The following is a 72,089-nucleotide window of genomic DNA, read 5'->3' as shown; positions in this document are numbered from 1 at the left end:
AATGGATTTCTATAATGTAATTTTAATCGTATCATCTGCTGCATAGCTGGGATTGCAGCGTGCTCAGCAGCATTTGAACCAAGCATCCTTGTTTCCTTCAGCGTGGCGACAGTCTAGCTGGAAACTGGGTTAGGCGGTCACGGTGGTGCTTACACTGGCCCTCTCCTCGCTTCACAGCACATGCAGCCCCCAAACAATAACTGTTAGCTCTTAGCATTGCACACCGCTGATCTTAAATAAACCAAGTTGCGCTGCACCATTAACTTGTACAGGTTACGAACAGGCAGCAGCTGCTTTTGTGTACCGGGGTAATACTTGCCTAATTGTCCCTCGCTGATCGTAAGCACGATTTGATCCATGAGAAGAGAGCGGAATTCAACATCTTCGTCGGCACAGCGCTCCTTCAGTGCCCGAAGGATCTGAACTTGTGGGTACTCCTGGCTGATGCGCCGGTCGGTCACGAACCAGATCCGAGAGCACATTTTGGTTGCGAGGATTCAAAAAAGTTGAAGAGAAAAAGAAAAAAAATCCAGCTGAAAACACACCGTTGTAGCTACGGCAGGTGTCGGGGGCAGCAGTGGGGGAATAGCACAGAGATGCTCACACAATGGAGACCTCGGCGGGTAACGGTGCGAGCAGGCTGTGATGTGGCTAAAAACAGGACCACGGATAAACCGCTGTCTGGGCCGAACCGGCTATGATGAATACTCTTCTTTATCACCTTTGTTTCCCTTCATTTGCAGCCATTTAGTCCTCCCAGGACGGAGTTAACTTAGATGAGCTCAGACCGCGCCAATTCCACACAAGCCAGCCGAAAATACTGGTATTTTTAACCGCAGAAACTTATCTCATAAAGCGAAACAAAGCTCAAGCCGAACCGCTGTTATCTCTTCCACTTGCCACCTCGAAACTATCAATAAAAGCTTCCTGTGAACGCAGCAGCGGTACGGCGTTGCAAACCGCAAAGTCGTCTGTTTGTTACAATAAACTAAACAAACCTAAAACGCTCCGTTTGGCTGCTGTTCAGGAGGGATTGGTGCTGAAAAGTGCACGCTGTTTTTTTTTCTGTAGCTCACCCGCGCGCGCTTCGTTTACAACTCTACTTCTCCGCGTGCCCGTGCACAGTTGGGGCCGTGCTGTATGAGGAGTTAAGCCTGCCCAGTGAAATCAACAGTCTGGCCGTAGACAGGCATGCAGGGCTCCTCTGCGCTTGGTAGAGTCTAGTGGAGGATCCACCCTCAGTGAAAATGAAAAAAAAAAAAATACTACAAACACATGCACTGTTTTCCTTTTATTCAAAATCTACTATTTTATTCAATTTACTCAAGCCTGAGTCATAATTTCTATTTGCAGGCAGACAAACTATTCAATTTAATATGGAAAGTTAATATGGAATTAATTGATTAATTAATATGCTGACAATTAATAGCCTGTTTGATCACACTGTTTTGGGGGGATTCGCAACATTTAAAGACTCTAGTCTATCTACTGATATATAAGAAATCCACCAAAACATGCTTTATACAACATATATGGAAAAGTGTACTTTGTGAAGGTGAATTGATTTATTGAGCTAACACTAGCCACTGTTGGTATAAGAGCCTTATTAGCAGCTTAGTAGCTTTGTAAGCTATTTAACAGGACAACTAGCATGGACACACAAATATAAATCATCTTTCTAGGCCTATACAAAGCAAGAAATCTGTCTGTATGTATGTCAAGTTTCAAGTTTATTTGATTTATATAGCACTTTAAAAAGCAAACACACTTTGCACCAAAGTACTTCACAAAGTAAACCCAAATAAATCAGATAAATAAAAAATGTTAAACACAGTTTAAAGCCAGAGAATAAAAGTGTCAACACTCTCAGCCTGTCTAAAAGCCTCTGGCAGGCTGTTCCAGAGCTGAGGGGCCACTATAGAAAAGGCCCTGTTCCCAGCCTTTTTTTTCCTTGAGCGTGGCACTGCCAACATGCTAATGGGAGGGTCTGAGGGGTCTGTTGGTGTTTTTGAGATATATGGGTGTTGTGTTGAATTTGATGCAATTTGGACATGTGATTCGTTTAATAAACAAGTCACACTGTCACTGTACGGCTCTTGAAAACAATTCCATGATACTCTGAATTTTGCAAGTGTCCTCGCCTAACCTCTAAACATTTCTCAACAAACCATTCCCATTCTACTTGTTTGTACATCTACATAAAATCTGTTTTTCTGTAAATGTAGAACTTGCCAGACTAATTGTTGGCATTTTCCTGCTGTCATCTATACAAAAGTCATGTCTATACTCTCTTATTAAATGCCTCTCTGTTTCAGTACCTTTAGATTTGTTGCCTGATTTAACTCCCAGCTTGTTGCCTGTTGACTTTTGTAGTAGAGTAAATGTATTTAACTGGACCAGCCATTTTACAGTGTCTACAACCTCCTACCCCCAAAAAACATTTTTAATATAGTTGCTCAGTATGTGTTAATAAATCTTCTATTTTTAGCAGTTACATCTGTTTAAATCATTGTTTTCCTTTCTGGTCTGGGAGAAACATACTTTCATTTCGGTGTTTGTGAGTACTGAGAAATAACAATAAAGGAATCTTGAAGCACAAAGAAACCTTGTCATATCATTGAAATGTTAGTTTGCGAGTCTAATAAAACAGTGTTGTTCTAAACGTTCATAAACTGTACACTAATGATGATTTATCTGCCCTCTGGCAGAAGATACAGGTCAATAAAAATCGTTGTAAATGTCTGGGAGCCTTCTTCAACTATGTGCGCACTCCAGCGAGGGGCATTCATGTCTCTGCATATAGAGGCTCACACGACTCGGCATACACCGGCCCCAAAATAAAGGGTTTGGACAGCCATTAACCAATCAAAACTCGTAAACTGTTTCATTGTCCAAACAGCACGCGGAAGGTGTGGGCGGGTCGCGGGCCTGCCAACCAATGACGGGGGTCTAAACGGCATGGAGGGCCGAGCCCGCTGAGTGCGCGCGGAGTGCCGCGTGAATCTGTGCGTGGAGTCTGCAGTGCGCACGAGACTGCGCACTTTCCGAACCGGTTCAGACCAGACGGTGGGAGGATGGTTTGGCGAACACCGACGGCGCTGTCTCCATGCCGAAGTGGCAGGAAATGAAAGAAGGTCGTTACAAAGCAAAGACACTACCCACAATTTCTTCTGTTCTACATCATTTTTATAAACCGAGAGTAGTTTATTTTACAATAAACTCCAGTAATGTTCAAATGGTGGCTACCGTGTGTCAGCCGAGTGGAGGGAAAACACTTCCATGTGGTGATGGAGCGAAAAGATGAGAGGCACATTTCTCTTGGTTCTCCTTCGCTCTCTCTCTTTGCATGTGCGCATCTTAACCTTATACGAAGGATAGATCCTATACAACTTGAGTATTCAATTGGAAAAGCGCTATATTTGCATTGACATGTCGCACATCAAGTTGAATGACCGGTTGCTGTGTTTTTGTCTTCTACGAGCTACGGAAAGCCAACTGGATCAAACCGGGCTAAGCCAGTCGTATGGCACTGGCCAATCATCAAGTAGGGGAAGGCGCCGGAGCAGACACATTCCTGTTTATAAACGTCGGTCAACCACAGACAGACATTTTCTGCTGCAAGATCTACCTTACTTCTTATTGGTCATGTTTACATCCTACAGATAAACCCTCAAGGATGAACTGAAATGATAGTTTGTGTAATGAATTGTAAAAAGTAAGTAAATTAACACAATAAAGAGAGATTTAATTTGCTCAATATAAGTTGACCAATGTTTGGATAAAAACAGCACAAAATGCACTAACGTATAATAAAAACTCTTAATAACTTTCACAGTTTGCATCATGAGATGAACAAATACTGCAGTGTTATTGGCTGTAATGTCAAGCCAACACCCCAGGATAGTGTTGCATTAGCTGTTTATTTAATGACTTGAAGTGTGGCAGTGTTTTTGCATAGTTATTCACAGTTTGAAGAGTTTAAATAAATGTGATTAGGTCATATAAGGCACAGTGACATGGAAAAAAAAAAGATACATAAGAGTATTGTCTTAGCTTAAAGCGCACTCTGGTGGTGGATTTACAAATTACAACTTTTGGGCTATTAGAATAAGATTGCACAAGTTTTCATCTCATTTGTTTTCTTCTTTTGATTTTAAATACTATTTTCCACTAAGTTTTACAAGGAAATTTAGAATGATTTGACAAAAAAAAACTAATGACATGTTTTGAAAAATAATATATAATGAATTGTTTCTCATTTTAAAATATGTAACATGTACAAGCTTTTATTGTTGTTGTGAGTTATTCAGCCAAAGATGGTCATTTATGAAGAAGTGGTAATATATAAAGAAACAGTCTACAGTCATGCACATTCCAGTTTATGACTGAATGCTTTGAAAACTAATCATCCATTGCAAACACCCCCACCATCCAGACGAGTGCAGCACTGAGTTATTCCTAAACCTAACACAGATATAAGTGGAAATGGATCCATGTGACAAAGCTCATGGATAATTTGTTCCAAGTCTGATTATTTCAGTCGATACCACAATGGTATCCAGCACTGATACCTAGTCCAATTCAAGACATTTAAAAATATTGGAATGTTTTTAATTGATATAATAATTTGTATCTAATATGGTTTTAACACAAAAAAAGTAATCTGTTCGTTTTCCCTTTTTGAAAACTATATATATGAATGTGCAAATATTTCTTAATTTCTTCTCTGAAAAGTCCAGTTTAAATGTACAGTATGTGCACTGGAGACTTCAAGGTTCCTCATCACTCTTATTTGGACCCCTATTGGCTTCAAAGCCAGGTGTGATGTCACAAAATCTGTTCTTACTTACATATCTTAAACTTACGTGACCTTCCTCTTTCAACAGAAGTATTTGTAAAGAGCCTCCTGCATGTTCACCAGTCTGCATAGTGAAGGCCAAACATTCAAGTTAAATAGCAAAAGTTACATTTCAAAAATATATCAAGCATATGGCTAGTGAAATATGCTCTTCTTTTCTTTGTATAGCACCTTTCAGTAACTTCTAATTCAAAGTGCTTTTCACGAGACATAAAAAGGCGTTTCAAACAGTCATGCCTCTCCATTTTCACTTTAAGTGTTTCACTCTTCATTTTGTATCTAGATGCATGCAAATTACAAGCAAATTATAAACTTTATGGTGGGATTACAGAGTTAACTGTTTAATAACTCTACAGCAAACATCTATGGAGACAAGCAGTTTTAAAGCATACATTTAAACCTGGCCTATGCCACTGTCATGTCTCTTTCATACTTGCATGCTCGTATTTACTGAGCTACTTCCAACTAATTCACAAAGTTAACAATTTATAGCATAACTCAGATATAAGGTCTGCTCTTAAAGGAGCTAACATACTGTAACAGATAACGCTGTTGTTCATTGTGACAGTGCAGCAGGTCCTCTCTCCATTCAAAATGTGCCTTTGATGGCTGTACTTTCAATTTTCAGAAATGAACTGTACACATGTAAGTAATTGTGTCTTGTGGTTGATATCCTCTCAGTCATGATATTTGAGGGAACTACATATGCATAGCTGCGGGAGAAAAGTGTGCATTGACATCTAATATTTACATGCAAAACATACAAATAATTAGCATAACATTACATTGGGTAGATATTTGCATCCTAGGGAATAGTTGTCTGTGTGTTGTGAATTCATGATTAGCAAAACACAACTGCTCATGTTTTTGCATTAGGTGCCCCAAAGAGTTTGTAGAAGAAGGAAAACTGTAGGCCCTTCAATCTAAATACTTAAAAGCAACAGATTCATCAGACATCACCATAGTCTAATGAAAGATTATGCATTGAAATATATCTTGAAATTGTTTGCTATTGAGTTAAAATGCCAAAGAAATCAGTGCATTCTGCCTTTAAATCTTCAGCTCCAGCAAGGTGCCCTGACTGATACCTTGTCCAGGTGGGTGCGCTGTGTCTTCAAATCAGTGCTCCCCCAATAGTCCATCAACAAATTACAGGTATGCAGGAATACCTCAACTATAACACAATGTGTAAGCATTATCAATGAACACGTTTCCTTGCCTACAGTTATTCTGTGTTTTAGTGTCTGACAAACAGACAGATAGTATTTTCTATAGCTTTTCCTTTTAGTGAAACAGTCATTATCATTGTTAAAAATAATTTCTTGTAATAATAATATGCATATGAATAATAGGCTCCATCATACCCCCACATATGATCACTCTATCATAAAACTCTTTAATCGTAATGCTGATAATAACTATTATTATTTTTTATTTTTAGGTTATAACAACAGCATACTGACACATTTAGCCATTCATAATTATAATAGGTCTTATTATATCCAAGTAGAATCTCATTAATATTGAAATTGGGGACTAGTTAAATGGACGTGATTTCATTTTTCCTATTGTGGTGCATGAATTTATCTTCAACGTGCTCCGGCTGGCGCTGGAAGTAGTTCCGGTGATTTAGCAGCCGAGCGGAGCACAGAGACCCGGGCTGTTCGTGCTGCTGAGCGCAAACGAGAATAGCGGGGTCGTGTCCGCCCGTCATGACAGTCGAGTGACCACAGCAGCGGTCAGTGTGACGGCCACAGAGCACCGTACGTGCACCCGGAGTGACAGCGTCCACACACCGCTGGAGCTTTTGTCTTCGAGGGAAAAATTTTCAAGTGCACAAGAGGCGTCTGGAGCTTCTGAAACCAGTGTACAAAAAAAAAAAAAAACTGAACCGGTTCATATTCACCTACGACGGTGAGTAGTCCGTGCAGAAGAATTGTTTAATTTCAGTCATGTGAGGATTCGTGACAAATAATTACTGGAAAAGAAGTGCTGTGGTTTTACTAAATGACAAGTTCGCTGGCTGTCACAATATGCATGCATACAGACACTGTAGCGTTTGTCTTTATCCCAAATCTCCGTCAGATCAAGTCAACTTCTATAAGTTTGCAATACTAGTCTTACAGCATTCAAACAGCGGGGCTGGCAGGCTGCGAAGAAAGCTCTGTTTAATAAAACAATTATCCAAGTGGTGAATTGAAGTGGAACAGCAGACAGTTCTTGGCACAGCTGGAAAGACTTTTGGAGTGATAACAGTGGAAGCTTATAGATCCTGGCCGAGCAACACACCAGCTCCAGGAAGACTGAGAGTCCAACCACAGTGATGCGTTCATGTTGGGAGCAGCGTTAATTAGTGTCAATAAGGTAAACTATGTATTGTTTTGTAACGGTGATTAATTTAAAAAAAAAGTTTAGAGGACGTGAAACTTTCATTGAGGGAGATTAGTCAGATCACTTGAAATAATGTTCTTTGGAGGAATCAGAACTTTGTTTTACAAGATTAATTCATTATATTTGGGTTTATGAATAAAGGTGTCATTAACAGCATAGCATAGTTGTTAATAATTTCCTATGTATGTGTGCATAGGCTATATGTCTAGATTTTCTACAGTATGTGTGCATGGATACAATTATGCATGTATGCGTCATGCCATGCAGGTTATCAGTCTTCACTCTATTTAAAGGATTTTCAGAGGCTCCATGTGTCTAGTTAAGATTTAGAAAGGACATTTACAATATTAGGATGTAAAATATAAAGTCAAACTTGCACTTTACAAACTGATGTTAATATTTTGTTGAAAATTAACATTAACTAACTAAATCAATATTAACAAGTGTTCTGTAGATGGACTGTTGATGGCACAATCTTTACCTTTCAGTAAATTGGGTGAATTCATTGTTTTAATATTTTGACTGTTGAGCTGACGCAGACAGAAGATACTGTGGCTTGTCGGTTCTTGAGTGCATCTCTTTTCAACAGTGCATGCAGGTCACTTTTATCTGCTGTTGATGGTGCATTTATGCTCAGACGCTATAGATTTCTCTCTCCATAGGCCGCCTTGATGGATCAGCATTGCCTCTTTCTATGAAGCGACCATAACCTTACTGTGAATGGTGACTATCTTATACTGTAAAGGAGTCATTATCTTTTATCATGCTGCAGTGTAGAGAGCAATACTATACAGTTTTATTTCTCTGAAAAACACATAGACAAGGGGAGGTGTGTGTGTGTGTGTGTGTGTGTGTGTGTGTGTGTGTGTGTGTGTGTGTGTGTGTGTGTGTGTGTGTGTCTGTGTGTCTGTGTGTGTGTTTGTGTGACAGAATGGGAAAGCATTTGAGAGAGTACCCTGCTCCTGATTTGGATGCGCCTCTAATTCCTATCAAGATGAGAGCTGTCTGAACAGATTTCTCTCATCATTATTTGCTCTGAGATTTACTTGCGCTTGTAAATGGTGTTGATTGAGGGTAATTTGGCTTTTTAATTGCTGAACAGCTGCCACACTCACTGCTGATTGCCATTGTAGACTTTCTCAGTAGATCACTCATAGACCCCTAAATGCCTCATTAAAACGTTATGCAGAATCGCATGAAACGTGAAGAGAAGGAACCCTCATAATGTTTTACTGATTTGTGTTTTATCATCGGAAAGGTCGTTGTAATTATCGTCAATGTCAGCAAATGCAATGCTAAGAAACGAGTGTAGTAATGACTTTTTGAAAGTTGAATTAAGGGCTATTTGTGGATACACTACATGACTCTCTTTGATAAAGATGAACCCCATATGCTACTATATGAATCAGTAATGGCTGTCAGGATTTTATGTTGTCTCCCTGCATATTCATTATAACTCATAATACGGTAGACTATATTCTTTTTGTGTGCCTTCAAAAGTAATGTTGGGCAGCCAGGCGGTCTTCTCAGTACCTGCCAAGAATGATTTGCCGCCCAATTAAAACATGATGGAGTGAAGACACTGAAGTGTTCACAAATTACAACAAAAATGTGTTTTATTCAGAAGCCACACATATAGTTGTATTTGGATATACATTTATGACAGAATGTCAAATGGTGAGATTGTTAGTCAGCAGTGGTAAATCTTCTGGGTCGCTTACTCCTTCTGCCTTGGCAGATGTTTTCAGGTGTTGTGGTGTGTGGGTTTAGTGAGCTAAATATTTCATTTTAGGTATGTGTTTAAGTACATGTGGAATCAAGACACAATCCTGGTATTTCTGTGTCTGAGCTATAGGGAGTTAATTTGATTGAAAGACCCAGCATGATTAACGTGTGTCACCCAGACATCTTTTTATCACAGCTCAAAACTAAAAAACAATCTCTTTGACATGCTGTGCAGGAAGTGCTTGGCTGATCCCATAGGCTGTACAGTATATACATGATCTATAGTTGACTATAGGATACCTTTTCATGCTGCTGCCTTTATACATAATCTGTGTTTAACCTTGGAAAGATCCGTTACTTAAAGACAGTGGTGGAAAGTAAACAAGTGCACTTGCACAATTACTGTACAGGTTCTTGTACTTTACTTAAGTATTTCCATTTGATACTACTTTTTACTTCAACTCCACAACATTTATTTTACAGCTTTAGTTACTTTTCAGATGAAGATTTGACACAATGAATACAACACATTGCTCAAAATTAAACCAGTGGTTTCCAGCCTTTTTGGCTTTTGATGTCTTACAAAAATCAGTGTGTAGTCTGGGTCACATTTCAGATGTCTATGAGTTGTTAACATCTCCACCATATAGTGACCCCCCCACCCCCCTCTAAACCCCTCTCACATGGTTTAATTTCAATAAATGTTGAAATTACTAGCTCCATCTCCAGCAGCTACAACAATAACATGCTGCTTACTGCTTATAACTTAAGCATGTCATATATAACAATGTATCAGTCATTGGGACAAAATGAGTACTTTTACTTTAATACTTAAACTACATTTGGCTGCTAATAGGATTTTTCATGCAGGACTTTTAAAGGACTTGTAAAGGAGTATTTTAACATTGCTGTATTGGTACTTTTACTTTAATAAGGGATCTGAATAATTCTTCCACCACTGCTTAAGAAAAATGTACTAAGTAAATGCTTTTAGCAAAACCCCACACCAACACCCACACACTAATTTGTACAGATTGATGCCTGGGAGATGCCGTTTTTTACTCTTGTCACTGAACACGTTAGAACAGCTCTGGGGAAAGTGCCTTGCTCGAAGATCGCTTGTCAGCAGCTATTAAAGGAGATGAGGAATACGTGCCATTTGCTTCATCTCTATCAACCTCCTGTAATTATTAGGCCATTTCAACATTACCTGGTCATCGGGTCATTTTAATCACCCAAAGGTCATATCAATTATCACTTGTATAAAGCACTGGTGTGTAGGATTTAGTGGCATCAAGAGGTGAGGGTGCAGAATGCAACCAAACTTAAAAATGTATGAAATATGCGAACAGCACTCTCTTGACAGTGTTTGGTTTGTCTGTACTGGACTGTAGAAACATGGTAGGCTCTGTGGAAACAGTTTATGTGAATATAAAGGACTCATTCAAAGGTAACAAAAACACAGAGATTCTTATTTTCAATTGAGTATACTCTAATTAAACCATATATGAATATTATATTCCATTAATGCCAATACGTCCTCTTAAATCCTACACACTGGTTCTTTAAATCATCGTTTAGGCAAAGTCATTATTGAAATGATCTGATATAAGAAGTAATTTCCATACCACTGCAACTGAGTGGATGTGAAAACCTTCATCCCCTGGCTGTTAAATACTCTGCCAACAACGATATGAAATCAGCTGCTCCTTGGATGTTGATTTACCTTTAACCGTATCATAGCAGACTCCTCTGTCATCAGGCTGACGATGCATTAGAGCAAACTTCTCCTCTTTTTAAGTACTTTTAAGTTCTCAGTGTTCCCAGGCATTGTGATTTTTGTCTTGTCCCCAGGAAAGTATACATAATTTGAATTCAAATGCAGCAAATCCTTTTATCTTGTCAAAATCCCCTTTGATTCTGTTAGGAAAACATTGCTGTGATTTGAAAGAGAAAGATGTAAAAGATAAGATAGGGGGTGATCACTTTTAAAGGGCTGTCATTTGGATTGAACTCAGCAGCGGTGCTGGCAGCAACATGACTTCAGTTGTGAACCCGGTGTAAAGCCTGTGTCTTACACAAGCTGAGAGTGTTGTTGCACTCTTCTGGTTATGTTTTAATGAGTAACAATTGTTAGCCAATTTGCATGTAAAACAATGTAATTATAAACAACCATCAAAAAGCTGTAATACTTCTAAAAAATGTAAATTACTCTCCATTATAAAGCGCAACAAAACCTAAGCTATGCCTCCGAGCCAGGGCCTCTAGGTTTTGGATGCTTGCTTCCATTATTAATGCTATTCACAAGCCAAACTTTTTAGGTTGGTGCAGTTGGGCGCTTCTATCTATAATCTATTTTTGCTGTAAATTAATGAATTTTTAAAGAGGAGTAGTCCTCGCTGAATAGGGCTGGATGTGGGAATGTAGTTTGAGTCGTGGTGACGCAGTGCTATAGCCCCCTTTACTGTGCAAAGCATGAGTTCACAAACAGCATCCCATCTCTCTTGGGACCTTTCGTTGGGGGAGTTTGCCGAAATGCTGCACTCCTATGTTTTATTTATGACAAAATATGCCTTTTTAACTTCGCCGTTGTCAAAATCTGGAATTGTGATAGCTTTTTCCTAGTCGACAGTGGTAAGTCTTCTGGGTCGCTAACTCCCTCTACCTTGGCAGATGTTTTCAGGTGTTATGTTCTGTGTGGGCTTAGCGAGTTAAATATTTTATTTCTAGGCCTACGGGGATTCAGTGGAACACATGATTTTCTTGCCTTTTTTCAATCAGATTTTCTTTTCAGACCAGAGAAAAGTGGAGTGAATACGTTCTGTTTCATTCAAGATGCCACTGAATTAACTTGGTTGACCAGCCAGCAGTTAGAAACCGCTCATGAAAGTGTTGTTCTGTCATGGATAAATTATGTCCTCACTCTGTATTACTTGTTTTTTAAATGCATTTCTTCCTTTCAAGCATTAATTTCCCTGACCACTCACGTTAAGGACTAAGGCCACCAAATGTATCTCAGTTTGAAACAGTGCATTACATCGTTGCCTCTCCAGGTCTCCTTTGAGAATAAGTTGACAGTATCAACCCATAATTGCTTAACCCAGCTCCATTGACAGATGAGCAAGCAGCCACCATAAGGGCAGCTGATTTGCCTTGATATCTCATAATTGAACCTTTTCAGGGGTATGTTTTCTGGCACTGAAGCAGAAAGTAATTAAGATGTTCAATACTGCTTTTTGGACCTTTTCCTCCCTCTTTTGAATGGCCCACACTCCTAGACATGACAGCGCTCAGTATGCTTACAGACATTCTTTTGACACATTAGCCTTACCCTTGCCAAGGCAGTCCTTCCCAGAAACCCCCTCTGCTCGGCACGCTCCGGGTGGGTATTTTGTCATTACTTCATTTTCCTCTGAAAATATTTTGATGCCTCTTTCCTTTGGCTCTACCCTCCACCCCGCCGTCTCTCACCCATCCCCCGTCACTCCATTCAAAGTTCTCTATTAAAATGCAGAACTGTAAAGCCTCTCAGTCTAAAAGCCTGCTAGCAGCGGGAGACTGTTAGCTGTTAGTGATGCATACAGCTGAGTGAGTGCATCACAGCTACAAAGTCTAATGGGTGAATACATTCAATCACACACAGACCCTCAACTCTTTTAAAGGGACAATGTTCCCACTCATGAAAGCTCCAACCACACTGTGTAGAGTGATGTATTTAAATTCTTTGGAGGAGAAAGATTTCTTGGTCATAGACATCCAAATCCCTGTTCTCCCTTTTTCATTAATGCTTGTAATCTTTTCTGGAAGTGCCAGCTAATATCTCACAACTTTCAAGTTACCAAAGTTAACTTTTAAATGCCTTTCTTGTCGGCTAAAAGATACAAATCTCAGATGCCACATGTTCTCTTTCTGCCAGATTTTGAACCTCTTTTGATAACTACTAATGTTAGCCAAATTGTCCGTCTCAAAATGTATGTTCCCAAACACCTTCGTACGACAAGTGTTCCGACTATTTAATCAAACACTGCTTTTCTGTATGATCAGCTGCCAAAATATCCCCTGTTCTCCACTTTTATTTCCTATTCAACTACAGCTCTTTGAAATGTGCCTAGTTGATAATTTGATGTTTCCAGCTCACATACAAAGTTGCATGGTTGAATTTGTATGTGCTTGAGTTGTGTTGGTTGGTTTGGATCTTTTCAGGGACAATTTTCTCTGCCATAGTTAAACGTACCATATCTGTTCTATTTTATTGAACTGTTTATTTGTGAATGAAAAGAGAGACATTTTGTTGTTCTTTTTAGATACAACATGGACTTTATAATTGGGTAGTTAGTTTTCTTAATTAGATTCCTTTTTAAATTGTCCTTTTTAGAGTTTTAATTGCTGTCATGATAACATAATAACAGTTAATAATAAAAGTATAGTCTTTCAAGTAACGCATGCATTTAATATGTTTTTTGTTTTTTTTAAATAATGTTTTTCGGAGGCTAAGTCCATTGCAGATGAAAACCTAGTGCCTTTGCAGACTTGAATTGCTATTGTAAAGGAACATTTTCAACATTAATAATATAACTAACTCAGACATGTCAGTATTAGTAGCCACAACATTAACAGTCTTCTGTGCATCTTTGAAACACTGCTGGAAGGGGCTGAAAAGTGTCTTCAGACAACATCACAGGCAGACTCGTCTGATACCCATCTGAACCTGACAATGCTGTTATCGTCTCAGGGCTAACACTTTCCCAGGCTACATAAGTGAAGTAACTGAAGTATGCCAATCATGAATACATTAAGGAGATGGTAATAGACAGTATGGATATTTTAGTGCAATTAGAAAACCATATTACACTTTTTTTGTTTGTTTTTGTTAGTTTTGTTATTTTGAGCTTTTCTTATTATGGTGGTGGCTCTCAAAGAGTTAATCAGCAGTCTTGGATATAAAACAATTCAATTGTATAGTAAATTGATAGCCTTAAGATAAGTAGAGATGCACTGTATGCTGTCTGCTCTTCAGTGATCATTTTTCTCCCCTGATACCAAGCAGGTCTCTGAGGCCGATGTGAAACACAGTAGATATCAGAAACAAAAGGCTTGGTGCTGAGGTTAGCCCAGTCACTGTGGGACCAGTTGACTGAGTCGACTTGGTCTAATTGGTTGCGTCTACCCACCCAGCAGGGACCCTCTCCCCCAGAAGCCAAGTCATGCCCCTCCTCTTCTCTCTCCGCTCTCTTCTATTACTCATCATCTCAACGCCTCACCAGGCTAGCGGTGCGAAACTACACCGTGCCGCCATGCAGCCAGCCCACGCTCCGAAACTTCTCAACAACAACAGCCATGGCAGCACAGCAGGTCGGGGCTTGTGGCAGGCTGATTTGCAGCTTGAGCCTCCTTTTAATGAGGGAAAATAAGTACTTGTTGTTCTGTGTCTTGTGTGTCACCACCCCCATCCCCACCTACCCACCACCACTACAACTAGCAATGCTACCTTCCCTTCAGCGAAAAAAAAAAAAAAAAAAAGGTGCACTAATTAAGATTGCTTCCTGGGATTTGAAAGAGGGGGGTTGGCTATGGCTTTTCCCACAGTGGCAGGGCCTTGAGGAGGAGATGGGGGTGGTGTTGTGCAAGAGGCCTCATCGGGCATATCTCTTCTCTCGGTTCCTCTTTCCTTCCCCTAGTCCCACCGCCTGGCTTGTTTGGCTTGATGAGTCGGCTGATAAACATTTGTTTTTTTCTGCTTGTAATTAACAAGATTTTTTGCAGGAGCTGAGTATTTCCCTTCTTCGTCTTCCTGGTGTATTGGGGTCTCTAGGGGGATTGGTGGAAAGAGAGACAGAGGGGTTTGTGTTCCTCTTGGTAGGCAGACTCATTGAAGTTCTCCCACCTTGATTATATACAGTGAGCATGAATGGAAAATGCGTGGGCCAATAGGCTCTGTGTTGTAGAAGGACACATGAAGGTTACTGTATGAGATGCAAGATGCATTTTTAGATGTAGATTTCTGTCTCTTTGGGAGGCTAAATCTATCCAGCCATTGTTAACTACTGGCAGCATATTATCTATTCGCCCACAGTTTTTTTTTTCTTGCAAAAATGGTAGGTTTACCTGCATTTCGCAGAATTTAGGACATTTATCTTCCTAAGCAAGGTCATTTTTTGTTGAATCAGAGAGCAACATATTTGCAAAAGATGGGTAATGGTTATATGACCTTCTCAGTCCAGTAGTGACATATCTACAAATGATCTGTGACTGACTGAAGTATAGAATAATTGATGAGTAACTTAAACTCACATGTACCAAATGATTATCTTTGTTTTGTCCGGAATCATGCTAAAACTATTTTCAAAAGATTCCACAACCAAAAACCAAACTTTCTACTCTACTTAGACAGGACGCATTTTCAAGTTCAGCGGAGCTCTAAAAATAGCGATCAAATTAAAATGTTGAGGCTTCTTGATTTTTTTCATTGTTTGTGTTTGTCTGAGAAGGATCTCAGAGGAGGAGTTGGGTTGGGGGGTATGGAGGAGGGCACGGACTTGACAGGAGAGTGAGGCACGTCGAGAGTCAGAGAATGAGAACACGGTGTGTGTGTGTGTGTGTGGGGAGGGGGGGTAACATAGAGAGGGAAAAGGGACGAGCCTTTCAGCTCCTCTAGAGGGTTGGAATTCCTCCCGAGCTGTTCCCCCCCCCCCATTTGGCAGACACTTGTGAAAACAATTCCCCAGCTTTTAGTCACTCTGCAGATCCAATTGCCATTTCCACTTTGGAGGGTATGAGAGTGAGAGGCAATCCAGATAGACAGAACACAGAGAGAGAAAGAGAGAAGAGTTTTAATCGGGTTGGACAGATGCCGAGGCCAGTTGAGCGGTTGCACGATATTAATATCTTATGAAGGCTGTCTGGCAGAGCAAGCTCACCGTCTTGTGTGGTTTTGTGTTTGTGCATTGCAGCAGCGGCCATTGCAGTGACTAAATGAAGAACTTGTGAACATGCACGAGGGGAGGACTCTACCTTTCACTTCGGTGAATTCCCCAGATGCTTTGGCCCAAAGAAAGATGGAAAGGACTGGGAAGAGTAAGACACTTATCTGATACCTAGTCCCCTGTATTGCTTTGCTTCTGACTGTTTGATTAAACTTTTGTCTTAACCACAGCTTACATCACAGATAATATTTTTATGCAATGTTAAAAAGCAAGTGGTATCCATGCCAAAATATTTAGTTTTCCATTATACAAAGCTACATACTGTAGTCAGCCACACGCTGTATGTGGAAAATAATGTGCAAGTTAACATTTGTGTTTCTCTGCCAAGTGTACTTTCTGCTCCAGTGAAAGTAGAGGAATAGTCGTAGTAAACAAACCTCCTGCCCTTCCAGATTTGAGCCAAAGCCACTGCACAGCACCCATTCAGTGAGCCAATAAGAGATCGTCCACACGCCACGTCGCTTAGCCGTGCACCCTTCCCTTTGACCCCTTGACTCATAAGCACCATGACCTCTGAGCTGGAGAGTAGCCTGACCTCGATGGACTGGCTTCCCCAGCTCAGCATGAGGGCGGCCATCCAGAAGACTGATGCAGGCCACCACCACGGCCACCACCATGGACACCACCACCATGGTCACCATCATGGTCATGGGCCTGGCAAGAAAATTACCCATCTGGACCCAGGAACAACACTGGACCAGGAAGAAGCTGCACAACACAGAGACGGTAAACCGCCGTACAGTTACGCCAGCCTCATCACCTTCGCAATCAATGGCTCACCACGCAAACGGATGACCCTCAGTGAGATCTACCAGTGGATCTGTGACAACTTCCCCTACTACCGAGAAGCAGGCAGCGGCTGGAAGGTAAGAGGAGACAAACGAGAGAGATATTATGCGATTTGGGATCTTGTTCAGGGGGGTTGAGCTCCAACAGCTGGTTCCAATTTGGACAAATACACGAATTTGCTAAGTTCTCAAGGCTAATATATCTCTTATGGACATATTTTAATCTCTTCTCATTCTTTTTTGTGAGGAAATAGCAGATTAAAAAAAACTTTTTTTGCAGATGTCACTTTCATAGAAATGCTGCAGCAAATTACATTAGCTGTAGCTAATTAATGTTAATTCTGTAATTTTCTCGACTTAGAGGATGAATCAGCTCTCTCTTATACAACTCTATGTTCATGGTTTGACTGCTAACTGTTTTTTCAGGTCAACAAGACCAATAAAGATGTGTGTTGCCTCAGTTTCACATACATGTCGTAACAAAAATTTAAACTTCAGAATTAGGACCTCCAGTTTTGTAGCAATTAGCTCTTGAAAAATAAGGTGGACAAAAGTGAATAAGGGACACCTACTATTTTAATGTTTAATATCATGTCATGATGCTTATCTTATTTTCAGGTGTAGTAACTAGTGGCGTTTCTACCTTTGCACCCAACATCTCAATTGAATCTTTGAGTTTTAGTCAAATCATTTATAGCTCACATATGATGGAAGCTAAATTGAAATTCAATATGGGATTTGGAAGACTTTGTATGTGACAAGCGGATTTGATACTGAATTCAGATTTGATCAAACGCTACTGAATCCCAGCCCTATTGTTAGTGCTGAAAATACACAAGTCTGATTCAGTGGCTGCCTTGAAGAGCATAGAAACCTTTAAATGAACCAGGATTGATTGGCAGATGCGTTTCGTCTCATTCGGGCCACATTATTAAATCCTTATGTAAATGTAGCTATGCAAATCCTGGCTAATATGAGCGGAAAGGTGGCTGTGTTATTGGAGACAAATGAATAGATCCCTACGGTTGTGTCTTGGGGATTCTCTACCTTATTAGTGAAGAAGGGGATGGATATAGTCCTTCCACTGACACATTGAAAAGGCTGTCTGCAAACTATCAACCTATTCATCTAGCTGAGAGCAGGAACATTTTACTTCTTCTCTCATTATTTCTCTTTCTTTCACTTTCTATCTTCATCTCCCAAGCACTTTCACTCCACCGCCCCCCTCCTCTCCCTTCTCTGTCTTAGTCACTCACTCCTCTCCTCTCCTCTCTTCTTCTTTTCCTTTCACGAACCTGTGTTTGTTCCTCGTCTATAATCTTCTACACACCATTCCCCGAGCGGAGATGCATGCCAGAAACTGAGACAAAAAGGTTATGATACAAGCCAGGTTGTGTTGGCAGCGCTTCTTACCTGCACGTAGGATTCAATCAATTAGTTCTCTGTTCAGAGAGAGAGGATAGGGGTTATTGAGACCATTCAGGCTTTCTCTCTCCGCAGCTTATGACTTTCTCTTTCTGGTTGTATTTGGGTGCCAGGATGTTTTAGTATCCCATAATTACACCTCTAGATTCATTGATTTGTGTGTGCGGCTGCATTCTAGTAGCATCATTAAAGCACTATACTGGGTTTTATTTTCACATGTTCTGGCATTTGTCCATGAGATCAATGCAGGGAGTTTGTAGCAAGAAACATAACTCAAAGTTGTGCGGCTTTCTACTGAGGTCATGGCCACATAAACAATACACAGAACTATAAGGGTTATGCTTCTTAGTCTACAACAGACTCTAAGATTGTCAAACAAGCTAATTAATTTTTTCTATTTATTTAGATATCAATAAAGAATTTTACACGTTGTAAAATATTTTCACGACCACTGATTTGTGCACAAAGTGACATTTTGGAAGCTGGTAAAGTAACAAATTAAGCACATTGCAGTATTTGAAGGTAGATCACAAGTCACATTTCTGTGTTGGTCTTTGAGAAAAGGCTGTTAAGTTTCGCTTCCTGGATGACCCGAATCAACACAGTGGGGCTTGTTTTATACCAGCCATGGCCGTCACAGGGAAAGTTACATAAGTCTGGTTCATTCCAGTTCAGGTGATTGCTGTCAGCTGTACACAGTGGGACGCAGACACTGAGATTGTCTGGCTGCCACGTTAGGCAGACATTGTGGGCTCACGCATACACACGTTGCAAGTACACACTTTGAAATGTGTGTTTTCTGAATGTACCGATTTAAGGCGAACACTTGAGCTTTCCCAAAATGCCTCATATGTGGTCCGTCGTGTTCGCCGTCTCCTTCATCCTCTGCCACACATGCGTGCACAAACACACACTACACAAGCTTGTACACCCACCAAGAGACTCCCACTAAGGTAGGCAGTGTACGTGTGCAGTCTACAGATTACACATGGGGAGCTCAGCAGGAGAGGAGATGAGGGGGGTGGAGGGGGATAGAGAGGAGACTGTCAGAGAGCAGAGGAGAGTTTTACTACCCAGCACACGCACTCCGTCTGCTCTGTATGATAATGTGAGAGTGCAGGAACGGCAGAGTTGAAACCAGGACAACACACAGTCATACACAATCACAAGGCGCGCACACACACACAACACACACACACATACACACACACACACACACATTAGTTTCCATCCTTAGAAATCAGGCTTACTTCATGTGGTGCACCGACACACATACACGTATATACGCACACACACTTTCAAATGCATTAAACGGCCAATCTCGTTAGCTGTTATAATCATGTAGTTTTCCAAGGTCATGAGATTTTTGTCTCAGCAGGAAATGAATATGGAGAACTCTTTTCATCTCAGAAGTAACGATGAGAAGCTTCCTCCAGATCTGTGGAGGAGGTGTAGACTCTGGAACAAAAAATCATGAAATTAAATAGCACACGCATGCATAAGCCATTTGTTTATGAAGTTTGCTGGAGCTCCTAGATTAATCTTGTGTAACATGCATGCAAAGCATTTCAGTTTTTACAGCTAAAGGATACACAGGAGTGGAGATACATTATACTGGAGGGGAGTGCAAACTGTGTTGCATCAGGCTGCATCATTCCAGCATGATTTTGTATCACTAGAACAACATGATCTCCCCTATGTTATCTTTCTTTACCAACCTCTCCCTCTCTCTCTCTGTCTGTGTGTGTCCTACACCATGCCCTGCTCTACTTTCTCATGCCCTCTGCAGTCCCCTTTCACACCCACGTGTCCCCCCGCTCTTGTGGCCCTCAGGCCCACCTTTACCTCATCTTATAATGAGCACGCAGCAGGAGACCAAAGGCACACAGAGATTTCTCTTAATTGCTTTCTGTCTTGTCCCTGATTGGCCAGTTTGTGACAGTGAGTCAGTAAGTTTTTGGTGTTTGAAGAATGTGCAATCTGGATTTTAAACTTATAAAAACAGACTGAACTTTAACTCCCTATTTTTGTTTAATATTTTAAACCTCCATTAATTAGCTTAATAATCTTTTTCTTTTATGCTGTTTTATTTCTTTAATGTACTGTCCTGATTTGTTCTGCTATAGGCTGTTTTTAGGATGATCGTATTACTGGGTGAAATAATACATTCACCTTGGTGGAAACTTGGATTTGGATAATGGATCAATCAGTAATCAATCAATCAATCAGTAATTTATCAGAAAAAGATTCCAAACATTCTTTTGTATCTTCTTTGTAGCTTCTCAAATGTGTGGATGCACACATGTGGGTTGCTGCTAGACATCATCATGGGCTACTGGAACTGGTGGTGGTATTGATTATATATATTTTTTTACATTTTAAAGACAATGTATAAATATAATGTATTAAATGAAAATATGTTATTCTATAATAAAATTAATTTTATTCTATTCTGCTCTACTATATTGTATTCAGGATGAGTATTATGATGGGAAACATTGGCTATTCAAAGCTCACCTTGCCATTACATTATTATTGAAATTTGAAGGCCTTCCCATCATTTACCATTTCAGAGATGCAGTCTAGACCTATCTTCACCAAATGGCATGTTGTAGTCTGTGCTGACTAACCTGCTCTCTTGTGACCCCCGTCGCCTCAGGCTAGCTCCCATGCAGCCAGGCTAATTGCCTACAAATTAGCAAGGCCTAATGTGACGTTGTAAAGGGCAGCGCTACCACAATGGCCTTTGGCCTTTGGCTGAACACCACATGTCACAGACAATCACCTGATATGAATCAGCACTGGGCCATTATTCTGGCTCACATCCTCTCCTCCCTGCTCTGTGGGAGATCTGCGACTGAGCACAGCGGAGGTCGGCGCACAGTGTCAAGTGTACTTACATATGTGGAGGAAGGCTCTCGTCATTGGCTGCTTGGAGTCATTATGTGGCTGTAGCTGCACAGAGGCTCCTGAGCTTCAGTCTCAACTAAAAATTCACCACTAGGCTATGCTTATTGTAATTCAGCTTTAGGACAATCTGTGGAATATCTGTGGAAAACACAATGTGCAGTGTTTGTATCTGTTCATCTACACTATGTAGTGATTGTGTTTGTAGCTCTGTGTACAAGATGATGCTTTTTTGTATGTAAAGTGACAATTATGTACGTGCTTGAACAGCTGCATATTTGTTTATGTGCACTTTTTGAGTCATTTTAAAAGTGTCTGATAGGGGTGACATGGAAAATGCCACAGCCGTCTGTTTGTTCTTACCCACCTCTAACTGTGTGTTTATCCCCTCGTCACTAAGTAACACATTCAGAACTGTAACCCAGCATTCCCAGTCTACATGTCATGCTGGACCAGTCTGCTGTCCAGATGTTTGCGTGTGTGTTTGTGTGTGCATGTAAATAGGTCTCAAGATCAAGTCTCCCACTTGACATTGTGTTGGTGAAATTTTTGTATACAATATAGATTCCTTGTTAATCAAATTCAACCTTGTCTTTAAAATGAATTTTTTGATACTTTGCTCTCAAACCTGAGAGCTGATAGCCAATCTAATTAACCTTTAGAAAACAAAGTCCCAATATCAGTTACAAAAACAACAATAATTGCTTGAATTCAGCTTTACCACATCTTCACAGTACATTTCTGAAAGTGTTTTGATGTTTGAAGTTGTCATACTGACCAGATCACATTGGAAACATAAATAATTAACAATCCAAAAAATTCATGAAAATTGGACTTCTCTTAAGAGCTTCAAGTCACACAAAGGTTAAGCATGTTGCCATTACTTGTGCTCTGTTTGTCATGTTGTTCCTGTGCCGTACCAAATAGTCAACAAGAGGTTAAATATGATCGTCTCAATCACCACAAGACAACTTTTCCAGGTACTTCATTGCTGTAACATGAGCACATCTTGAGTATTCATCCCCCTTGGACCTTTCCACGTTTTGCAGTGTTACAACCTGGAATTCAATTTTATTTTATTGGACTTTTTACCATTTAATTTATACAATGTGCATAAACACTTTTTTGTTGTGACACAAACAATAATTAAGACAAAAAAATCAGACATCTGTTGGATGCACAAGTATTCAGCCCCCGGAGTCAATACTTTTGCTGCAATTACAGTGGCAAGTCTTTTGGGGCATGTTTGTAGCAGCTTTGCACATCTAGAGACTGCAATTTTTGCCCATTGTTCTCAGCAAAATGGATGGAGACCATCTGTGATCAGCAATTCTCAATTGGATTGAGGTCTGGGCTTTGACTTGGTCATGCTAAGACTGTAATATTCTTTGCCTTAAACCATTCCAGTGTAACTCTGGCTGTGGGGTCACTGTCCTGCTGGAAGGTGAACCTCCACCCCAGTCTCTTGCAGACTGAAACAGGTTTTCTTCAAGAACTTCCCTGTATTTGGCTCCACCCATCTTGCCCTCAATCCTGACCAGTTTCACAGTACCTGCTGATTGAAATCACCACCATGTTTCACTGTGGGGATGATGTGCTCAGCGTGAAGTGCAGTGTTGATTTTCCGCTATAATTAACAATGAACAATAAAATGAAATTTTGTTGAAATTACAGTATGGTTTTCTGCAATCACAGGAGGCACAGTATTTGTTAAATATAAAGATGTCCTCCTGGCCTACATTCAGTTATATAGACTTAAGAAAACATTCTTGTTTGGTACAGATCCCAGTAAAAATCACATTAGAACCATTTTAATGTTTTACAATTAAATGGAGTAATAAAATTATCATTCCCTCTTACAATGCAAATCATATCTAAGTTGCAATATCAGTCAAAATAATCATAATAAGATATTTCTTCAAAATCATTCAGCCCTGGTTTCCGCCACACACCACATTTGTACCAGAGCCAAAAAGTTTAATTTTGGTCTCATCTGACCAGAGTACATTCTTCCATATTTTGTGTCTACCCCATGGCTCATAGCAAACTCCAAACAGGATTTTTTTAGACTTTCTTTCAGCAACAGCTTTCTTCTCGCCATTCTTCTATGAAGGCCAGATTTGTGGAGTGCACGACTAAACGTTGCCCTGTTGGACAGATTCTCCCACCTGAGCTGTGGATCTTTCCAGCTCCTCCAGAGTTACTGTTGGCCTCATGGTTGCGTTTCAGATTAACATTCTCCTTGTCAGTCCTTCTTGTGGTAAATTTGCTGTTGTGCCATGTTCTTTCCATTTCTAATGATGAATTTAATGATGTTACATGAGAATTTCAATGCTTGGGATATTTTTTTTTACAACCTAACCCTGCTTCTCCACAACTTCTTCCGACCTGTTTGGTGAGCTCCTTGGTTTTCATTATGCTGTTTGTTTAGTAATGGTCTCTCACAAACTTCATGGAACATGTGTATTTATATTCAGATTAAACTGCACACAGGTGGACTCTATTGAACAAATTATGTGACTTCTGAAGGTAATTGGTCACACCTGATCTTAGTTAAGGGTTTCACAGCAAAGGGGGTGAATACATATGCACTCAACAATTTACTATGTAACACACACACACACACACACACACACACACACACACACACACACACACACACACACACATTATGGACTACTTTGTGTTGGTCCATTACTGACAAACCCACTAATATTCAATTTAATTTGTGGTTGTAATATGACAAAATATGAAAAAGTCCGGGGGGGATACTTATGCAAGGCACTATATATAGCTAATAAAATAATCTTTCTTTCCATTCATGAACAACAAAATAATTTTCTTCATTCAAAAAAAATGTTTCATAGACAAAAATGTATATCTGCAGACATCCTTTTGCATTTGCAACAAATCGTTTTCCCAATTTGGTAAGTTAAAGGTCAACTGTGAAACAATCATAGCCTCAATTTTTCTGCATCTTATGACATTTCTTTATGAATCAATATATACCAGCGGCACCCTCCTTCCACCACACTTGTATTTTTAATATTAACTGTTGCTAATATTTGACGAACAAATTGAGATTATCTGTATCATTTTTAGGCTCCATCCTCCCTCCATACACACACATGCACACACACAGCACACATACATGCAGCTATTAATTATGCTTGTATGTGAAACACTGCTAGAGCTTTTAATTACATACTAATCACTAATAGCAGTCTCAGTATTAAATTCTTAATTAAAACTGAGGAATTTCTCTCGCTTGCTCCTCGAGGATTTGGCACCCATCCAGAACCGCGTTTCCCTCTCTAACCAGCCAGGCCTGTAGCACTCTCCATATGGCTAATAATAGGCTTAAGGCTGGTTTTCCGAGCACTCTGGAATGCAACAATAATACCACAGAATGAGCTTATTAGCTAGTCCCTGGTTTTTTATCCCAAAAAAGAGACATGAGCCTTTCTTTTGTCAGGCTCCAAATTACAACAGTGCTGTTTTACTTTCATAGAACAGAAGAAAAAACAGTAGATGTTTTTTTTTTAGTTAAAATGACAAAGTTAAAGGAAGCCTTGCACAAGTGCATTGGATGATATATGCATATGTGCAAGTGAAACCTGTGTGGTGATGTTTTTTAGAAGATAGGCCATTCAGATGAATTGGACATCGGTATGTTTTTGTCTAAAAAAACTAAAACATACCAATGTTTAACTGTGAACAATTGTTTCATTTTGTAGAGTTTTTTTCCCCAATTTAATTCAATGAAAATATAAAATCTACATTAAAAAAAATAAAAATATAAAAACTGCCTTTTCAGCTGTTGGTAATTTAGTTAGTTTGTCCTCTGGTTACATAAAATCACTGAGGCATGTCTCTTTTTTATGACTACAACCACACTAACATGGTGTAGTCTGAAAACACAGTTTACATGTGAAAACGACACACCTCCACACTAGTACTTTCAGGTTGTTTTGGTAGGGAATAGAGATCACTGTCCACCCTGAAGCACAGAAACAAGACGAAAATGGCTCCATCTGTTCTTCATACTCTTTGGGTCGGCAAACAAACTTGCGCATCACAGTTAACATCTGCTAAGGAGTGGACTAGAAACATAGTCATTACTCTGCTGAATCTCAAACCTCTAAACCTCCATTTGGTTCACTTACACCGTAGAGCCAAACTCACAATTTATTTGTTCTCATTTATATTCTGTATTCAGACAACTGAACAAACATGAGAAATGTGACTCGTAGATACTGTTAAACCAGACGAACAACAGCTCCTATACTGCTACACTGAAATAGTGGACAAAGTAACTATTTTTGAGAGGTCATTGATGTATTTCAAATGAATGTAAACTGATGGGCTATACTGACCATTAAATGGAAGAATCAGAGAGATGGTGTGACAGAACTTTGGCCTCTTAATTTTACCACCATACAGTCCCAGACAGTCTCTGAACAGGCTTGCGTCTTACATTTTGGGAAAAGCTCCATTTTTGAGGCCAAAATATAGAGAAAAAGATTGATTTTTTAATTTATTTTGATAGCTCAAGTTGGAGGTATGCTTTAAAAGAAGTGGTTTATACAATGTCTCCGACCATATTGGAAGGCAAAACTGTTCCGTGTGTCCGCACTCAAAGACGGGGTGAAAAGCTGGCCGTCAGAGTGAGTACAGATGTGATAACTTTTGGAACATGGAGTAGCAGTGCGCATTTTCAGTCTTTCTTAGAAGGCATTCATAGTGTTGCACTCTGTTGTATACACTAAATGTGACTGATATAGTTGTGTAAAGAATGAAAAAACAGAGCTTGAGAGAGGAGTTGGAACCTTGTTGACTGTCTCACCTCTACACATCTGGCCTGTAAAATGGGCTTGAAGATAAGTGCAGATTCTGGAGAAGCTATTGTGAAGTGTGTCATGTTCCACCCCATCTTCCTTGTAGCAGTCACCTGCTTTATAGTTTTCTATGTTTGATTGTTTTGTACAGCACTAGCTTTCCTAATGGTTTCCCATGACGCTGTATACAGTATCCCACAGTGTTTTGTCTGTATTGATCTGATGTGCCAGGAAGATTTCATTCAAACAGCCACTCCAGAAAGAACAAAATACATAAGCTCAAATAGAGTTTAAATTTTTTTTGCATTGCTTTGAGTGGTGACTGTGCTGCCAAAGTGTTCATTACTTAAGTGCCCTGTCATTGTTGTAGAATGGATTTATTTATTTATTTTTTTGGTTTGATTTATAAGGCACCACCAAGGGTGTTTCCATCTGACAAGCACTTTGGTTGAAGTGTGGATTTTGTTGTTTTCTGCCTAGCCAGTCCAGTTTCAATAGACATGACTGGAGCACAGTCCTGAGCAGCTCAACACAGCTCACTTCCATGTAGTTCAGAAACTCACTATGGAATTGTTGTCATGCTTGTCATCAAGTATGAATGAGAATAGAAAAAGGAGGCTGTCAAACATTATTGGGGTGCAGAGCACAATCAGGGCTCATCCTTTCCTGTTCTCTCGCCTCTTCTACCGGAAAGCCGTGACAGAAGCTGTCACTTCACCACAGCACTCTGAAGGAAGTGTGCCACCATGACCTCTCGGTGCACTGTGAGCTAGTTTGGTCTTGTTGTTATTTTTGAAACACTATATTGAAATAACAGCTGATAGGATTTCTCTTTCTAAATCAGTGGTGAGGTGAGAAAGCCTACTAATGTGACATGGGGAGGATGGTAGTTAGTCAGTGAAGTGATCTTCTAGTATTTGGCAGCTCAGGACAGTGTTTCCCAATTAGGATGTCTGGAATCTCAAAAGTATTGCTAAATTAATCTAAGGAGTTGCAAGATAGTAAAAAAAAGATAAGAAACTACATTAATTTGATGTTTTTTCTTTTTTTTTAATGAATGGTCACAAGTCAAAAAAGTTGCTAGCTTAGGGCACATTTTTCTCCAGCAGGGCTTGCCGGTTGGAATGATACACTGCATTTTAGTGTATTCTTCCTTTTTTGGAGCTGCTTGTGATATCCCCAGAGACAACAGCAACCCTACTTCCACCTCGTTTGAGAAGTCTTTGTTGTCACACACACACACAAATATACACACTCACTCATGCCCTCGCTCTCCCTCTCTTTTCAACACACAAATATGCAGATATGTTAGACTCATGCTGTAAAACATGCACAGGCACACACACACACACACACCTTAACACAGATGAACATGTGTGTACATAGTTGCACACAGTCACAGGCGCATGCACAGGTGCACACACACCTGCCTACATACACACATATACCCAGGTGCAAGCAAAACAGAGTGAATACTGAGATACACACAGCTGCATGCACACACATGGAGGCAAATCCACAGTGTATGAACACACACACACACACACACACACACACACACACAAACCTCTCATCTCATAGATGACTTGTGTGAAGTACTTCAGTGAGGGAGTGAAGAGGGCGGGGGAAGGGTCCATCAAATGAAATGAATATGTATTAGATGGGGTTTGAAGTAGTGACTTGTATTCAACCCCGCATTCTCACGGAGCGTCTGTCACTCCGTCACCATCAGGATATAATAAGGTGTCTCAATGATGCTCAGAACCCAGGAGACTCTCACATCTAAGACATCTGTCCGTATGTGCGCGTACCCCCACACTCCCTCTTCTAGCCGACTCCAGCTCTTTACTTCTTTGTGCCTCTTGTACCCTCCCTCCTCCCTGCTCCTTCTCCTCTGCTTTGCCTTCAAACTTTACCACATTTTACCCTCTTTTTATGCACTGTATAGGTTCAGCTGAAAGTTAATAAAATCTCCTCTATCTCTCCAAATATCCATTCCGGCTATATCTTCCTTCCTTTTCTCTCTTTCTCTCTCTTGTTCTGTCTGTGGGCGCACAAGGACTACCTCACTGACACCACAATACATTTATCCTGAAGGGCATGGGAGAGACTCTCCTGAATGCTGCTGCGTGGGTGTGCATTGGTGTGTGCACGTCAAACTCCATTGGCCCTCCATAGGTTAATACCCCAGCCAGCAAACCTTTGGCCCCATGATCTTAGTTTCCCTGCAGACATAGAGTTGAGCAGTTTTCTGTGGGATTTACACAGCCACAGACATGAATGGTTCCTTTCTTACCTTGTACAATACAGACTCCCAGCCAGCCACATCAGTGAATTTATTTTCAAACAAACTTACAAAGTACAGTTTATCTTTTTACCAGCCTTTGCAGCTCAAACATCTCCAAAACTACAATGGCCCAGTATATTGGATTTCACCAATGACAAAAATAACTAGTTTGAGTAGTCACTCTGTGACGTCACCCATTGGTTTGTGAACTGCTGTTTTGAAGGCTTGATTTTAGCAATTTGACCTTGGCCTTTGACCTTTGAGTCTTGGATTTTGCTGTCGCCATTTTTGATTTTTGGAGCCAGAAGTAATCATATTTGAGTGAGAGAGTGTAGCTGAGCCTAGTGCTAGCTGCTAACTTGGTTAGCATGGGACATTCAAAGTCTATGGTTAACTCTGATAATTCTAATGCTAATATCCACTTGTGAAAAATAGGCCTAAAAACATTAAAATAAAATGTACTTACTAGAAATACTGAACATCCAGGTGGCATCAGCTTTTCAGCTACAACATAGCCACACTCTAAAGCATACCTGACTTGAAACAATTTAGACCATAAACTCATTGGGAAAGGGTACTGGATAAATAAATCAAGTGAGAAGTAGAGTCATTTTTGGACACATACAATCAGAATTGTATTTGCAACCACTGGAGTGGCCCCCTGCTGCCAGTTAGACAGAATGCAGGTTTAAGTTGCCTCTGCATTGGCTTCACTTTTCAGACCCGGAGCTACTGATTGAATTTCACAAAGCAGTCCACTGGCACTTGTTTACATATCTGCATTTGTTTTAAGCTGTCCTCTGATATTCATCTATTTCAGAAACTCAAACTTGAACCTTATCTAAAGCTTTCCACTTGTTTTTCATATTGTCAGCAGATCTTAAGTGGATAATTTGTGCTTTTACTAATCTGTCTTCATGTTCAATGTTCTCTACTTTCTGAAATAAAATACATTACTCAAGTAATGGCAAGGTCCCGAACAATAGCCATATAGAGAGGGTGAAACCCACAAAATGATTGATATCTATGCTGTTATGGCAAGCATAATGGCACATCAGCATTATTTCTATTTTTACAGTATTAACCCCCATCAGTCAAATGATGGAATTTTGCTTCACTCAGCACTCTGTTGTTCCATGTTTCTATTTTTAACAGAAATACTATTCCTACTCACTGATTGTGAAATTTAGATAGCTGCTTCTTCATTATGAAGAGCTGCTGTTAAGTTGCTGTTAATGAAGCCCAACACACTTTGCAGATGTTTGACAATAAAACCCTTTCTGGGAAGAAAGTAGATCCTATGAACTACTGGAAGGGTGTTAGGTAGTTGTTGAGATGTTGAGTTTGCATTATTGAGCAGAAATTAAGGAGGCTTATTTAATAAAATAAAGCAATAAAAAGGCTTGCCTATAATAATAATCCCTCAAATAAACTTTTAATGTGTGTTTATTACAGATTTGCTCCTAAAGAGTTTTGAGTTTTATGCACACAAACTTCAGCCTTTTTATAAAAGAATCACTTGACACCTGAAATACTGTAAATCCCTCCTCTTTAGAGCTTTAAATCTGTACAAGTTAGGTTGTGAGTTTCCAGTGCAACCAACTTCAGTGTTTTGTTGAAATGGGACAGTTCTTGTCACCTCACTTGTGAAACATGAGCTTTCAAGACTGTTAAATTTAATTTAAAGAAAATGCTATCTCATGTTGCTCCATCGTTTTTAACTCAGCTACCATGACCCAAATCTTACAAACCTACCCACTTATGTAACTTCAATTCTCCCTGCATGCACACACACGCACGCACGCACACACACACACACACACACACACACGTTTACGCAGCTCTCCTCGTTAAGACATTGCATTAACTTCCATTCATTCCACCAACCATAACCAATTAATGCCGAACCCTAACCTTAACCAGGAGCTCAGGAATCACCTTTGTCTCATTATAACTTGCTTGTAAATGGCTTTTGTTCCCCATGAGGACTACTGATCCCAACAAGCTAGATGTTTATACTGGAAAAGGCTCACGAATGGTAACAAAATACACACACACACACACACACACAGAGACACAGTGTCCCGCATATGGTCAGAGTAACTTTCTGACTCCTCTGACCTGCACCCTCCTTCATTTGCACATACTGTAACCAAACATTTCTGTCAACCATCAACTTCATCATTCCTTCTTTGATCACTTTCCCACACATCACACACAAACACACATGCAGTTGTATACTACTACCCCCCTATTTCTTTTCGAGCCGAAAGCATGTCCCCAAATCCTGACTTTTTGTCACACATCACATTATATCACATTGCATTTTGTCAAAAAGTCAACCATGCTTATCAAGCCCGCTTTATATAACTAACCTCTTCAAGTCCAGGATCCTGCACCCTACGTTAAGCAGCAGCAGCAGCAATACTCCTTATCACATACACAGTTTATATTGTACATAGCATTCTTATGACTTTATATTGCAGTGACACAGTTCTTAATATCCTGTCTCTACAAATTGCTGGTTAAATCAGGAGGCATCATGGGAGCTGTACACTTAGGGCCAAATCCACAAAGAATAGATTGCAGCCACTGATAGTACTGTGAATTGCGTAGCATTTGCAACTGCAATCTGCCCCATTTTAACGTCTTATTCACAAAAGATTTTGTGCTAATGATATGCATGCGCAAACATGGCCATTAAGTTTCTCAGCTAAGTGCAATGTTTCCCTTGTTTTGCGTCTGACTGAGTGAGCACGGTGGTTTCCAGTGTTTTAAGCTTTCTGTACATTTCAGCACACACATTGGCCCATAATGAAAAACTGCAGAGAGCACAAAAGCCTCAAACTGTGTGGCTGTAATTAGCAGAGGTGCACACACACAGAACTCTCTAGAATCACAAACTCATTTTCATGTATTTTGCTTCTTTTACTTGTGTAATATTTCACATCTATAACATAATTGACTGAAATGTCAAATGTCAAAACACCGTCATTAATGTGACTCTGAAACATTTTAGATTACTTTCTGAATCTTACAATAATGTTGTTCAGGTGTGACTGAACGTATCCAGGATTTTGCAGAAACATCAATACTGATGTTCTGTTTGTTGTCCACAACTGGCTGTGTGTCACAGCTGGCTACAGCATCACACAAGAGCTGAAATGATAAGTGCGTCTCCAAACTGGGGAAGAGGCTGTGCGCAGTTACGCACGCAGCACAGCATAAGTAACTTCATTAACACCAGATAGGTAATTAATGTTCTGCGGTCTGCAGATTTCAGTTTTATATGATGGAAGTATTGTTAATAAAGTAGTATGTTACTGTATGGATGAATCCTAACCTCCATCAGGGTTGTTATTTTTCTTTTTATATCTCGTGATAAGCACACAACCCTGTTTGATCCCCCCTGTCTGACTCTGTATTTCACCCTTAATATCATTCAAGCCTCACAAGCTTGAAAATTTAAAGAGAGAGAGAGAGAGTGTGTGCACTAACGGCCTACAACCCCACCCTAATTACATGTGGCAACTAACGATGGTCTTTGTGAATTGGACTGTTTTGCTTACGCATGAATATTTTATAGTTTACATACATGCAAATGGAACAGGCGTACAATGACGCTATTTGCTTGGCAAGGCAGTTTGTGGTGCATTTCACCCTTTGCAGGTGCATCTTTTTGTCTCATTTGCACAGGTTTAGCAGCCGCAACCCTTTTGTGGTTTTGGCCGTTAGAATAGATTGTAGTGTATTGTGGATGCATTGTAGTTTGCTCTCAAAATTACATACAATGCAGTTATGCATATGTATACACATACAAAAAATGTGTCTATGTGATGAAACTGAATCTGTCTCTATATCTATCTATCTATCCATCTATCTATTTATCCATCCATCCATCCTATCCTATCCTATCCGTAATAAACGACTGCACATGTTTAATTGAATTTATGAAGTAATAGAACTTATTTTATGAACAAGTATCATTACAAACTGAAAAGGTCTATCCCTTTTCACTGGGCTGTGGTTCCTTAGTAATTAGTAGTGTTTTGTGTTAAATCAAAAATTCTGTTAATTTATCAATCATGTTGCACAAAATGGAATATGGGTTTCATTTAGGTGTTTTGCTATTTTATATTTTGTTGAAGGGCCTCAGCTTTTGTGTTATATTTTTTATTTTTTTGAGGGTTATGTGACGTTGGGGCAGATTGTCTGTTTAATCAGTGATAGTGACAACATGTGCGCATCGTTAGCTGCACCCAGCAGTGAGTCACTTGGCTCTGTCAAATTGAAGTAGAAAGGATAAAACAGTTGTGTAGTAAATGACATTCAGGATAATTTGGTGCACTCCTGGCTGCGAGTGTGTGACCACAGGAAATTGTGATTGTCAGCAGTAACAGAGAAATCCGTGTTGCTCTATGTGTTTTGAAAGATTTGTCAGTGTAGCTCACCCTGTGGTAACCTGAGTAGATGCTACGTTCCAGTTAGGTGCAGCTGAGAAGGTAAAAAGCCAGTTACTGGTCAGATGAGTTGCAGTAGGAAAGTAAGTAAGTGGCAGATTGCTGTGAGGCTGCTGATTTTATTTCCTTGTTCTTTGCTTCAGATAAGTTGTTTTTGTTGAATGTCCTGGGGTTCATTTTTGTGTCTGTTGCAGTCATATTTTTGTTAATAAATATCACCTTCTTTTGCATATGCTCTGGCCTACACAGCTGCTTTTTTAACATCCCATATAAAAGAGTTCAAGTTTGTATACAGTGCATGAAAAACATAACCATAGCCACATTGTTAATTTTTTCGTGAGTTTTTCTTTACCTGTAGACCACACTGGATTCAGAGATGCCGTGTGTGTGTGTGTGTCTGAAATTACTCACTAGACTGCTGCATATTTAGAAGGCAAACACTGATTTACTGTGTTTACAGACTGTTGAGACATTTTCTCACAGTGGAAACACTGAGCACATATGCTGTATATAGGTTTTTTTAGCTCTTAGAAAATCTATGGCCTTGAACCAGAAGTCTTCTTCCTACTTTTCACACAAACGCAAGCAGACACACTCGCACACGATGCCTTTGACTGTGTGATCCATCAGCTACTGGGCAGGAATGGCATGGCCCCAGCCTGGCCCAATAAGCTCATTAATCAGGCAGGGCAAGGAGTGGGTGGAAGGAGGACACAGCAGTGAATCTTATTATCTTACTTTGCAGCACTGCTAATCAGTAAATTTATTGATGATGACTATTTCCAGTGTGACGAGATTACTGTTTCCATAACATGTAGGAAAGGCATTTGCACTTATGTATCGGCATATGAAATGCAGGCTTAAATTGATGACTTCCAGGTGGAAGGACAGTCTCTCTTCTCACTACACAAGTAAACACATGCACACACACACACACACACATTTTCATACTTGAACATGTACGTCATTACAGCTAGCTGAGTGATGAAATTCTAGCTGTTGGTTTTTTTTTTCTTGTTGTTCTTTATGTCCAGCTTCCTGTTATTAAGAAAAGACAGGCTGTCTGATATGTCACTGTGTGGGTGTGCATGTATACATATGTTGCATATCTAGGCTGTGTGAAAGGGTATAGGCAGGGTGTATTCAAATTAAACAGTCTCAATGATCAGAGTGTAATCATACTGTTAATGGATACCACAGTAAATCCAACCATAACTGAGCAGATTTATAATTGTTAAGGATTGTATACTGAGTCAAATATCACTATTTTATATAAATCAATATGTCTTATTATAATTCTGATGATATTATGAGGCAAGCTATGAGAGCTTTGCAGAGATAATGACAGTAACGTTTTAAGAACAAACATCAGATAGAGGCTTTCATTATTATTTCATTTAAAGACACCAGTGAAATAAGAAATAAGCTCAGACATCTTTGTCACTAAGCTCTAATGTAGCTTTTATTATAAGACCAGAAGATGATGGTTGTGTCGTGACATCATGATAATATGATATCCAGAATCCCAGATAATATTTTGACACAAGAATACATTTTTGCAGATTGGTTGTATGGATGGTAATGTCCAGTAATTTGTTCCAGACTGAAAAATCTCAACAACTATGGGATGAATTTCCTGCACAGAGGATGAATCCATATGACTTCAATAATTCATTGACTTTTCCTCTAGCGCCACCAACAGGTCAAAGTTTCCATTTATTCAGTGAAATATCTCAACATCTGCTTGATGGAACAGCACTTCATTTTCTACAGATGTTTACGGTCCGCAGTCTCTGAATGACTTTGGTGATGCCTTGACTTTTATCTTATAGTGTGAGATTGTGGATTTATTTATTTCCATGAAATTTGGTCCATACATTCATGTTCTCCTCAGGATGAGTTGTTGTACCTTTAGTGATCCACTTTCAACTAAAGCCACCACTAGATCAAAGGACTCATTTGTCCAACACTTTGGTTTATGACCATAAGCTAAGTTTGTTATCATGAAAAACATTATACCCCCTACACATTAGCATGTTAGCATGTCAACATTATCTGAGCCATGGACCCTTGTTGCATTTCATACCCATCTATCGCCCCCATTGTTACCTGTCTGCCTCTTCCCTGCCCACTATCCAATAAAAATGCCACACACAACTCATGGTGACTCACATCAATAAATTCAGATTTTTAAGGTTAGCAGTGGGAACTTTTTCGGCACAGCCCGACCAGAGTTTTCTTTTAGAGCACACATACCTCAAAGAGAAAAGTGCCATAGTGAACAAAGTCTGAAAAATACATGGTCTTGTGCAGATATTGCAAGTAGTGCACAGGTGTGCAAAAACTGCTTGGGTAATTAAAAAGTGTGTAAATAAACGAACTGTATGCAGAGCAGTGTCCGAAATTAACTTTCACCTGACAAGTGGACTGGTTGAACCACTGGCTGAGCATAATTTTTACTAGCAAAAATAATAAATTACCTTTTTAGTAGCTAGCAGCAGACTGACGGGAAGTCACAGTAGAGTGGAGTGCAGCAATGTTGAGTAGTTGATGTTATGTATGGTAAACAGTACAGCAAAGGTAGGAGGGCTTGGAACAGTCTTTGGCTGGCACCTCAGACTGCCCCTACAGTTTAGACGCATGCAAAAAACACTATAGGGACAAACATGAGTCATTTCCTCAGAACCATCATGCCAGATATTTTGTTACATGATTCTTTTGCTACATACATTTATCCACCTGTGTGGAGGATAGCCGTCCAAGATTTGCTAAACGTAAAATCTACCTGCATATTGAGCTTGGCAGGTGTTAATTTCGGACCATGATGTAGAGTTAGTAAAGTTAGACTGCTAGAGTAATGGGTGGACTAACGCCATCTCCTACACGATAGTTTTTGGAGCAGATGGTTGCATTTTTGTGCCGAGCTGGTGGCACTCCTCCCTGCCTTTTTCATCGCCCAACTGTCACGCAGTTCCTTGATGGACGGCTGCAAAACAGCCAGTGACCCGCTAAGTAGAGCAGCCGAAAACTGCCGGAGCATTTCTCCAGGAGGAGCAGGATGAGGCAGAGGTGGCCCAGGCTGTTATGGTTTGCTAGAGACAGAGAGAGAGGCTGGTTTTTGTTGGTGAAACAAAGGTAGTGTTGAGCAGCAAGAACTCGGGAGAAGGAGCAGAGAAATTCCTCCCATCCCTCTGTCTTCTCCCCTCCTCCTCCCCAGTGGTATTAATTAGCAGCAGCAGATGAGTGGAGAACGGTAGCCTGAAGGGAGAACAGGTTCATATCAGGTTAGCCTACACTGTTTGTGGGCTCCCTCTTTCTCTCTCTCCCTCTGTCTCTCTCTTTTTTCATTTCTCTTTTCTCACATGTACACAATACAAACAATAGGAGGTGTTAAAAATTGGAGAAATGTTTCTCCTCATTATGGCCAAATCCGTGGATTTGTTATATGCTTCAAAAATGGCGGCGCTTTCATGGAGCCCAGTTTAACACCCTTTTAGTCTGAACACACCCCATACTGAAGCGTCTTTTTTACTCAACACTTTTTTCTTGGCGGCCAAGAAATGGTGCAAAGCCTGACTTATTTGAAGCTCTAGCTACTACTCTGGGTCACATGTTCTTGTTCTAAGTAGCGACTGTCTACATCGACAGTTGATTTGCGTTGTTATGTAAGAATGGGACGGTGTCTTTTACTTGGGGGCGCGGAGGAGTTACAGATTGTTCACAGATTTTTGGGGGAGTTTAAAATGCTCAGGAATTATGAGCAAATCAACCAAAGCGATTTTCCATTCTCAAATTGTTCTGTTGATTTTTTTTTTTTTTTTTTTGAGGCTACCCACTATTTCACAAGAAAGAAGGAAATACTAAGAGAGAAGTTAGAAATTAAACAATTATTTTTTGTTTAATTGTCAATCATTAATCATCTTGTGACTTCTCAGATTTCTCTTTATCTTGACCCCCAGATTGTGAACCACTGGTCTAATGTGGAAAAAGGACAAGAACTGATTCTACAATGAACACTGTAGACCAGAATCAGTTGATAGTACTGTATAGTAAAGTCACTATAAATATAATTTAGTTATTTGAGTGAATTTACTGTAAGGTTACTCCTTGGCTATTTGTTTTTCATGTTAGTACTTTTATCCTGCATTTTCTTATTCTTCCTTTCATTCTCTGTCTGTCTTTCCCTGCAGAATTCTATACGACACAACTTGTCCTTGAACAAGTGTTTTCTCAAAGTGCCTCGCTCCAAAGACGACCCTGGAAAAGTAAGTATTTCCTGAACAATGTAATGCGACTGAAAAGCTCAGCTTGAATGATGGTGCGACACACAATGAAAATGCAAGCCTATTTCAGCGAGCTTACAAATAAGGCTGAGGAAACGGTGATTACTTTTCACGTGTTTAGACACCCTCGTGCCACATGTGTACGCACAGTTGTGTATAAGTGCACCATAAGACACACACACAGTGTCTGCACTTAAAAGCAGTTTGTAGCTCCATAACTGGCTGTGTTGAATGCCTAATGCCGTTTTCTCTGTTTTCTGCTACTCTTCTGATATTGATTCTGCCAAGTAATAATGTGGTACAGGGAGTAATGAATAATAAGTATATGTAGGTACACTCCTTCAGATGCGAGACCGTTCACGCATCTGTTATGCTTTATTAGGCTCTGTTTCACTCTCTTCTCGTACACACAGACACACAAAATCAGAGGAAGCTTTAGATATGTTTCACCATTGCTACTCCTGCGGTTAGGAAGCAGAGTTGCCACGGCCACTTCAGCAACGCCGGCTTGATAACAACAATTTGTCAAGTCCTTGTTTGTGCTGAATCGAAGGAATTGCTCAGACGGGGAAAGTATATAATTACAGTTGATCACTGAAGCATGCCCTTACAAGATTTTTTAATAAAAGCTCAAATGTCTGCATTTCAACTCATCACAGGGTTAAAGTGAGAGGCAATCCACCACTTTTACTAAAACTGACAAGCCAAAACTTTTCACTGAGTGCTCCAAACTCTATTCATTTTTTTAGGGGTTGGTGGGAGGAGGGATTTTCTCCAGGCTGTGGGGATTTTGGAGCCATTGAAAAATGAATTAGGGGGAAGAAGGTTTAAATAATTCAAACAAAATCATCGGGCTTGAGTGGAGGCCTATAGTCTGCAGAAGCACAAAGAGAGCGGCTCCCCCCTGATTAGCCTGACTTGGACTTGACCAGCACCTTAATTCGCACCTTGGATCGAAATGGTCAATACCTCAGTATGGGGGGGAGGTCATCTGTGTGCAGAGAAGTTGAATGTACATGGTCTGTTTGAAGCCGCAGAGAGAGGAGAAGCTAAATCATGCATGTGCTAACGTTAATTGGCTGTGTACTGTTCAGTGATGTGGGACTGAGAGACAGGGGGAGGAGAAGAGGCAAAGATGCGTGCGTATATGTGTGTGTGTGTGTGTGTATGTGTGCATGCGTGTGTGCATGTTTGTCTGTGTGTGTGTGTGTGTGTGTGTGTGTGTGTGTGCATGTGCGCGTGTGTGTGTGTGTGTGTGTGTGTGTGTGTGTGTCTGTGCGTGCGTGCGTGCGTGTTTGTCTGTGTGTGTGTGTGTGTGTGTGCATGTGTCTGTGCGTGTGTGCGTGCGTGTTTGTCTGTGTGTGTGTGTGTGTGTGTGTGTGTGTGTGTGTGTGTGTGTGTGTGTGTGTGTGTGTGGCCTAGATGAACCTCCTGAATTCTGTCTGCAGCTTTGGACCTCCCTGGGAAAGGAGAGGAAAAATGAAAGGAGGGTGTCGGGAGGGGGGGGGGGGGGCAGACCAGGAGGAAATCAAGGACCTAAAAGCAATTGATTTCCTCCTCTCTCATCGTATGTGTTTATTTTGGAGGCTGCTGTGTTTTAACGTTGTGTATCAAAAGGATTTCAGTGGATTTTCTGGGGGAAGGCAGCAGGAGTGTGCACCACAGGAAACCTAAACCTAGAGGAAACTGATTGGATGCATAACTGGAATAACAACAGATATCTGATGCAAGGGAGATCCATCTACTGCACTTTTTTTTTCTGTTTAGTGACACTTGTTTCCCCCATTAAAGGGACAGAAGCAGCCTCAGAGGGGAAAAGTGAGAAAAAAAGAGGCTTAATTGTACTCACAATAGGAAGTGATACCTCATTACAAACAGATGGAAACGTTGTAAAGAATATGAGGGATATAACCCTGGAATAGATGTAAATTGACACATAATTTCAGATAATAACAGATATACGCTGTAATGAATAATGTAATTGCTCTATCACCTACCACCTGTATTTGAAACATCATCTAAAGCAGTGGGGGAAAATGTTGAAATTGAACTTGTCAGAAAATGTTAATGCTGCATATGAAAAGACACCATCCAGGTTGTTTTTCTCAGGAAATTAATGTCCTTCAAGGTCAGTAAGCTTTTAAATGTTTTCTATCAGGGTTTTTTGTTGCTACTGCCTTTTTTATGTTGGGGTACCAGCATTACCACCAATGATAGGAACAGGATAAACAAGTTGATTAAAAAGGCTGGATCTATAATTGGTTTGACTAGTGATTCGTTCGAAAATGTTTTAGAGGAAGGAACGAGGAGGACCCTACTTCACTTTGAAGGTCACCGCATGTTTGCAACACGCTAAAAAGTGTGTTGAGTGACCAGTTTTAAGATGCCAAGATGCTCCACCACAGAAAGAGGAGGTTTTTTGTCTCCACAGCTGTGAACATTTTAAATGACATACGATACTTCATGTTTCCTGAAATATTTGTAATGTTCTTGACATAAATTATAAGGTTTCATTTTATATCTATTGTGTTTTTTGTCTTTTTGTTGACATTTTTTTAGTTTGCGTGTTAGTGTTAATACTGTTGTGGCTGTATGCTTTTCATATGCGACTGGTTTCTTTGTCACTCGGAATGAATAAAATGATCTCAAGAGGTGGGAAAGTAACTGATTAAATTTACTCATGTGCCACATATACAGGGATTTTTTTGATTTTCATTTTGGAAAATCTTTGTTATTACTAGTTAGCCTCCACATCTGTTTACAGACAATGTAACAATGTAATTCAGTAGTCAAGCTACAAAAATAAGATTCAGTATTTCTAACACAATAATACATGAATTGTTGAAGTACATTTGTGTATTTATTTGACGGGTAGCACAAGAAAATGTTTAAATTGAGTACGTACACTGGTTATGGAATCCTTGTTCCTCCTTTGGTGTTGATTATTTCATTGAGTACTTTTTTCACTACTGACTCCTACTGACAGATAAAAAAGAATATGTAAGTGCAGCTAAACCTCCAGAGTAATCAAAAGCGCTAGATACATACACAAGCAGAGCAGCGTCCATCAAACAGAAGGCTTAACTGTTTGTGTTATTGGGATCAATCTACAGGGTTCCTACTGGGCCATAGACACCAACCCTAAAGAGGACACAGTACCCAGCAGGCCAAAGAAGAGGCCGCGCTCTGGAGAAAGGGTGAGTACCTTAGCTATATACTGTATATGATATTCCTGTTGACTTCGAGCACAATAGTAGGTTAGTATTCAACTTCAGTATACTGTAGTTATATCCAAAAGACTTAAACATGTGCAATTTGAGGTTTTTGCTGCCACGATAATCTTTCCTCTTTGTTAGCCTCCCAATTCTCAAATAAATCCATTCTTCACTCCAGTTCAAGCTTAATGTCCACAAAGTGGCAGAAGGGAGCATTGTTTGTGGAAATATTCATGATGTACCAGTGTGAGAAGGCACGTGAGCAGAAAAACAAGAGACTGAGAAAAGCTGCTCCATACACCTGAGATGCAACAGAAATGTTTGTGCGTGAACAGATATCCAGTATGTTCCCTTTTTTCCGTGCTATAATGATGTCGGTATAGACCAGGAAGCTACCTTTTTTAAGCATTAAATAAATAAAAATTCAAAATCAAACAAAAACATTTAATTCTCTGGACAGAGCAGTGATATGATACAGTACATCAATTTAGAGTTAAAAACATACCAGCAAATTCACAAATATTTAGTTCTGATATTATTGTCATTTAGAAGCATTACTTGTAATCAATGGCACAGATCAGTGATAGTGTGTGAAGCACCAAAAACACCAGGTGACAAGGACGAAGTTTGGTTGCAGTGGGGAGTACCATTCGCCAGCCAGCCATGACAACTCCCGACTCCACGCTTCATATACGGTTACAGTGTTATGTGGAGCAACAATCATTCACTCCACAGCTACAGTATAGTACATGGTCAGCTACCTGCTTTAATGTGGTGCTAATAAATGTGAAAAAATGCAAGTTATTCTTTTTTTTTTCTTGCTGCATGTTATGCTTGGTTGAAGGATATCTACTAATCCAATTGTCTATCATACCAGACTCTGAGTATGAGCCGTTCATGTAATAATTACTTTCTAAAGGCACAAAAATAGCAAAGACCTCAAATATATCATTCACCTTGTCCCCTGGCTGTATTAAATAAGCCAGGTTATCTTTGTGTTGTGCCATTTGATTGATATTGACTCACTCACTACTGGACCTCTCCTAATGGAGAAAGCTTGAAACATGGCTGTGCCTGCCAGAGATGGCCCTTCTCCAGCACATGTGCCATTTTATATGTGCCATAACAATTCTCATGGCTCTCTTTTGAGGTATGAAGACTGGGCTAGTGTCTGTTTTATATGCATTTTCCCACACTTTCACACAGTAAGTTATATATATGGGACTATAAAGGAACAACATAAGGTGTATAACAAAGCTTGATTTACATCTTTAACTTTATATAGTGTTTCAATAGACTTTGACATTTTAGGTTTAATATGATTTATATGTGGCTTCCAGCATAATTCATTATCTATTATCTCTCAAATAAATGTAATTTTAGGAATTTGCTTTTTGACTTAGTTAAAGGATTACCAAGGACTATAAATTTAGTTTTACTTAAAGTCAGTTTATTAGAATCAAAACTACTCATTAGCATTTTGGATTATTTTTTTCTTTTACTTTATACTACAACAAAATACATTTGTCTAAAATAATGTTTTTATTATTTTGGAGACCTCACATATATTATTTCTGTACAAAATAAACAATAATGGGTCTAGCACTGAGCTTTGGGAAACCCCATAAGTACCTTCAATAATTGTGAATTAACAAATCATGGTCAGTCGCTGTATATTCTTTATTTTCTATTGCAGTTTAGACCCATATTGCTTTTCACACAGTACATTATGGTTTGGGATCCAAACATCTGGTCTGTCATTGAATATTTTCCAGTATTTTAGAGAATTGTGAGAGCAAAGAAACATGCCTGTAATTAGATCATCCATGTCTTTCTCCAGCCTTATATGTACAGTAGGTATGACTTTAGCTGTTTCCATGTTGCTTGGAAATACACCAGACTGATTACAAGCTCAATAATAATCAGCAAATAGGTTGGGTAACCTGCTTTTCCAGGTCCAGTTTTAATAATGTCAATCAGTACTGTCCATATATTTTTAATGTTATATCTGTTGCCCCTTGATAATTTACGATAATAATCCCGTTTGCTGCATCTCATAACACTTGTCAGTTTGTTTTAAAATCTTTTGTCTGTATGTTCTACTTCTATGTATTCTTTTCTTTAAAACTTCTTTATGTATGTATTTTATATGCATTTGTGTTCCCTTAGTTAACCACAGCTTTTCAGTACATTTCTGTTTCGACACTTTCTTTTCATAGAGAGCAATTATTATAGACAAAAATGTCTCATAGGCTGCATCTACATCTTCCACATAGACTATATTCCAGTCTTGTTTCTATACTGTAGGTCTTTTTTGAAAGAATGAATTGCATCTTTTGTTTTATGTTTAATTAGTCTGTTCATTTTAATTACTTTATTGGTCTTAATGCAGCTCCATAGGATTGAAGAGACTGGTAGATTGTCACTTGAATCATTTAAAAGTAGTCCACTTACTACTTTCCTTTCAATAACATTGGTAAATATATTGTCAGTTAGTGTAGATGTTGTTCTGCTTGACCATGTAATTGAGTGATATAGACTCATACTCACATGGAGATAAATGACATCTGTCAAAACTTGTCATAGGTTGGATTTATTGTCACAGCATCATATAACATCATATCTCATATTCATGTCTTGGTTGGTACCGTTAAGTCCTTTTATAAATCTCATTAGTCAAAGTTCTCTTATCAGCATTACTTTTGCTTCCTCAGGTGATCCAGTTTATCCTCACTTTGCAGTTCTTTGTCCACATTGTTTTTTTTAAGATGTGTTCCTACCATGCTTACATCATCTTCTTTTTAGTTGGATGTTCATTTAGGTACACCTCAGTCCCCCTCACAGCTTTCTGGCCTGACACAGTATTTCAGTTTTGGCTTTTCTGTTCACAAAGCGCATTACAATCTTCGGCTTTGATAAAGCACATTACAATTATCAGCTTTGTCTTACTACCCTTTCTAGAAAGTGTATGGCAGGCTGAAATGGCATTGGTCTGTATATTCACAATTTGGCTTTTAAAGAACTGCTTTTCCAAAGAAAGTAATTCACTCAATAGAGCGTCTTCATCTTTTTTGCCAGCTGTAGTCTGGGCATTGCTTTTATGTCTTGTCTTGAGTCTTCTTATAATCAAATCATCTCTGCGAGCATTGTCCCAAATCATCAACACATCACTCCAATCTGCAATTTTTCTGTCCTTCTCCTGATAGATGACTTGAGGTCATGGACCTCCTCCATTTGTTCAAGCAGTTTAGGTTAAAGTTAAGATACTTTCTGATCTCCTCCATCTCATCCTCGTATGGATGGGTTTTCTTTTGTGGCATTTTCTTTTGTTGTTTTTTTTTCTTTTCTTTTGTGTCTTGTGATTTTAAAGTCATTTAGATCAAGTGGGCTTGACTTGCATGTAAATACATGTTAACCAGGTTCTTGGATGTACAATTTTCAAAATGCCACAAAAACAGCAGATGTGAGAACACAAAAGTAGGAATGAAAATTGGTTTGGGAAAACTGATTGACAGCGGCCGAGGTTATAAATATATGTAACTCTGCATCTGCCCACCAGAATGTGGCTGGTGTACAGTCATTAACCCGAGGATCTGAATACAAAAGCAGACAAGAGTGAGCTCGATGATGTATCACAAGTCTGCCGTCACCTCAGTCTGTCTACATCTCTGATGTTTTGACGCTATCTCTGACTATTTTATATAGTATTCTCCTTAGCAGATTCATCATTCAACACATTAAATTCCTTTTTGACTATCATGTCAACAGAACTTACACAAAGTGATAACTGTGCTCCACAGCTGACCAGAGTACACATTTATTTCAAAAGGCTGCTGTAGCAGCTGACAGCCCAAAGACAAAGACATGATGACCTTACCAAGACAAAATGAATAAAGTATTAAAAATGGTTGTTCAGTGATGTTACTTCATGATAACTATTAAATAATTGGATGATAAATTGACATGAGTATCGAAGCAAAGGTTGAGAAACCATTCAGTGAAATGAGCTGGACCAATCACAAGACCTGCTGGGTCAAAACATCACCGTTAGCTCCTTCCAGTATGCGGGTACCTTTCTGTTTGTTGCATACTGTAGATTGTTGTATCCAGTAGCTGACCTTCTGAGGGTTTAGTGAATGTTAACCTGTCCATCTTTTTATTTCTTTAAAGAAAACCTACAGACCTTTTTCTTATCCTTAACCTCTTCTATATCTTGATCATTATCTTTCTGTTGGTGCATTTATCGGTTTGTCTGCCACTCTCTCCCCTGTCTCTCCCTCTCTGCCTGTATACCTGCTTTAGCCCTCTCCTCTCCGGGGACCTCAGGCAGGTGTGGAGTGGCAAACTGCACAATTACAGTTTCTCATTGAAGGTAAAAGATAAAGAGGGAGAGACAGACAGTGAAGAGACATGTAGCAAAGAAGTAAGTAAAGAAAGGGTGAAAGAGAGAATGCAGGAACGGGGAAAAAAGAAGACATCAAGGTAGAGAGAGCAGAGAAGGAAAAGTCAAGCTGCAAGGGGAAGGAGGGAAAAAGAAGGAAGGGGAGTAACAAGAAGGAGTGAAGGGAGGAGGGAGAGTATTCTAGGCTTGTGTTCCAGTTAATTACCACAGAAGGCCCCGGGGCTGCCGTTAGACATATTTTCTTCACCAACGATTTTTTTTTTTATTACAAACATTAATTAATTCAGAGCCTTGTCATCTCGTCTTACATGGATGGGCCCTTCGACCCCTTTTCTTACGCCTCACTTACACCGCTGGCAGACACACTGCGGGCTGTCACATGGGCTAAGGAGAAGCAGGGAGGTTTTAAGTGCTAAGATTTATAGCAGTGTTACCGTCTGGGGAAAAAAAAGTGGGCTAAATATGTCGTACTGTTTTATTGGGGGTTTGTTGCACCTATAGCTACACAGTCAAAGTCTTTAAAGTCTTCTGATGACAGCGGCTGTGCAAATGAAAAGATTTGAAGTTGGCAGCGGGGCTAAACGTCAGCTGCATAAATGCATTGTATAAATGTGTAGACAGGCAGTCTACACTTAGTTTAGTACCTGCGTCTCTGGTGCCCCCAGCATAATCACTCTCTTTCATTGCCTGTATGCCTCTCTGTCTGCCTGTCTATCTGTCCTTCACCACTCAATTATCTCCTCTACCTATTCTTCCTCCTCTCCCCCGTCTTCCACAAGCCTTCCTCACTCCTCTCTTCACCTCTTCATTGTCTTCTTTTTAAGTGCCTCCACCAGGGAACCGACAACCCGTTTCCTTGGGAGTTTATCATAAATTAAAGATTGCATTGTTACCAACCAATCCTCTTACTGTAAGCAGTTTTGGAAGGCAGGCAAGCTGTCTTGAACCCTGAAAGGAGTCAGACAAGGAGAAAATATCGTCCTCCTCTTTTTATTTTTTTATTTTACGGGCGTCAAATTAGCCCCTCATCGATCTTTGAATAGTTCCTCATATCCTCACACTCAGTTAACCCTGTTTTAACTCTTTGAGAGGACAACAGAAAATGAACCGCTGCTGAATACATTTTAGATGGTTGAATAATGCATGACGATGGCTTGATTTATCTTATCAAGTGCAAGTGATGTGTCCACTTTCCAGGCTGCTTAAGTGTCCAGCACTTTAAATGAAGCACGCCTCAACTAGTTCACATAGTTGGAGCCTTGGGCACTGTGGTGATTCAGGAGGCTCAGCACAGAATCATGAACTTACAGCATTCAGGCATTTCTTATAACCTTTGTCGCATTTAATTTCCTTCCTCATTTTTACTGCCACTCTGCTTTGCATATTTACAATCAAAGGAAAGTATATTTGAAGTACTTCTACATGTTAATTAATATGCACAATTTAAAATATTCCTATTCATATTTAATCAGACTCACTTCCATATAGATAACTCTTAATCAGTATAGCTGATATAGGTTGGTTTTACTTTTTACTTTTTTATTGTTCACCACATTACTTCAATATTCTTATGTTTTCTATAAATTACTGGCTGTAACAGTTCACTAATTTAAATCCATGTACAAGTCGTATCAGTACAAACAGCTTGACTTTGGCCACAGCTGATATCCAATCAAAGCCAAATTCACACAAACTTCTCTGTGCTGGGAAAGCTCCCTATGAGGGCATTCTTGATTTATTTTTCACAATATGTGTTTTATCCCATCTTGTTATCAGGTGGTTCAATGAAAGTTAATGTCATGTGACTTCAGCCACCCCGAATTTGTTTGGGAAATGATCAAATATTGTGAGATTTGATGAGTGTTTGAACAATCTCAAAGAAGCACAGAAAAATCATTATACATGAAAATGTGGTCTTGTGTTCTCTCCCTCTCCTGCTAGGCGTCTACCCCTTATAGTCTGGAGTCAGAGTCTCTGAGGATGGACTGCATCATGTCTGGAGGGGTGTCTCCCACTCTGGCCATCAATGCTGTAACCAACAAGGTAGGACATAATTAAGAAAGGTTTTTTATTTCCAGTGCAAATAAGACCATATTATTCTAATTCAGCAAGTATTACTGAAACAATACAAAATAGAGCAAGATGGCAGGTAGAAAAATTTACTTCAACAGACATCTCAGGTATCTCAGGGCTCAATATATGACCATTGTTTCCTCAAATCTAATTTATTTACTGTATGGTAAGTGGTGAGAATATTAATTCCTGCTTCCTGCATTTGAGCTGCTCAGGTAGGAAAAACACGGATTGCTGTAAAATGTTTGGCTGCTCGCAGGCAGTAAATACTTTGAGTTGTGCATCTTTAAGTATTGATACTGTATTGGAATGCTGATTTGTTTTTTGAATATATAATGCTAAAATATCTAACTTAGAAGAATAAAATAGTATAAAAGTAATATTTCTACTGCTCGGTAAGCCACATTATTAACTCCAAGTTCAAAAATGATGTTTTATATTCCACAGCTAGAAGTTTAGAGCAGTGGAGAGAAACATGGCCACCGCTTTACTATTCTCTGGACAGATCCTAGCTTCCAAGAAACAAATCAAACTGATTCAAACTGAAAACTAGCTTAGGAGATTTGTAACACCATAAAGAAGAAATGACAAGTTCCCATATTCAAGGAAGAAGTAACAAGCTGTAGTGGCAGAAGTACTCACATCCTTTACTTAAGTCAAAGTAGCAATACCACAATGTATAAGTACTCAATTACAAGTCAAAGTAGCCTACTGCTTTTAAAGTCCTGCTTTTGTGTAAAAGTATAAAAGTATAATTTTTTTTATCATTATTATTGTTTGAATCCTTAATATTGGAAAGTAAGAAAGTCACGAGTCACTGTCAAATAAGTGTAGTAGAGTGAAGTATCAAGTATAAAATGGAAATATTTAATGTAAGTAAGTGTTAATGTAATTAGTTACATTGCACCACTGGTAATTAGTTGGCTACTCATATTGACATGAGCTCATAGGTGTAGGTTAAGTACCAAACCATATATCTATATAGTGTGAAAGGTTCAGTGATAACTGTGAGTGTGAGCAAGGATGGTTTGAGTATCAGTGATGCAGGGCAGACGTGTTTCTAACAACAACACAACCTCTGCATGTTGCTTTGATTTTAAAGACATAAATCTGAGGACTGGATAAGCCTCAGGTGTTCCACTTCTGTTGAACTAAGAGCACCCAGTACTCAATTTGACTCATATTTTGCTCCAGGAGCCACAAATATTAAATGCAGGAATGGTAGATTTTATTTTATTTTTTTAAGAAATCCTGTTTTGGCCATTTAAATCTTATGAATATGTATTTCTTAATAATGTGTAATGATTTTTTTGACAAATTAATTATTTAAGAAGATGTAGTCATTTGCACTTGTTGCTGAGAAAAGAAGTGTTGAACTTGTTGAGTTTATTGCCCTCCCGCTCCATGTGAAACAAGATCAAATAATGTAACTGACATCTGCTCCAGGATATAATGAATACTGTCTGGATAGAAAGCTGCAGCAGAAGTCTTTTTTTCTCTACCATCATTAAGCCTGGCCTGTTTAACAAGTCTTCATTTTTGCACACAACCTTATGCAGTGACACATCTACACACACATACACACGCTGACTAAAAAGCTGAACTGGGTGTGACTGTCTGTGTAAGGTCAGAGATCAAGCAGCGACTGGGACCTTTGACACATGTCTGATCAGGCCCACGCGCGCGCACACACAGACACAGACACAGACACAGACACACACACACACACACAGAATGATGATGTGTGGTACGTGACCCCTTTGTCTGACCCCAACCAAAGAGAAAATTTGTCCCACCACAGCAGCAGCAGCTCTCATAACTCGTGTTTGGTCTGGACGTGATGTGAAGGTCTGGACTTGACAGCTTATTCCAGTTTTCCACTCTGCTCCTTTCACAGATCTTGACTCATACTTCCCAGACTTTGTCAATATGAAACACTTTGATCCTTATTACCGGGGACTGTTTTTGCCGAAACACCGGAAGAAGAGACAACAACAACAGGACTACGAATTGGAAAACTAATTAGAAAGTTTGATTCTCCCCAAATGAGAAAATGAGCGCTCCCCCTCACAGTTTGTCACCGGTAACGTGAGGAACATCCTCAAAGCCACATAAACATTAGGGATGACTAACTGCAAACCAAACATCAATATGGTTTTCAGCATGTTTGAGGGTGACTTGTCTGTTTCAGCCAACATGGGGATGAGGATCGGAACTGCAACACGCGGTTCCGCCTACGGGACGGGTCGGAGGTTGGGAGGTAGCCACAAGTCCTTCTGAATGTTTTAAACACCAACCCTTAAACATATTTATTCATGCCGTACATTGTTAGAAAGCATAGGTTGCCCTGATTCATTCAAGACCACTCACGAATTATATTGGTTGCTCACAGCCGTAATAGTATTAGCGATTGGCTCGGCTAGCCACTCAGCTAAAGTAAAAACAGCTATAATGCCTACATACCTTCAAAGTCTTCCCTTTATCCACAACGATCATCTTATGACACAGGACTTTCTGTACAGCTCGCCAAGTATCCGTTCTTGTGAAATATGAAATCCGTTTCCATAACATCGAAATACTTTCCTCAATATGTCCATGTATTTAGTCCAACACGTAACGTAATAACACACTCTCGTTAGTGGTCTCCCCGTGTTAGCCGAAGCTAACAATACACCGGCATTCTCCAGTTCAACTTCAAACCTGGGGCTACATCGCCTGACAAAATAACACATTAAAAAGTACATGTAGCGATCCAATTCGTAGTCCTGTTGTTGTTGTTTCTTCTTCCGGTGTTTCGGCAAAAACAGTCCCCGGTAATCCACTTCCGTTTTTTCGTTTTTTTTTAATTATATGCTGCGGTGGGTTTTTTTTGTTTGCTGCGGTGTTTCTTTTATTTGCAGCGGTGTTTGTTTTTATTTGCAGAGTTTTTTTTGTTTGCTGCGGTGTGTCTTTTTATTTGCAGCGTTTCTTTTATATGCAGCAGCGTTTGTTTTTGTTTGCAGCGTTACTTTTATTTGCAGCTATGGCGGGTCTCGGCCACCGTACTAATGACATTATTGAGTTATTTTGCAAAGGCTTCCCTATTTTTTTAGATACACAGACACATTAGTCATGAAGTTTGACAACTAAAAGCAAAAGTTAATCACCCTTATCAGGCAGCAGGTGGAGAGACAGCATACATTTATTCTGTTTTACTTCAAGAAGGACTAAAGCTTGACTCGTCTTAGTCATCACTACATTTTGAAACAATGATTCAGAGCAGGGTGAGGAAGACCTTGATGGTAATAATGCTGATGCCAACGTCAATGATATGCTCCCACATCCAGACAGGTGGCATCCTGCAGGCACAGTAGTGCGTCAAAGCCTTTTCAATAACACATTTGCTCACTGATATTCTGTTTGCATTGGAGAGCGCCTGTTCTTCTGAAGCAGACATTCCTAGAATATGATACCAGGAAATTAGGATTAGATTCAGATACTGTAATGTTTTTACTGAAAATGTTATAAGAATGTGTCTACTGAATGTAAAAAAAACAATTTTAAAGCCTGCATAAAAACATTATTAGGTGTTTGATCATTGTCATTTTTTTTTCTTTCCTAAGGCATAGATGTGAACCTCAATGGTTCTTGTAAACTGCATCATCATTTCTTTGCAGGTTCATTCAGTACAGTACTCACAAAATGTACTAGAAACAGAAAAAGTTCAGGATTCACACTCAAAAAGCTCACTATTGAAAACACTTGTTTCCTATAGTAGAAGCAAGCTGTACAGGGTAGAGCACCGCCCCAGAGAGCCGTTACTGTTGTCTCACCCGAAGGCTATATTTTCACATTTGTCTATACAATTAAATGTAGCCTGGAGGTAATGCTGGCGCTCGGCTACACAAGTTCTGACAGTCAAACTAAACAGGAGAAACATGATTCAACCTAATCCTGAGGCATTTCTTTTAAAAGCTTTGTGATCTGTCACTACAAGACAATATACACTTCCTCTGAAGCAAAAACTTGTGTCTTCATTGGTGTAAAACTCTCGGAAAATAAATACATTTCTGAAATAACCCAGCAGTTTTGGACTGGTCTCTGGGTCAAGACATTTAATCAAAAACTCAATTTTTTACATCCTCTGTTTTCACGCAGGAGCAGCAGGGCTAATTTACATAGACCAGCACTTTAATTTCCATATTTCCTCATGAGTTATCTCGCAAGTTAATGGTGCATGGGTAACTTCTTGAGGTGGGCAATGTTCACTTTAGTCTGGATGTGAATTGGCAAATGGACAAAATGAGGGAGAGTAACATGGACAAATAAAATCATGAATCACTGCCTTTGAAGGAGTTTATATGGCACTTTGCCTCAAAAACGTAGGCCCTGTATAATAGCCTTTATTGTTATGTTTACGTGATTGCGGTGCGTGTGTGTGTGTGTGTGTTTGTGTGTGTGCATACAGGTAGCGCTGTACGGCCCAGAGGCAGAAGGCAGTGAGAGTCCTGGGAGTCTGGGCGGCAGCCTGAGCAACAGTCTTTCAGAGCAGAGCTTGGCGTCCGTCAACCTTAACAACCTGAACACCGCCGTCAGCAGCGGCAGCAACGTGCACAGCTACACACCAGTAAGACCTCTTCTTTATTTTTGGTGACACCCTAAAGATTGAGAATTTCTCCTTTCTTATGTCTCTCTGCACAAGGACACCAGCTGACCTGACTTGTCTTGTTTAAGGACACTTCAGCGCAGGACCAGTGCTTTCCCCCACTTTTCCTTATTATTTTGAGAAAACCTGGATGAGTCAGTCACTGGTCCAGACAGTCACAGTCAGTACAGATGGTGTCTGCTGCACCTTTTGCAGGCTGAGGATGTGGTAACCAGCTAGTGACATGGACGCTGGATCTACAGTACACTGCTGAAACGCTCATTTTCTGTTTGATGCTCAGACTTGGCAAGCAAATATGTTTTCTGAGGTCCTTTGAGAGCACATTCAGTGTGCTTAGACTATGAATTATTCTATTGACAATCAGAGTACGTAAAGTTTGTTGCTGCAATAAAGTGATGAGCTGATGAGCAACCAGATTCACTCATGTCTTTTTACCCCTGCAGAAAATCTGACATTACAGTTATGCCCACTTACTTAATACTGAATAATTAAGAATAGTGTCTAAGTAGACCATTTTATTGCTGTTGTTGACATTCATACTTCGTATTTCAGTCAGTGTTTCCCGTATAGAGAATTTATTTGCACAGCCTAACCAAATCAAAATGCCTCCATCTATGAAGATTTTCGTATTTATTATCTCTTCCTTTCAGAGGTGTGGAAATGCAATTTAAAGTGCAGATTGATTGAAAACTGTGTTGCCTTCATATGCAATAATTATTTAGTTTGTGAAGTGAATGTTGTTTTGTAACTGACTTTCAATGCTCCCCTACACCCCTCAGGGTCGAACACCACAAATAAATCCAAAACCCCTGGTAAATGCTGGTATGCTCTGATAGAAGCCTCTATCCTGAAAGAAATTAACATCAGAGTCATCCCTTTGTGTCAGTGTCTGCCAGTGTGACAGTTCACCTATACTGGCGTCTGACCACTCCAGTATTAACACATTTAAAACAAAGTGACAAAATTGTACAAAATTAAAAAGCAAATTAATAATTAAACACTGGGATTGTGCTGTTACGTTGCCCTTTTAGGGTCAGAGCCATGTGTGTGTGTGTGTGTGTGTGTGTGTGTTTGCGTGTACGCGTATCGGGTATTCATCATGTTGTAGGGACATAAATCTGTTTACACAGACATCTTGTACTGATTCACCTCCCTTATGAGGACAAAAAGTAACCCTTTATGTAAATCATTAATTTTAGGTTACATTTTTGGTTTAGGGTTTTGTTAAGGTTGGGATTAGGCAAGTAGTGTGTATGTTTAAGGGTAAGATAAGTGTCCAGGAGATGAATGTTGGTTTAAGTAAATATCCCAGAAGTGACTCAGGCAAACCTGTGTGTGAGAGACTGTGTTATTGTTCGTGTCTGAGGCCTGAGCCAACGGAGGTAAGCAGCAGCCACCCTTCTCACACTAACCATGGCTTTTTTACCATGTCCCATTTACTGTATATGCACACACACACACACACACACACACTCAGTGAGGTTTATTTAAAACAGGGCTGTCCTGTGCTGTCTACCGTTGTGATGCCTACGGTGTTGGCTGGTGTGAAGTACACCCGAGACTTGGCAGGCCACTGATACACTGAAAAAAAATTGGCCCGATTTTTTACTAGCTGTTTAAATGATTCCTCATCTTACAAAACAAGGTCCTTCAGCTGTTTGAATTGATTAGTCTCAAGCAGTGTGTTTGTGAGATGATAATAAGTTTCCTTTTTATGAAGTAGCGAGATGATCCAACCCATCTGTCAGGATATAAACTGTCCCATGCTGAGCGGTTTAGATTGAGAAAAATATTTAATGGAAACAGCAAACAGTTTTTCACAAGCTTATCAAATGCAGGAATTTATGTCTGGAGCAGGAGTCCTTGACCCAAGACAGGCTTTTAACAATAATAATGCTAATGACTTCACCTTGAATAGTCGAGTTTCTTTGGTTAAAACAAAAGCTGGTTTGATTTGTAATATACTTTGCATATACAGAATATGTCAGTATGTCACATTTAATCATCCCAGTTTCTATATTTCTTTGGCCAAGATTCTTGAACTTCAACATTTCACTGCACACTATGAATTAAAAACATGTATGAATAAATAGGTAGATACGTACGTACATGTACTGTACAGTATTCATAAATGCAGATATGCAAATACACATACATACATACAACCACACTTTGGTCCATTACATGCTATCTCAGAAATAACTGCCAGATGTAGTATTGTCCTTGGATATTAAACAGAATTAAAAGTATACATCATATGCATAATATATGAATGCATTAATAATTTACACTCTGTTTATACAGGTGGTTTTCTTGATGTTCTGGAAGAGCAAAAGAAAAACAGACTGTATTGAAGAGAATAACAGGAGATGAATCAGTAATTCATATGGATGTGATCAGTAAATTCATTATCTTTCTTCTGATTTGGATGGAGATTCTCACATGTGCAGACCCAAACAAAAAATGAATTGGTCCGTCTTACAAACCATACACATAGTATTCCTCTGTGCTGTAAACCTCTCTCCCCTCTCCTCTCTATTGTTGTCCACAAACTATTAAAAAGATGTTGGTGAGCCACACTGCTGCACTGAGCGACATGGTACATGGTCAAAGGTGGTGATATGTAGCACAGCAAGCTAACAAAGCTCTGTAAACCTAACATTCTCACTCATGTGCAGTATCCTTACAAGGCTCTGAATGAAAATGCTATCACTGTTATAGCCTTTGGGGCGGTTTCTTAACAAGCTAACATGCTGATATGCTTGTGACCCAATGCAGCGGTGTGGCTCATTGACGTGTTTTTAATAGTTTTTGGACAACAATGGAGGTTTGCAGCAAAGAGTAATAAGCTATATCAGACTTTAGGTACACACACAATACTCGTAACTAGGATCAATTCATTATTTGTTGACAGTAAGGAAAAATATAGAAAATCACCAGCGTTATACCTTTTAGTCCAAGTGAGCAGAGGATCCAACATCATGCCAGAACCTGCATTTTTTATGCACTTTTATTTACTTTTATCTTTCTCTATGTGTCACCCTCGGTACATTCATTGCTCCCAGGTGATAAACCTTTGGGATCAGGAGGAAATTTCCCATACTGCTTTGTGTATCCCTTTATTCAATTTGTGTTTCTCTCTGTGCTGTTATTTCATTGTGGTCATTAAATGTCCATTCAGTTTAATCCAATTATTGGGACTTTTGATGCACTTGTAATGTGTTTATCAAAGTGTTTGTCCCTTTAAACTAAATATAATATAATTTTAAAGCCCAGTCTCGGTCCAAAAACATTTGGTCTAAAATTATAGGAGTGCCAAAAAAATTGCAGCACTTCATTATTTTTCCCTTGTAACAGCTGCTCACCTTTTTACCATCAATCACTTTTCCCCACTCACCTCCCACCTGCATTAGCAAAGGTCAGTGCAATCTCATCTCGTTAACCTCTCATTTCTGGAGGCCATCTTTTGTTTTCTTCTTGCCTGTATCACCTCCTCCACCCCTCACCCTCCCCCTGCATCGCTTCAGACCTCATCTGTGTGTCTGGTCCGGTGGGATCAGGGTTAGTTCTGCCTCATTACCTGGTCGCAGGTGATACACTCCTGACTGACGGTGATTACTGGTGGCATCACTGGCAGAGATCTCAAAGACACCAAGATAGTTGATGGAAACGCTGCCATTATTGGGTGGAAGTCAATGTGTGGGGGGGATGTGTCATGCTAAGTTGGCTTATGTTTGCGGAGGCACACTTTTCAAAGCAAATTGCTTGTATGTGCTGGGTGGATAGTGAGGAAGATGACAGCTGGGATGAGATGATTGAGGGTGGAGGAAGACAGGCTGCATTCACAATATGAAATAGAAATTTGAAGCGCTGTATTTTGTTTTTATGAGTGCCAGCAAAGGTTTATTTTTAATTGCATTAAACTGAATTTGGTATCATTATACCAGATGAGTGAATTACAAAAATGATTTGTAGAATTAATTAATGTTGAAATTGAATTTAAAAGGCACAATTGAAAATGTAATTAAATTCCTTGTATCTGAATATCATTATTATTATTATTATTATTATAATTTTACTTATTTTCATTTTTCAGCGCTCTCAGGTGTAATTCAGGTTTTTCAATTTAGACTCAGCTACTGGAGACAAATGTCCTGGCAGGAAGGCAAGGACTATATTTCCCTGTGTGTTGACTGACAGGCAGCGACCCACTCCACTGCTGGCATAAGAGACCTCAGACTCTTCACTTGGCTGGCCAGGCCATGTGCATCATTATACCCCTGTCACAGTGAAGCTGGAGGTTTCACTCACTATCTTTTGAACTGTCCTTCATGCTACTGCTGATTCACACTAACTTATGAAAGGTTACTCATATGAATGACAGATTTACTTAGTGTCATGGCAATAGTGACAAATTCTGATATAATTTAAAATTCAGTTTGTCTCAGTGTATAAAAATGTGTCTCCATACAGTTTTTCGTGGCAGATTCACTCTAACAAGCTGATTCAACTATTTTGATTATCAGTTAATTGTTTTGAGTCTTTTTTGCTCTGGCTCCAGCTTCTCAAATGTGACTATTGTCTTGTTATTTTTTTTAGTTTTTGTTTGCTTTATTTATCAGTAGACTGACAGGAAACATGGGAGAGAGAGGGGTTGTGACATGCAGCAAAGGACCACCAATTGGGATTCAAACTGGGGTTGGCTGCGTATATGGCATGCGCTCTAACCACTCGACCACCTGCGCTCCCAGACTATTCCTGTTTAGTCTTGTGTTGACAGTAAACTGAATATTTATCATTGTGGACTGTTGGTCAGGACAAAATAAAACATTTGAAGATGTCACCTTGAGCTTTGGGAAACAGTGATTGACATGGTCATCATTTTTCTGAAATTGAGAAGATGAATGACTGATTAATCAAAAATGAAAATAATCATTAGCTGCAGCCCTACTGTGTATTGAACTCTGTTTCCTCCCTGATACAGGACTGTTCAAATGTTTAAGTCCTTCAACCTCCCTCGCTTCCACCTGTATTAGCATTCAGTTGGATGTAAATGTTTCTTTATATGCTCATCAAAGTTTTCTCAGGCTTTGTCACCACACAGTTTTGGGCAGTGCAGTACTTTGTCTTATAATGTTGCATTTTGTTGTGGCAAAGTTTACTTTCTGCAGCTCTCACACTCTGTCTCACTTCTCTCTCTACTTTCTGTTTCTCAAAGGTGAGTAGCCACTCAGAGCCTTCGTCCCAGTCCCTGAGCCTCCAGCAGCCCACCCAGCCTCCTCCACCTCCCCCTCCTCCCCCACAACCCCAATATGGTTTGCCTGTCCCAGAGTCTCGGGACAAGCAGCTCCTTTTCTCTGACTTCGAAGACCTCAGCGCTTCATTCCGCAGCCTTTACAAGTGCGTCTTTGAGCAGTCGTTCTCACAGCAAGGTGGGTGTCGCCCTTCATTTTTCTTGTGTTTATCTGTTCATGCTTGCCCTTCCAACATCTATATTGACTCGTGTTGGCACAAAAAAACTACAACTTGTAAATCTCTATGTCAGGCTTCATGCTCATAATTAACTGTCAAGCTTAAGCTCCTATTGAAATTGCGGCACAAAGAATTTAACATTGTTTTTGTAGCAGTAACAGCCTTCCTGTATTAATATCAACCACACACTACTCCTACTCTATTGTATTTTAATAAACAATCTGTTGTTCCGCATATCTGCATTTTACGGCTTGCTCAGTCAAATGAGTAAAGGCAATTAAGAAGAAGAATTCAACAGAAGGAGAAAAAAACTCACAAACACATCTGCAGTCGAGCAGAGCAAAGGGTTCTGCAGCTTTGATAGGAGCTAATTAGATTGGTTCTAAAGTTTGTGAAGCATCCCGCTAATTGCTTCCTGAAGCTTTCAGGTCACCAGGCCTCCTCCCACTTGGACCCCCCACCATCCCACCACCTTCCCTCTCCCTCTTTCTTCTCTACGCACACATTTACGTATGTTCTGTAACCGAGGAGATTGATGCGCTCTGTTGAGCTCTGCAACTGCTGCCTTGATTCACCTTCTGACAAGGTCCCTTTCAAACTGTGGTCAGGAGTGCATGCAAAGACAAAGTTAAGACAATGAGAATACTGATTGGAAAAATAGATGTAACACAGAAACCTAAAAGAAAAAGCAGAATAAAATGGATTTAGCAGATGCTTGAAAAAGGCCTTTAAGTGTGAGGCTCAGCAGGAAACCATGTCAGCAGTCATTGTATTTGAGAATTTGAGTCACAATGAGTCACGCAGACAGTGGAGCTCATCGCCTCTTTTGGTAAATGGTAAATGCATTGGATTTATATAGCCTCTTTTTAAGTCTTATCAACCGCTCAAAGTGCTTTACAATACATTCACCCATCCACACACATTCATGCACTGATAGTAGAGTCTGCCATGCACGATGCCAACCTTCTCATCAGGAATGATACAGCACTTCCCATCCAAAGCACGTGTTTCTATGCTTACCCATTCTCTCTCTCTCTCTCTCTCTCTCTCTCACACACACACACACACACACACACACACACACACACAGATGTGGGGTCTTGTATCTTGTCATTTTGAAATGAGGACTGAACCACCAACCCGCTGATTACTCTACCTCCTAATCCACAGTCACCCCTAGAAAAAACTAAGAGCACACATCAAACTGTTAACTGACTTAGGGTGCTTCTGTCATTTCCTGTTAGATCTACATCCCCATAAATTGAACAAAAACAAACCTTAAATTAATAAATGAAGGCTTGAAATCATCAGTTGTAGCAACATGTAAATAACTCATTTAATAACCTTACTCTACATTCCCTTGAGCCAAAAAGACACATTAAAAGCAAAATGACCTAAATAAGATGGGCATGGGCCTCAATTCAACTGAGAACAACTTTATTCGTCCTGATGACAATGATTAATAAAATAATAATGAAACTATGAAGGAAAAAAAACAACCAAGACATTTAAAATCTCTGTGTGGTATACCAGTAAGTAGTAAATAAATAAAGAGATGAAACAATGGCCATGAAGCAATCTTTAAAGACAGCAATAAAGAGTTGTACAGACAGCAGAGTGAATAAAAGACTTTGAATGAAAAACACTTTTACAAGCAGGTAAAGCAAAACTATTCCCAGATGGCAGCAGGGAAAATTCACTCACTAGGATGTGCTCAGATAGCCTCAGTATGGTCATTGATTTCCTTATGATTTGTTGGTAACAAAAATAACTGAAAGCCTCTTGTTTCACTCCACTGATCTTTGAAGAGATCTTAACAGCACTGCTCAGTGATCTGTCCCTCAGTGATAACATATAAAACCATCAGATAAAAGAAAAGGTCACAAGGGTCTCAACAAAAGTAAAAACCACTAAAGAATACATTTACTGACTGAAACAAGTGAAGTTTATGATGGTGTTCTCTCTGCTGGCCACACTTGATCATATCTGTGTTTACATCCAACCTTAATTGATTGTCGAACACTGTACTAAAGTATAACTTTAACTGGTCTGTCACTTACATTTAAATCCACTTGAAATTATCACTGTACCATATTTAAAAAGAAATAAGAATAAGAATCCTCCACTCCACATACTAAGAGAAATGGATGAGGAAGACACAGAGAGAGAGAGAGTGTGTGTGTGTGTGTGTGTGCATGTGTGTGTGTGTGTGTGTGTGCGTGTGCGTGTGTGGGTGTGCATATGTTTCAGACATAGACAACATTTTCCTAACGAGCAACCAAAGTGCCACTGAAATCATTATATTGTTTAGCTCTGTTTATTTTTGGAAGATTCCCAAATTATGGTCATTTGACTAGAATTTAGTCTGAAACCAGAACTGAAAAAAAGGAAAAATGGGGCAATTTAGACCCAGTGATTATCTTAACATATAGTTGTTCTCTGTAAAATCAAATCTCTCCAAACAATAAGAATTAAAAACTTGAGGCAAGACAATATAATCTGCTACTTTGTCTGTGTTTTTAAGCTGTCTGATCGTCAAAACTATACTGCTGTCATTTCGTTTTATTGGCCCTGATCATTTCATCCTGTACTTTTCAAGAGATCACTTTACTGTCTGGGCTTTGGGCATAAGGAATATGCTGTGATGAATTTATGCACAGTGATTTATAAGCACTAGAAACTGAACCATAAAAAGAGTGTGTGTTTGTGTTGTAGTTGCTCCTTTTTAGTGGATTAAATTATTAAATCAGCCAAAAAAAATGAAGCTTCAGGAGGGTGATAGAGCCTACTCTGGTGACTCTGACATATGATTGGGTGTGAATATGTGTGGAAAAAGAATTCTGGAGAAATATTAAATGGCAAAGTGAGATGTTTGCAGTACAAGGTTGAATGAACATATTTTTCCCAGATCACAGCAGTACCTTTCAATCCTCCAGTTTGTCCATCTTAGTCCATATTTGTCTGTTTCTTTTTCTTTGTTGTCTTACCTGTGATAAGTTGTGGTGTCAACTTTTTCCCAGCAGGCTTAATGGGTATGCCCGGGGACTCCAGCCAGCAGAACCGGACCGCCTGCTCCTACCAGCATTCTCCTGGTGCAGGAGGAGGGAGCCACCACCAACTCAACCACATCCCGGCATCACATCACCCCCACCACCCTCAGCAGCACCTCTCCCCTCACTCCGCCCATGGCCAGCACCAGGCACACGGTCAACATGGCCAGCACCAACAGCACCCTGTTCATTCCCAGCAGCACCCATCTCTCTCACACCAGAGTCACACTGGACAGACCTGCCCTACAACAGGTGAGGACATAGCTTAAGGCACAGAGTAGGGTGACAGAGCTGTAGGTTCTGGAGTATTTAACACAATTTAAAGGATATGCTTTCACTGATATTGTCTAAATTTTCTACAACTTTCTAATGTAGACCATCAGAATAATTAGAAATATGCTACTAAATGCCCTTTGAAAGTTTTCTATAAATGATAACACCAATGATTGCCAATGTAGCAACATGGGAAACCTGGGTAAAACAGCTATGTTTCATTGCTTTTGTGAGTTTGGCTCTAATACTGCAGTACCCATGAGCTTCGGCAGCTGTGGCTATCACCACATTTACATTATATCGTACAGACCTTAAATACAAGCAGCTAAGTGGGCAGAAATGTTCACCTCAGCCTTTCAGGCGTGTTAATGAGGTGGTAAAAGACCTTGAACTGTACATTATAACATTAAAATGTAAATGGAATCAATGCACCAATTTAAAAAAAAAAAAACCCTCTTTGTTCATATCTGGTTAAACCTTTTACAAACCACAACAGATATGCACCACACTAAAATAGTCAATTTTCAATAGTCATTTCCATGTACCTGGTGTGACTACAGGACGAGCAGTGAGGATAACCATCTTGATTTAAAGCATTAATGCTTCAGAGGTGTAACAACGAGATGTTTTTCCTTTCTTCCCATTCTGATGCCATGGCGTGAACACAGCATTAGCAGAAGACTCTGCCACACACAGAGCCATGAAATCAGAGTAATAACATATTCTGAATATTTCATAGTTGCTGAATTGATCCAAAATCCAAAAGTGAAGTGATTCATTCTGCAGAGTGTATTAACAGGGTTTCCTCATAGTGTAATTGCTTCAGACAGCTATTAGCGGCACAGGTACCTTAATTTTAAGCTTGGTGCTTGTGTGTTTATGTGTAACTTACATCTCTCCTAACATTTTTATACACATACTGTAGTACTTTTACCTTTCAATCTTTATCAGTGAAGCAGTTTTTAAAAAGCCATTTATTTTTATACAGATGAATCAATCAATTTCATATCTTTCCAAGCATTAACCATCAGTCACATTTATGAGAAAAATTTGAAAAGAATAAGAAAAATTAATAGGACGCCTACTTTGGAAGCCTGAATGTTCAATATAATCATGTCTCTACTTTGCTGCGTATCTTTTTACTGATTCTTGTGAAAGGAACACAGTACACAAGTGTATGGTATAGTTTGTTTCATATTTCATATATATTGATGCAACACAGAACCAAACAATTATTCTACTTTGCTGATTCCCAAAGCCACAATGTTGTAAATGCAATTCACCCAACACATCAAAACAAGCCTGTCTCTGCACATACTCATTGCATTTATATTATACTCTTTCCTCTATAAGGTCCCAGAGCGTTTGATATTATGAGGCCGGGTATGGCGGCGCTTCACCGAGGCTTTTCCTCCTCATATTCCCAGTCTTTGTTTTTTTTCTCCCCCCTCTGTGTCTCTGCAACATAGCTCTCAGGCCGGAAAAAAAGGACTATTCAGACATTATTTATCTAGGTTAGTATTCCCCTCAACCAAGCTCAGGATGAATGAAAGCAATCCCTCTGTCTTTGATCCACGGCCTGAGAATGTATTGTTTAGTTTGTGGCGGTGAAGACGGTGAAAAACATCTTCTCTTTTCTTTTCTTTTCTTTTTTTCTTTCTAAAAAGCAGAGCTGTGGATGGATGCTTTTGGTGTGAAGTTACACCACCCTGTGGTTGATTACAGAACTTGGACTAGGGACAAATTTCTTTTATACTTTCAATCTTGTTATTTTTCAGTTCACCTGTTAAATAATTATTTTACATTGTCATGCTGCACATTCTCATATAGTTATATATTGATTCTTTGATTTAGTGCTGAAACAATTAATTAATAATAGAAAATTAATACTTAACATTTTCATCAAGCATAAATATCAAATATTTGCTGCTTCTATTGCCAGAAATTTGAGAATTTGCTGATCTGCTCTGTTTCATCTCATTGTAAATTGAATAGCTTTAGACTTTAGGCCATTGAAGTAATTTAACACATCACCTTCTTCTTTTATTTTTCACTGTATTCCACTACACCTTATAGACAGATTAAATGTGATTCATTGACATAGAAAATATTGTTTAGCTGCAGCCATAATTTATTTGACTCTATTGTCTTATTAAAGACTTTAAGAAAAAAATTAAAGGGGTTTGTGTGTGTGTGTGTGTGTGTGTGTGTGTGTGTGTGTGTCTTTGTGTGCGCATTCTCTCCCAGGCATGTCATCAGACTGGTACCCCAACCTGGACTGGCTGAAGGAGAGCTGCCGCATCGCAACCAGTTACAACTGGGCTGACGTAGACCTCTCCCCATTTCAAGGTAACACACACTTTAAACACAAACCACTCACAGTCCTGTTGCCGTTGGTGTGAACAGCATCCGATATGAATATTGATAAAGCCATCCACAGCAGCTGTTTTCTACACCGCGAGAACTGATCAAATGCTTATGATGCCAATCAGTTACTTTGATTAAACCATTATGATTCCACTCTGTGTTTTCATATGCACTCGCCCTTGAGGCACAATATCATAATATCCACTGTCGTAATAGTACTGGCCTAATAAAAGTCATTATCCTGCATCTGAGAGGTTGCCACTCTCCCTCTCACACACACACTCAAACACACACACACACACACACAACACACACTGTCTCCCTCCCTCCGAATTGTATGATGTGAATAATCCAATTAGGCCCCGGCTCAGTAACAGCCTCTTATCACGGTCAGCGCACAAAGCCGGCAACATCCACACACGATGGATGATGACGGCTGGTCTTATAACACACAGGCCTCACTGCCCTTCTCCCTCCTCCCGAAGCGCTTGACCTCCCTCACACCACCGTAATGCCATCCTCCACCATCCCTGGCTCGCATCCAAAGAGCAAGGACCGATCCTCTCATCTCAGTCACCAACAAACACAAGCCAGATAAATTTGATCCAGAGAAAATATAGTATAGTAGAGTGTAGTTTGCTGAATATGAGCTTGGCTGTGTCTTTTGTTAGAATAAGTAGAGAGAAACATGTCACATTTCAGGTTCAAGGGCTTGTTTTAATGTTGTGTCAGACGTGAACAGACACAACAGAAAGATGCACTGTTGTAATGGTGTAACAATTTAGTGGGATTCTTATGCTGGATGTGACTTCACAATTATATGTTGAACTTTAATACTTGAAGGTCCACTAGTTATGCACATGGACATCTGTTTACAGGCCATGAGAAGAACTTCTGCATATGTAAAAAAAAAAAAGAAAAAAAAAAGTTCTTTAAAGCCTCTTGTGGCTCCAGAGAGAGCTGCATGAAATCTGACAAATTGCTCTATGTGATGTCACTTAAAGCAACGTCAGTAGGAGCTGAAGTTTGAAAATGAATGATATCTGGAAAGCGAGTTTACCAGACCTCTGTAGCGGGCTGCTCCGCATCTCCCTTGAGGCTAGACGTTTGAGGCTACAGCTGCTTCTAGCATAACATACCTGCATCTGCACAGGCTAACGAACTGAGTCAAGGCATTGTGGGTAATGTGAACCCCCAGGAAAAAGAATGCATTGAATGAAAAAGACAATATGTCTGTTTTTCTGCATTGTTTTTGATCCTTTTTCTTTGTAACTGGCCATCATGAATCTGACCATGTTTTAAGACTATAATGAAAAATTGTTTGTGTTTGAAGTTTTTCTCTGCGGTGGTAAGTGTGTTTCCCATGAGCCCTGCATTTACGAGGCAATGGAATTGACTTGAAATAGCCATTTCAGGCAAGGAAATGCCACTGTTAGTCTGAAGTAATCACTACCACTGAATATCTCTCAAGATGGAACACTATACACATAAAAATACTAGTGAATGCACTCATCATTTTCTGCTTACAACAGGGATCATGTTAGCCTTGTAAATTCTGGTAGATACACACTGTTCTAATAACCTCATAACACCAAATATATGTAGAAAATGGCAACACATCATAACCTGTAAATGCCAGATATGTGAGATTAAGTTATGAATGTAGTTAAAGTTAGAAATGTAGATATTATATTTTACTTGAGTGGAAAATGATGATTCTGTCTTTGTCTCTGTCTGTCTGATTCAGGCCTAAAGGAGAGCATGCGGCAGGCTGAGCTCAACAACTGGACGTTGGATGCTGCCCAGATGGCTGACCTGTGTTCCTCCATCAACCAGTTCTTTACAGCCACAGGGGTCATCCCCCCTCAGGGCGCTGCCCACACGCAACCTCAGGTCCAACACCCAACACCACCAGAGGCACCGCAACACCCAGCTCAGCCTCACGGGGCCATGCACCCAAAGGCCAGCCAGCACAGTCAGCACGGGCAACTTAACCAACATAATCAACACATTAGTACGGGTCAGTATACACAGAGACACACACAGCACAGCACCCACCACAGTAGTCTGGTGGGTAGCAGTGGAAGGGAGAAAAATGATATAAACTCATGTACAGGTTGAGATAAATTCACTTGGTATGATGTTCCAGTATGTACACTTCCTGATATTTTGAAAAAAGATATTAATTCCATATCTGCTAGAGAACAATTCTATTCATGATTATGGATGTAAAATCTGAATGTCTAAAGTGACTTTTGCATATTTGCATTTTGGAAATACTCAAGTAAAATTGCCAGACTCACAGCATATAAATGTCGTCCGACCTGTGACAGTTGACAGAGTCTCAAGGACTCTTCACTCACTCACAGTTATGGAGGTTGGAGCTTAGGCCTTTTAGCTGAATTACAGTCTCTCTACTCAGTTTGCCATTGTTGGCCCATTATAGATTTACATGGGCAATTACATGGCAACTGAAGTAAATACATGAAGACAAGGAGATATTTCACCAGGTGGATATCGACTGAGTGACAGCAGATTCTGCAGCATACGACAGCAGTAAAACTGTGTGTGCACACTATAACAGCTGCAAAGACACAAGCACACATTTGAAAATCGGGACACCAATCTGACGGTTAGTCATTGCCCTCTTGTCTGCTCTCCCACAGGGAACATGTACATGGACTCGAGACAGAACATTTCTTCTCTGATGGGCCCACCAGGGTACCCCCACATGCCTCCCATGAGCAACACGACTCCCACCATGACAGGTGACTCCATTGCTCTCTTAACAGGTCACAAGGAGCAGATAGAGGTGCAGGGTGTATATTTGTATGCAGGTTTATATCTATGCAAGTGTGTGTGTTTCTCAGTATCAGTGCTAGCATCAGTATTATGATAGTATAATGATACAATGATGCAATATTGTAAATTCATCTAGAGCATTAGTAGTTTCAGGAACACATTTTAATCTCTACAGGTTTATAAATATGTAAGTAAGTATGTGTGTATATATACATATATATATATATATATATATATATATATATATATATATATGTATGTATGTATATATACATTTTCAGTTTTTGATCTGATAATGACAAACTTGAAAACACTGTGGTCAACACATCAAGAAGTAGATGTTTACAGCTACAAGAGAACACTGTTCACCACATTTTTCAGTATGTTAAATGGTCCTTTTGTAGTGAAGGCAGCTGAGAATATGTTCCTGAAGATAAAGAAGAAGATAAAGATAAAAAAATACTTACAGTATACATGATGCAGCACAATATAACACCACCAACAACTGAAGTGTCAAATATTACCATATTGTTGAATCAATAACTGACAGTCTCAAATATATTATGAGCTTCATAAACATACACTATATTTTATTGCATTGGATTGCATTATATTACAAGATGTCAGGGTCATTTTAAAAGTAAAATTCACAACAGTGTGTCATTAAAATTACTAAGATACCATGTGTCCTCAGTATAAACCAGTGAATGAACATGATCATTTAGGACGTGGGGAAATACGATTTCAGCTGTTTTAGATTTTTCAGACTTTTTTCATTAAGTGCAGATGTCCTGGCCATGTTCAAGAGCCAGAGAATGTTTTATTCAAAACTTCTTTCTCCTTTTTCTGCATCTAACAAAATAAATACTTTGTTAATAAAACAGTTTGTGGCAATGATACAGAATAAATATTGATATGTCACTGTGACAACACTAGAATGTGTAACATTATCTATCAGTATTAAGGCTTTACCCTTTCATATCCAGCTCATCACAGCCAGCTGAGCCAGCAGCAGCAACACACGCTGCCTCCAGGACACTTCCAGGTGAGACGCATGCTTGCTGCAGATGACATCCAGGACGACTTTGACTGGGACTCCATCGTCTAAACAGAGTCATCAGTCGAACGGAAGGATGAAGAGAGAGACTGAATATGACAAAGAGACATACAGACTACATGTGATGATGACATGTGAGGTATGGGACTGGCCAACCTGCTCTTTTCACCAGTGTGAAAAAATAGAAGACAATCCAACAGAAAACAAACAGAAATAATAGAGAAGAATAATTTGTCTGATCTCACTGGCCTTTTTTTTCTTCTGACAAAATGGATGATGAGTCTAAAGACAATCATTCAAAAATATTGAGACTTACACAGGATTGGATCAAGCCGAGATGTAAACACACATCGTCCAAAACTAAAGGACGTCTGAAGCTCTCTGAATTGTCTCATGTTGTGTCCCCCCAGTACCAACAGGGTTACAAGTCGCCAAAGTGTTGAATCGTTTTCTTTTTGTTTTCTTAAATCTTTTATTTCTAGCTACGACGTGTATCCCATGTCTGCAAATTGTCAGCGCTTGTGATTGAGTAAAGGTTACGAATAGAAACTTTGTTCTTCTCCAAACTGCAGAAAATTTCACTTGTCATTCACATGCATTCAGCATTCAGCAGGTCCAAGTATTTTGGATATTTTCCTCTTTATATAACATTATTTTAATACCGGGCATCTGTGTATTTTTTTGAAGAAGAAGGTAATAATGTTGTACCTGTAACTTGAATCAGTGATAGGTGAGTGGAGCACCACCTGCTGGTTAAAACAGGCACCTTATTGCATCCTCTCCCAAAAAACAAATTCTATGCACCACTATCTGTTCTCTTTTTATCTTTGTTACTTCACATTGGACACCAGTCATCCACTTTTTTACTTTATCACTCTAAATGCCATTTGTGTGTGTGTATTCATGTGTGTGTGTGTGTGTGTGTGTGTGTGTGTGTGTGTGTGTGTCTGTCTCCATGGTGCCATGTTCTCAGGGTGTTTCGCTCACATGCCATGTCAAACCAACACAAAGCCATTTACATGTCTGTATGTGAGGTTGCTATGTGTTGTACGGTGCTGTCAATGTTGACTTCTTGTTGGCAAACAGCGGGCGTCCTGGTGACTGTGGTCAAAAGTAAAGTCTTCATTTGTCAGCTTATAAGCTAACTGATATAAAATACTGTGGAATAAGCTTTTCAGCAGCTCATGCAACAGCCACTAATTAAAATGAAAATGATATGCTGGCCAGACTTTGGACATTGTGAACAATAATCCATAGTTTTCTGAAAAATAATTTAGTTTTTCCAATTTTTATAATTTGAGGAAAGTGCTTATGAATTATGACCAGACTGGGAGGGTCATCCGTGATTGTTACAATGCCTCATTTAAAAGAAGACAAGCGTTTTTTGCACAACACCAAGCTTGATATCATCTAGTGAATGAGAAAAATGAAAGAAAACAGTGAACTTTTGAATTCTTTGTTAAAATGGTAGATACGTGTGGGAACAAAGACTAAAAAAAAGGTGTTTTTGTTTTGTTTTACTGTGATGTTTAATTTTGTCTGTATGTGCAAGTGTGTATAGTCCTCTTTGATTTTCTTTAGCATACCGCTCAGTGTAGCTCAAAAGATACTCATAAGAAACAAATACTTTGTTTGTATTAAGTGGGTACACAGTGAAACATGGGACCTTAAAGTGCTCTTTGGTTTGGAGGAACTCAGTGATTGTTAGGATGGTCAAAACAAGGTCTCATTGTAGAAAAAAGAATACTCTTTATTATTGCCATTAAATGCTGTATTACAGTGACCAGCATTATATATATATATATATATCGTATGTTTGTGTGTTGTTGTCCTTGTAAATAACAGTATGTTAATCCTCTGTTTGCCCTTGAAAAACATTGACTGATAAAAAGAAAAAAAAAAAGCAAATGGAGAGAAAGTATTTTGTTATTTGTCATTCAGGAGACACGTATGTACATACCTTCAGTATATTGTAAATAAGTGATAAAAAAAAGTTGGCATTGACGTTTTGTGTGTCATAGATAATCTGTGTATGGCAGTTCAACAGTTAAAATCTGTTTCAGTGTTTATTAAAATGTCATTGACCATTTTTACTGCGCTAACCAAACATCTGCTGTCGTTATTTCATCAGCTGTTGACTGGCAGTCTATGAACAAAAACTTGAATTGATGCTGGACAAGTTGCTGAAGTTCTATTCATGACTCACAAATTTACAAATCTTCCCCACTCTTCTGAAGATTGACATTTGTAGATGTTTTATTTTGTTATTATTGATAACATTTTCCTTCTTTCCTCTGTGCTGTTTTGACCCTTGGAGTGTGCTTGTCCAACAGGTGTCAGCCTAGTGCCAAGCAACAGTTTGTTCGCCGTCCATCGCATGTAAACTCAGCAGACCACCCATGCTTGTCTGTGTGAAAGTCACACGATGTTCTAACTGTATTTATGGCTCCTTTTCATTTGTAAAACCTTTTAAAAAAGCAGCTCCCTCTTGCTAACAGACAGCAGCGGCAGATGTATGCTGCCAATTTTCTTTGCTCGGACAAGATTGATGTTTTTAAATGATCAATACAGATGAATTATGGATGGTTGTTTCATTCACTGTTTGTTTTTAGTTAACATTGGTTTAAAAGAAAGAAAGAAAGAAACTGTGGCACAGCTTTATTTTATTCACTGTCTTGGCTCTTAACTACATGATTAAGGATTATTTGAGACAGCTCAAAGCTCTGTTTACATTACTCTCCATTCATTCAGAAATCCCTAAAACAGCTTGTTGCTTTAGCTTTCTAATTGTTTAAACTGGCCTGTAGTTTGAAGTTCCTGTCTTGTCTTGATAAATAATTCAACGGTTTATTATCTTTATATCAAATTTTGTGTGTGTGTGTGCATGCTGCTGATATGGCAAGGTTTGCAAACAGGAGGGCTTGTGCACCAAGAGAGCTGAATCCACCTTACTGCCCCTATCCACACACCCTCCTCCCAACCCAACCTGCCCCTTGCGCCTCAACCCGCCCAGCCCACCACCAGTACCAGCACCCCTCCTCCACTTTCAGCTCAGTCACTCACACACTCTCTTCTTTCTCTCTCCTGCTGTGTGTGCCAGTCCCTCTCTCTCCTTTCATTTCCTTAAAGTGACCAGAGCTCATCTCTTTTCTCTTGTCCTGTCTACATCCCTCCACTACTCTCTTTCTTCCCGCTCCAACTGAGAGATCTCCAGCTTGGTCCGTCCGCCTTCAAACTCCACAAGTTAAAAAAAAAAAAAAAAAAAAAAAAAGGACCTCAGACTGCTTCTTTTCCAAACTTCCCCTAAAGACTTCATTTTCATTTGTGACCTTTTTTGGTCCTTCATCCTCCTTCTCCGGAGAGGTCGGCTGGTGTGTGTCTGGCGTGTGTAAGGGCTCCGGTGTCGTGCTCTTTGCCCTGAGGGAGTCCCTAAAGGTAGTGACTGGAGGAGAAAAGTTTCCACCACGATGAATGTTCAGCTGCTGCTCCTGTTGGCCCTGGCTGGCCCTTTCTGTGCCTTCACACATGCAAGTAAGTAAACTCTCTGCTATCACCGTCCTGCTGTTAGCACACTGTGTCCCCCCTCTCTCCATCTGCCTCCATGTGCCCACAGCACTCTTTGTCTGCTTTAATCCCTGTTGATTTTCATACAATAACACAATGGGGGCTGTTTTAAGATTGGAAAATAGGCCCAATTTTAATTTGTAACAGTATAAACTAATGTATTATTTCTTATCTTATTCAAATTGTTTAAAACACTTTATTTTTGCAATGTTTTTACTCTTAAATCATCACTGAAAGCTTCTGCCTCTGAGAACTGTCGGCTCATATGTTCCACATTGGCTGAGACTCCCTCAAAACTTTGTGGTGTTAATTTAACAAAGACGGAGCCAAGTTGTTAGCCTGTGTTGATTTTAATAGACGCCTGCGCTTTGTCTCACTATCTTTCTTACATTTTCACACCACCACCTGTGAACTCTGAGCAGCAAAGAAAAAAAAAGGGCAACAAAAAAAAAGAAAACAATTTGATTTGGAGACACAGGGGAGAAAAGTGATGTAATAGCAGGAGCCCTGCTGCCTCGTGTCTGTAAATTCTTGGCACTGGCAAAGAGAAGAAAGGAATATCCTCTGGAAGGCTCCCAAAACAGGGCTCATACACAGAGAGGGAGGGACAGCCGTAAACTGTAACATACACCGTACACATTTATATGAAAGTTTATCCACTGCCTCCTCTCATTTTACTCCTGACTCACTCTTTTCTCTCTTTTCCTCTGATTTCTTTTTCTCTACATCCTTACTCTCTCTTGCCTCTCTTACTCACTGTATATGTTTTTTCTTTCTTTCTTTCTTTCTCTTTGTTTGTTTCTTTGTTTGTTTCTTTGTTTGTTTCTTTCTGTCTTTCTTCCTGTCTTTCTTTCTTTCTTCCTGTCTTTCTTTCTTTCTTTCTTTTTTCTTTCCTTCCTTTGCCTTGACCAACAGCATTTGCCTGGGGGAAGCAGCAGGCATAGAGGGAGGGGGGTGTGGCTGAGGCCTGAGGGAACTGCAGGGCAGGGCAGGGCTGGTTTGCGTGCGTGTATTAATAGAGGGAGGCTCTATATTTAAGAGGGTCATATGGATGAGAGAGGAGCAAGAGACAGGAAGAAGGGAGAACACTCCGTACGTGATGACCTATAAGAGGCACCCCACCCTCTCTTACCCACATGTTGTTAGACCGTACGGCGCCCCGCCCCTTGGCACTTACCCATCTTTGGTGGGGTATCAAGAATTACCACTTAAATCTCCACGCCCCCCCCCCCCCTTCCTTCCTCCCCTTTCCCACTTCTCCCCGGGTCTCTTAACAGTCCTCCGCCTCTCTCCCAACTCTTTTCCCCCTTCCCTTTTTCCAGCTTGATGAGTCTGGACCCCGGGGGACAGGGTTGGTGTAGAGACAGGGGGGAGCTGAGAGAGGCAGGGTCTATTTTTAAACAACAACCTTTACCGGTCGGAGGCGACGTTCCTGCACCATTTCCATGGAGGTTTACTCTGAAAAAGAAAGTCCTTATAAACTTCCAGAGGGATTCTTCTCTGCCACCTCCCAAAGAAAAGAGGAAACAAAGAAAATAGCTCAATCCCCATCCATGCTACACAAATGGGGTCTTTTAACTCCCTCGCGCCTGCTCACTTAACTAGCAAACCCCTTGTATCCTGTAAAACCCTACACCCACGTCCACCCCCTCCCCACCCAGTCTCCTTCTTAATGAGTTTTGTCTGCCTCCCTGGTCCAATAACATCCCCGTCACATCTGGCCGCTGAAGGGAGAGGTCAATGCCCTTTGTGCGTGCCTGCTTCTAGAAATGACTCAAATGTTGCGCTCATACTCCAAATATGAGACACATGCTGGTTAAAGACGGACCATGAGGAACAAGCTCTTCTCACGTCAACTCTGTCTCATTTTGACAAAACAAAAACGCTCAGTCATACTTCCAAAAATTTCTGCGAGGAGAAAGAAATATCTGTTTATAGAAGAGATGTTGCCATTTCAGCCCAGACTAAGCCCAAGCCCTGACAGTGTGCTGAAGGCACTTTTTGTCACATGAGAGTGGGACTCCAGAAACATGACTAAATAAGTAGCAGAGCATGGCCCAAACTCCTCTGTAGAGTTTTGTGTGTGTGTGTGTGTGTGTGTGTGTGTGTGTGTGTGTGTGTGTGTGTGTGTGTGTGTGTGTGTGTCTGTGTGTGTGTGTGTGTCTGTGTGTGTGTGTCTCCTCTATGAGAGCCGGCACAAATGTCTCATATCTCTAGCACCTAC

The 72,089-nt window shown here is 39.8% G+C and overlaps 2 protein-coding genes across 2 annotated transcripts in view; one reads left to right on the top strand and one right to left on the bottom strand.

The window, feature by feature from the left end:
- rimkla (ribosomal modification protein rimK-like family member A) overlaps nt 1–1,010 on the bottom strand; it is a 15,019-nt gene extending 14,009 nt beyond the window's left edge. The window contains exon 1 of the mRNA XM_053317697.1: nt 320–1,010. Coding sequence (XP_053173672.1) covers nt 320–482 — 163 coding nt within the window. The 5' untranslated portion in view covers nt 483–1,010. The remainder of the gene's footprint in view (nt 1–319) is intronic.
- A 15,453-nt stretch (nt 1,011–16,463) lies between these two features.
- On the top strand, nt 16,464–66,352 carry LOC128357464 (forkhead box protein J3-like). The gene is made up of 11 exons (XM_053317819.1): nt 16,464–16,823; nt 36,853–36,927; nt 40,059–40,142; nt 46,504–46,605; nt 51,083–51,241; nt 56,499–56,712; nt 59,776–60,040; nt 62,318–62,424; nt 64,190–64,462; nt 65,109–65,210; nt 66,231–66,352. Exons 1-11 carry the CDS (start codon nt 16,464–16,466, stop codon nt 66,350–66,352), a joined length of 1,863 nt encoding a protein of 620 aa, XP_053173794.1.
- Nucleotides 66,353–72,089: the final 5,737 nt, after the last annotated feature.

The sequence above is a fragment of the Scomber japonicus genome, chromosome 4, assembly GCF_027409825.1.
Source record: "Scomber japonicus isolate fScoJap1 chromosome 4, fScoJap1.pri, whole genome shotgun sequence".
Taxonomy (NCBI): domain Eukaryota; kingdom Metazoa; phylum Chordata; class Actinopteri; order Scombriformes; family Scombridae; genus Scomber; species Scomber japonicus.
This window is presented reverse-complemented; position numbering and strand designations above follow the sequence as displayed.

What these genes read in the sequence shown, in the direction of transcription:
- LOC128357464 (XM_053317819.1), top strand. Translation starts at nt 16,464, where the DNA reads ATGACCTCTGAGCTGGAGAGTAGCCTGACCTCGATGGACTGGCTTCCC. An exon ending in GGCCGCGCTCTGGAGAAAGG is followed by an intron (nt 40,143 to 46,503) that starts GTGAGTACCTTA and finishes CTCTCCTGCTAG; the next exon opens with GCGTCTACCCCTTATAGTCT. An exon ending in AGACCTCTCCCCATTTCAAG is followed by an intron (nt 62,425 to 64,189) that starts GTAACACACACT and finishes TGTCTGATTCAG; the next exon opens with GCCTAAAGGAGAGCATGCGG.